The 64,112-nt window shown below is 36.1% G+C and overlaps 2 protein-coding genes across 2 annotated transcripts; both read left to right on the forward strand.

Moving 5' to 3' along the window:
• The first annotated feature begins 31,034 nt into the window (after positions 1–31,034).
• On the forward strand, positions 31,035–38,420 carry LOC113770346 (receptor kinase-like protein Xa21). Its single transcript, XM_027314767.1, has 3 exons — positions 31,035–32,065; positions 34,491–34,853; positions 36,592–38,420. The coding sequence occupies exons 1-3, from the start codon at positions 31,156–31,158 to the stop codon at positions 38,418–38,420; spliced, it is 3,102 nt and encodes a 1,033-aa protein (XP_027170568.1). The 5' UTR covers positions 31,035–31,155.
• A 1,071-nt stretch (positions 38,421–39,491) lies between these two features.
• Positions 39,492–40,094, forward strand: LOC113770347 (receptor kinase-like protein Xa21). The gene is made up of 2 exons (XM_027314768.1): positions 39,492–39,648; positions 39,754–40,094. The coding sequence occupies exons 1-2, from the start codon at positions 39,546–39,548 to the stop codon at positions 40,092–40,094; spliced, it is 444 nt and encodes a 147-aa protein (XP_027170569.1). The 5' UTR covers positions 39,492–39,545.
• The last annotated feature ends 24,018 nt before the right edge of the window (positions 40,095–64,112 follow it).

A 64,112-nucleotide genomic window follows, 5' to 3' on the forward strand; every position in this document is an offset into this window, starting at 1 on the left:
TCTATATTTATTATTTTAGTATATACATTTATTCTCATATTGTCTATCATGCACTATTTATTGCAGAGTTGGTATAAATTACTTTCTCTTACAAGTTAGAACTTAGACATGCCATAGGCTTAAGGACATCCTGTCATTGTTATGGCTAGTAGTGTGGTTTTTAAGTCACAAACTCAATAACAAAAGGCTGCATGACATGGACATAGCATTGCACTGCAAATTTATGTTAAGTTATATTTATTAATAACTATAAGTTGAAACAACAACCAGTTTGATGTAACATAAGCATGGTGGGCCCATAATTCACAGGTCTAAGGATCAAAACCTGGCTCTGATATATTTGAGTTGCTTTTGCACACTATTTTCTATTTTTATGAAAAGAATAATAAAGCTACCTGGCTCTGATATATTAGAGTTGCTTCCACCCACTATTTTCTATTTTTATGAAAAGAATAAAAAAGCTAGAGCAGGAATGTATTCTCTGTAATGACAATTGATAAGTGTATAATTTACGTGTTTTTAAGTGTGTTTTATTAGTTAGTTTTAGTGTGTTTTAACTACTTTTATAGCTAATTAACTAAGTTTCTAGTGAAAATATGCATTTTATGGTTAAAGTGTGAAAATTACATTTCTATGGATTTTAAGGGTAAAAACTTCATGTTTTTGTAGGTTTAATAATTCAATCATCAAATGGAGTGATTGGAGAAGATAATTGGATGATTGATGACGGTTTGAATTGGTTTACAGAAGACATGAAGTGCAAAACATTCGAAGGGAGAAATGCAAGTGAAGACAGCTTTGATGCCTTGTGGTATTTTGGCAATATCTTGAGTTACAAGTATCGGATTAAGGTGATTCTTAAACTATTTTGAATCTAAGAGCTAGATCTACATTTGGTATGAAGACATCGAAGTCCATTTCAGTCGTTTTCCTAGCCAAAAAATTGAAATACATAAGTTCAATTCTGTTGTCGAAAGCTGAAACAGAGCTCTGACTAATTGATAGTGTTTTAGTCATATCTCAGTCCACAGAGCTCCAAATGAGATGATTCTTAAGGCATTGGAAAGCTAACTCAAATAGCTACAACTTTTATGTTTTTTACAAGAGCTAGTTCGGTCTCCATCATTGAGAAAATATCAGTTGAAGTGGTGCTGAAGTGAAAACGCGACTATCCAATATGCGAGATGAAGTCGCATATTCCTGAGATTGCCTATTCTCTTCTATCTTCTGCAACTTGCTCATCAACTTGTCCTGCTTTCACACAACTTTTCCAACTCAATTTCGGCTGTATCTAATCAATAAAAGTGTGAAAAGTTGGAAAGATAACTCATAGGAGTTTCAAGAGTAAAAAATGACAACTAGAAACAGCTCATTTGGCTCTTGAATCCTCTATAAATAGAGGCCTTTGGAGAACATTTACACAACTTTGGAAGACTAGAGAAACTCACCAAAAATGTAGTTTTCACTAGAATTTCCTTAGTTCATTAGTTAGAGCAGTATAGTATAGGTAGTGTAGTTTTTTTTTCTTGTATTTGTACTTAGATTTGGATGAAAATTTGAGGAGCAAAGATGGAGAGTTTGAAACTCATGTGACAAGGGTGACATCTCTTCTATCAATTTCTCCTTTGTATTTAGGTTCATATTTCTTTATAATATATAAGAAGACGTTTGGAGGGTTACTGTTCATTACAATTCATCTGCTCTCTTCAGGGGCATTTTTGTCCTTCAAGCCTTTTGGTTGTTCTTTTTCTTGGAGCTAAGACGTTTGGAGGGTTATTGTTCATTACAATTCATTTGCTCTCTTCAGGGGCATTTTTGTCCTTCAAGTCTTTTGGTTGTTCTTTTTCTTGGAGCAAGGCTTAGCCGAATGTTAGTGGAACATTGGCTGTTTTGCAGCATTTACAAGAAGCATTAACGAGACGTGATGTTTATTTCTATCAGCCAGCTCATTTTGTCTTGTTCAATTACATTTTCCTCCCTCAAAATACTCATTGAATGGACTATATATTTTCAACTCATGTCTGACAGTGTCATTTTACAATAGCTTTTTACTTTTCGTGTGGGAAATTGGAAAATTGCTTCATGTATTCATCTTCCGTAGCTATTTGTATAAGTCCACAACTTTTTGCTTTATCCTACTACCTTCTGTTTTGTTTATGCTTCCTTTATTCATGCTATAAACTGTAAACCATGGCTTCAATTGATGCACTTGCACATTCAACGAATAAAAACATTGTTCGTAACCGAAAATTAAGAGAAAAATATGCTTCCTTATCAGTGGAAGAAAAAGAAGCTCGTCGAGCTAAACAGAGAGAAGCTTATCAAAAGAGGAGAGCAAGGAAAGCTGCTGCATCCACGTCTTCTATGAACCAACAGCAAACTAATGGTATCTGATTCAGTTTTGCCTTTATATTGCGTTCTTGTATGCAGCAGAAAGCAATAATGCATTGTTTGAAATAAAAGAACAATAATGTAGTGAATAAATGTGCTTCTCATGCATGCAGTACTCAAGAATCCTCTTATGAGAAACCTGCTTATGAGAAAAACATAGATCGAGTAACAAGAAGTTACTAAGTTCTGATACAGTCGATTATATCTTTTCCTACATCAGTCAAATGTTCAAACTGGGCGAACAGTTCACCAAATTCCATGTCGAGCTGCAATGAATAGTGTAGAACGGAACCCAAAGCACAACTTACTTGAAATATAATACTAATCTGGATTGTAGCATACAAAAAATATAATACTAACTGAGCAGTACTTGAAATGTTAATACAGCTAGCAGAGACGTTAAAATTTAAAACTGTTCCTGCCTCACTTTCTATATGATCTCATGCTTTAATTAATTAATGGCATTTAATGTTGCCAAAAAAAAAACTAAGCTGATGTAAAACAGTAAACGTGCATAATGCATATAAATATATATCACCATAAACATTTGTTTTTAGCTTATGTAAAACTGTAAACGTGCATAATGCATATAAATATATATCACCATAAACATTTGTTTTTCCCAGCAAGATTCCATATTATCCAGCCCGTCAATGCCATGCACCTCTTTTTCAATCACTGACTGATGCTTCCAAATTACTTTCTTCATAAATAAAGAGGAGAAAAAAGAACTTCTGAAGTTTTTCAGTGTTTTCTTTTGTTACCTTAATACTGAATTAAAAACAATCTTCTATAAGCGATGTAAATTATGAAAGTCTTGTATATCAGGTATAGAACTTCCACTTGGGTGTGACGTACAGCAGAACAATGAGCACAATAACCAACAGAGTATTGCTGTTAAACAGCTTCTGCAACAGAGTAGAAACAAAGAGACTAATCTGTAACAATCTATTGCTGTCAAAAGTAATTCTCTATGTAAAACCAATGGTAAATCAAAAGGCAAGCTGAAACAGCATGATTCTGTATTTTCGACATTTGAACAAGGTATGCCTACACAAATTGATTCTGTATTCTATGTTTACACAAGTAATTTTTGACATTTAAACATTGAATTTTTTTTGCTCTTCTAGGTTCTTCATCAAAAAAGTCATCCATCTATAAATGCAGAAGAATCAATAAACTAAATGTGTCAGGTATATCTTGTTATAATCATATTTATCACTCTATGTTTCATGTAACAATTTCTATGTTTTTATCTGGTAGGTGATCCTCCTATATGCCATAGCTGCTCTAATTTCTTGCATGAAACAGTTGATAATCTTGCAGGTTTAACTCCTTAATACTATTTTTACAAATATTTGCTCAGTGTTGGTTGGTCACTGAATTTGATTTATGTTCTTACACTTTTTTATTTGCCTAATCAGGTATATCAATGACAGTACAGCCTCAGCCAGTGGAAACCAATGTTTCTAATGTCATAAAAAATCATCCAAAAGGTATGTATAACTAAAATGTATCTGAAAATGTTGCAGAACTTATATATTCTTATCAGCAGCATGATCATTTTTACCTCCTGACTAGCGACATTATTGTTCTGTAGGCAAAAGCTCAAGCCAAAGGAGATCAGATATCCGAGCAAACAAGACTTACATGCAAAATAAAGGTATCATTCCTGTTTCTTTATGTTATATCTATTCATATACAAATATTTATAGTTCTTTCATATGCATATAACATAGTGATAAAAATGCTTTGTATTCCTATTATTCTATAGAATGTAAAAATGCAGCTGGTGTAGATGCTCTGAATTTCATTAGCCAAAATGCAGACCATCTCCCTAATGCATCAGATTGTAAATATTGTGGAGCGAAAAAATTCTATTCAGAGATAGCAAACTTTTGCTGTTCTGATGGTGAGGTTGTGCTCCATGAAAATAAGCTACCTGATATATTAATTGAACTTTTTACTGGACAGAGTGAAGAAGCTATACATTTCCGAACCTATGTCAGGACCTATAATAGCATGTTTGCATTTACTTCCTTTGGTGTTCACTATGACAAATCCTTTTGCAAGAGGACAAATGGAATCTATACATTCAAGATACAAGGCCAAACCTACCATTTTATCAATGAACTAATACCGCATGGAGGATCAGGAATGTATCTTCAGCTTATTTCCAAGACACAAAACATGAAATTCAGAATCGATTAGCAATATCAGAAAGGCGGGCCGAAAGTATTGTAGTCAAGCTAATGGAAGTAATGAAAGAAAATCCATATGCTTGCTTCTTTAGGAGTTTGAGAAATGTCCCAAACTTGGACTCATATCAGATAGTATTAAAATCTCACTCCGACAACGACCAGCAAGTGTTTAATAAAACCGTTGTATCTCAAGTTGCAGCTTTATGGGTTGAAGGAGACAATGCTAATCAAGATTATTCTAGACACATACAGATATATACAAAAGAAGGACGCAGCCACCGCATTCAATATTACTATGACTGCTATGACCCTCTTCAGTATCCACTGCCTTTTCCATTTGGAGAAACTGGATGGCATCCAGGTATACAAAGATCAGGAGGAGGCAATCCAAAAAAACGCAAAAGAAAGACTGCGAAACATTCATGTACAGCTACATTGTCCAGCTTTTAATCGCCAGAAGAAATAATTGATCTTGAAGAAGAAGGTAAGACATATATACCATTCATTATATATAATTGTTTTTCAATTGCAGTCATCTCTTCTTTGACAAATATTCTAAATCTTACAGCTTACAAGACATGAAAACTCCAAGGGATATGTATCGATGAGAGAGTATTATGCATATAAATTCCAGATGAGAAAAAAAATTGGGCCAAATATTTTAAATGCTGGAAGAGCTTTGGAACAATATTCAGTTGCCATGTATGTTAAAATAGAGACACAAAGACTGAATTTTTATCGAAGTAGACAACAACAAATACGTTGAGAGCAGCTACAAGGAATTATGGACAGCGTAATACAAGGACAACAAAATGGATTTCAGATTGGATAGCGAGTAATATTGCCTACATCATTCATTGGAGGTCCTAGAGATATGAAAAAAAGGTATCTTGATGCTATGAGTTTAGTTCAGAAATTTGGGAAGCCAGATCTTTTTATAACTATGACTTGCAACCAATCATGGCCTGAGATTAAAGAAAATATGTTAGAATCACATGAAGTACAGAATAGGCCTGATCTTATTGCTCGTGTGTTTCATGCAAAGTTAGAAATTATGAAACAAGAGTTATTCAAAAAGCAAATATTTGGAGAAGTAGCAGCATATACTTATGTTATAGAATTTCAAAAATGTGGTTTACCTCATGCTCACTTTTTGATTATCCTCAAGCCTGCTTTCAAATTATATACAACAGAAGATTATGATCGCATAGTTTCTGCAGAAATACCCGACGAAGCACAAAGTGAGCATCTGTTTAGAATGGTCAAGAAACATATGATGCATGGGCCGTGTGGTGAGAAAAAACATGATAATGTATGTATGCAGGGTGCATCAAAGAAGTCTTGCAAGAATAATTATCCAAAAGCATGGGCAGAAAAAACTACACATTCTCAGAATTCATATCCAACATACAAAAGAAGAAATGATGGAAAAAAAATTTTGGTTCAAGGGCACTACTTAGACAACAAATGGGTAGTGTCATACAATGCTTATCTGTTGGCTAAATTCAATTGCCATAAAAATATAGAAATTTGCTCCACAATTAAGGCTATGAAGTATGTATATAAGTATATATACAAAGGCCATGCAAGGATACATTTTCGAGTGAATTCAGATGTTGGAGCAAATGTTATTGATGAAATCAAAGAATATTAGTCAGCACTGTCGGTATGTGCAGCTGAAGCGATGTGGAGAATATACAGATTTCATCTTTATGAAATGCATCCTGCTGTAATACAACTTCAACTCCACCTAGAAAACTTTCAATGTATGCTGTTTTGACCAAATGATAGTTTTGACAATATATTAAGTAACAATTTTGCCAAAAAAACTATTCTCACCCAATTTTTTCGAATGAATACTACAGATGATTTTGCAAAAGGTCTCAAATGTACCTACAAAAAGTTCCCTGAGCATTTTGTATGGTATCCAAGTTCCAAATCTTGGCAACCTAGAAAACAAAAAGATTCTATAGGCAGAGTTGTTGCAGCAAATCCCCTTGAAGGTGAACGGTACTTCCTAAGACTCCTTTTACTGCATGTTAGAGCTCCAACTTCTTATGATGATTTAAAAACTATAAACGGAGTACATGTTACTACGTTTCGTGAAGCAGCTGTGCTTAGAGGATATTTAGAATCAAATAATTCGCAAGATGAATGTCTAGAAGAAGCTGCCGTTTATCATATGCCATATAGCCTAAGAAGGTTGTTTGCAACATTGTTGGTATACTTTACCCCCTCAAACCCAAGAACCCTATGGCTGAAATTTGAAGAATCATTGTCTGAAGATTACAATAGACTCCCAAACTTAACCAAAAATGATATTGAATTTAAAGTTCTGCATCAAATAAGCAATTTTTTAGAGTCTATGGGTCGTAATATAAACAGTTATGGACTGGTGCGAAGAGTACTAAAATTTCATGACTCAAACACAGATGCAAGAGATACAATTAGTGAAACAGAGATTAAAGTTTCAGGGGATGACTTGATGTCAATTACTAAACTTAATCCTGGTCAAAAAGGAGCTTTCGATACCATAATGCAGGCATTATACATTAAAGGAAAAGGATGTTTCTTTATAGATGGACCAGGTGGCACAGGAAAAACATTTTTTTATCGAGCATTATTAGCTGAAGTATGGTCAAAAGGCTTTATAGCATTAGCTACTGCTTCTTGTGGAGTTGCAGCATCAATATTACCAGGAGGGAGAACAGCACACTCTCAATTCAAGATTCCAATTGATATGAATTCAGTTAACATGTGTAAAATTAGTAAACAAAGTGCACTTGCTAAACTAATTCAAGCAACCAAACTTATCATTTGGGATGAAGCCCCAATGGCACACAAAACTGGTATAGAAGGTGTGGATACACTACTAAAAGATTTAATGGGTTCTTCTGAGTTATTTGGCTCAAAAATTATGGTTTTTGGTGGTGACTTTAGACAAGTTCTCTCTGTTGTCACTAAAGGTTCAAAGGAAGATTTTGTACAAGCTAGCTTAGTAACTTCATACATTTGGCCACAGTTTCATAAACTATACCTCACAGATAATATGAGAGCAATATCAGATCCAGAATTCACAAATTACCTTCTCCGAATAGGAAATGGACTAGAACCAGCAATACGAGGGTTAAAAGTAAAGATCCCTCTCCCACTACTGATACCATACAAAAGTGAAACAGAATCAATTTTTGAACTTATCAAAACAGTTTACCTAGATTTAACTGCATTTTCCGAGGATGATTTTTCATTGGTAAATCGAGCAATCCTTACTACAAAAAATGAATTTGTTGATATGTTAAACAACTTGTTAATTAACATTTTTTCAGGTGAGGCTCAAGAATATATTAGTCGTGATAAAGCACTTGACATTTCAGAACAAGGCCTATTTGAAGATTTTCTGAATAGCTTAACGCCCAATGGTTTCCCCCCCCCCCCACCATCTTATTCTAAAACCAAATTGCCCAATAATTCTTCTCAGAAACATTAATCCCCCAGAAGGCTAATATGTAAATCTTTAACTAACAATATTATTGATGCAGTTATAAGTGCTAGAGAATTCAAAGGCAAACAAGTCTTTTTACATAGAATATCTATTCGAATAGAAAATAATCCTGATTGCCCAATGTCATTTGAAAGAGTTCAATTTCCAGTGCGCCTATGCTTTGCAATGACAATTAATAAAGCTCAAGGTCAAACCTTAGATTTTGTTGGTATATACTTACGTGAACCAGTTTTTTCACATGGCCAACTATATGTTGCTTTATCAAGAGCAAAAAGCAGCAATTGTGCAAAGATTCTTATACAGCCTTCTCCTTTTGATCCAACAGTTGACTACGCTACCAATAACATAGTATACAAACATATTTTACAACTTGCAAATCATCACCTTTCATAATTATTGATTACAATATTGTGAGATTCATATTCATTGCACTTATTCATATTCATAATTCATCAGCAATTCATGCTTAACTTTCTTGTACTAAAATACTTGTTTTTCGATACTGCCTCAATTTTTAAGCCAACTGATGTTTCAGTATATATGATAAGAAAATTCTTGTATTAAGATATAGCATTAACCAGAGCTTATGCTTCATTTATAATGCAAATAATGTTAAATCTTTCACAAATACTGCTCCATTTTTTGAGCTAGCTCATACTTTTACAAATGTCCCTAGGAAATATTCAAAAAACAGAGGTTAGTGTTCATACATTTGATCTGCCCTTACTACTAATTCTTGTAATCATATGTTCAGAAAATTCATTATATATTAGCATTACTTATTCTTGTAATTGTATGTTCAGAAAATTGATTACTAAGTGTTTATCGTTTTGCAGTGAGAATGTATATGCTTTTTTGTTGAAAGTTTTTGTTTTAAAGCCTACTTCTACAGACTGCTCATCTCCTTGATTAATATTTTAGCATTCATTTTACCAGGTTATGTAAAATGCATTTGAAGAATAGGAAGCATAAGTTCTTTTTGCTTTCATATGTATTCATTATTTATAACAAATCTCTATCTCCACTCTCAGGTCTTTTGTTATTTGAATAAACTAAATCACTCATTGTTGTGATTCCTTGGAGTTGACCTTCTATTCAATGTATCAGAAGATTCAGATTATGTCCGGACTATTCTAGGTAGCATGTTATTGTTGAATTCTGCCTTCTAAATTTGTTAAGTATTTCTATGTATTGCATCTATAAAAAAATAAATCATGGTTAGATAAATACTGATTTTGGACTATAAAGTGGCACTGGTATTACATAACTTAACTATGCATTTCTTTTTAACCATGCCATGCACGTCTTACTTTATTTTCTATTATATACTTCTGTCTCAGCTAAAGCTATAGACAAACGTCCTGACCTCAAGACTAAGGCTATTGAGTCAAATAAAGCAGCAAAGATAGATGCAAGATCAAGTCATTGTTGAAAGGATGCTTGATAAGTACGTAAACTTCTGAAACACTAGATTATACTATAGATTTGAACTTTTTCTCATTATCTCATTTTTGGACCTCCTTGTAGGTATATAATTAACAGAAGATATCAATAAGCTGTGAGAATAGGCATAAAACACCAAAGATTGGATAAGCTTCAGCAATCACTTATAAGAAGTGACAACATTCAAGTAACCCTATACTATTGTAACCATGTCTCTCACAAATTTGTCAGCTCTAGAGAATATCAGCGTGATGTGATTATATCTATCCAATTCATTCTTGTAAATCTTATTTCTAATTCTAGAAAATGTTGGTCCAAGTGTATCAGATGTCAAAATTTGAGAAATTCTAACATCAACTACTTTAATGCATATGTCACCTGATTATTTAAGCATATGTCAGCTTCTCATGTTTTTGGATACACCAGAGGACATTGCTGCTGTATTTGAGAAACTCTTAAGAACAAAAAGCAAGAATGATCCTTTATTGCGATTTCAAATAGCATTTGACCTTGTAGAGAATGAACACCAAGCTTATCTTTTGAAAACGAGGGACTAACTTTCCAGTCCCAAGAAAGATATTCAGATAACAGAGGGTAATCAAAATTCTGAAGGAAACTATTTATGCTGCGAAGTTACCAAAAATGAAAGGAATGCTGTCTCGAGAGACTTCCATACAGTTGACATTGCAATTCTTATATAGTTATAATAACTAAGGCATTTTTCCTATTTTCTTTTCTTTTCTTCTCAAGATAGTTTCTCAGTTTACTAGATTTCTTTGGAATATTTGACTAATTGTGAGAAATTTCTAATATTATGATGATTTTTAAAAAAATTCTACAAAGGGGGTATTTTTTGTATGGGATTCTGTAAAAGGGGTGTTCGCATTTATCAAATGCGAGTTCCTTGAGCTCGCACTTACCAAATGCGAACTCTCCCTGAATTTTCCAACAAACAAAAAAAAAAAAAAAAAAAGAGGTCGAAGACCTCGCATTCAAGGAATCGAGGTATATGACCTCGCATTTCTTAAATGCGAGGTAAGGTCTTCATCAAGCGAGTGATACACGCCTGCTTCGAGTTATCAGAGAAATAAGGACGAAATTATTGATAACAACGAAGGCCCAAAATGGCTCTCTCTACTCGTAATCATATCTGGGGTTACACTCTGTGTCTGGGGTTATCCTGCATTTTTGTGCTCAAGCAAATTGTATTTCAATATAATAGAGTTTACAAACACTAGACGGCAACCCAACTTCCAAACCTTGAATATGAATAGCTCTGGAAGCATCATTTCTTCCAGCCACATTCTGCCTGCCTGCCAGTCAACCGTTGCTGGAGATTTCATCCGAAATTCAGCTAGATCCCCAAGGATAGATTCTCAAGGTGTCCGAATTAGGCTAGCTCAATATCAAAAGCAGCAAATACAAGAAGGCACAGGCTGTCAATGTCCCAAATTTAGAGCTCTGTTAGTTCCAGTGGAAGATGAGATCAATGAATTACCTCAGCAATGGCGGACAACTGAGATGCTTGGACTGGTGTCTACCTCAGCAAAAGAGAAGAGAAAGTGACCGCCAATTTCTGCAGGCTACGAAACATATTTTAATTGGGTTTCAGATTGAGTACCTCGCATTCGAAAAATGTGAGGTACTCACCTCGCATTCCAAATCTGCGAGTTTTCTGTTGCCTTTTTTACTTTTTTTCAAAGCATTTCTCATTTTTTCTGGAACACTAACCTCGCATTTGTGAAATGCGATGTCTATGAACTCGCATTTCACAAATGCAAAGACCCTCATGCTAGAACTAAGTTCAAAAATTGCCCCCCTTGTAGAATAATTTTTTTTTTCCATCACAATTTTAGAATTTTCTCGACTAATTGTTACCTTTGTGCATGTAAGATTGCATTTTGTAATTCTCAACACAATAAAGCAATTTGTTGAGATGAGAAATAATATTTGTCATAATAAAACTATACACGCTAATAGCATTATGGATGCCGTCACAACTGTCAACACGTTACTGTGCACCTACTTTCTTCATTCTTTTATATGCTGCACAATGATAAAAGTAATTATTTCTATCTAACATTTTGTATTTGTTTAAACTGTCAGAACTGACTCACCAGGGCTACAAATTGGACTAAGTTTAGCACAACAGCATTACGAGTTATTGACAGAGGCCATCTATAGCAAGGAACATCACTAATAGCTCATTGTCACAGAGTGGAGCTGGTGGTGGTGGCAGCCCATATTCAAAAACATAAGCATTGTCTACTATGAGGAAGGCATGAATCAGTTCCTGTGTCATAGTCTAACAAGCACTAATGCTGAGGTATTTGTCTTATTGCATTATGTAAAAAAGTACCTATTTTATCTTTCCACTTTTCTGCCTTTTCTTAAAAATCGTCTCCTACAGGTTATTCAGCATAGTACCTACCTTAGTCTTAGTTAGGAAGCATTGGGAACTCCTAATGAAGATATTTTTCATGATATAAAGAATGTCGTGTAAAACCTTAATAAATTAAAAGTTATAATCTATTTCTAGAGTTAAAAGCTTAATGAATTCTATAATCTATTTCTAGAATTAAAAGCTTAATGAATTCTTTCTCTTTTTGTGTAAAAGATTAATAAAAAATCAGTTGAACATTTGTAACGATTTGGCATTGGGAATAGCTCTTGAGAGTTTATGGAACAGAAGAAGCACATTATGGATAAATGTATGCATTGGCATTGGCTTACAGTAAAACTGCAAACAACAAGACGATTTGATAGCTGCTGCATTTTGCTGCATCAGAATTAAGCGATAGTGTTAGGCAAACTGCAGTTTTGGCACTTGGTTAGTTTGTCTTACGTTCAGGCTTGGCACTTGCTTACGGTTTATGTTCTGGACTATAAGAATTTGACACCAAAGCTTTACTTGTCCAAACAACTTTTCATATGATGTCTTTGCTCTTAACTTTTTCTACCCTTATTACTCATTCTTGTAGATATATGTTCAAAAAATTCATTATATATTAACATTGCTCATTCTTATAATTGTATATTGAGAAAATTAATTACTAACTGTTTATCGTTTTGCAATGAGAGTGTATATGAACATGAGCACTTTGATAAGACTCAAACGCAACTAGCTACATTACTGGCCTCAAAGATTCAAAGATGCTTTTTTGTTGGAAGTTTTTCTTTTAAAACCTACTTCTATAGACTGCTCATCTCCTTGATTAAACCTCTATCTCCCCTCTCAGATCTTTTGTTATTTGAATGAACTAAATCAATCAGAAGATTTAGATTATGTCCAGACTATTCTAGATAGCATGTTATTGTTGAATTTTGCCTTCTAAATTTGTTCAGTATTTCTATGTATTGCATCTATAAGAAAATAAATCATGGCTAGATAAATACTGATTTTGGACTATAAAGTGGCACTGGTATTACATAACTTAACTATGCATTTCTTTTTAACCATGCCATACACGCCTTACTTTATTTTCTATTACATCCTTTTATCTCAGCTAAAGCTATAGACAAACGTCCTGATCTCAAGACTAAGGCTGTTGAGTCAAATAAAGCACCAAAGATAGATCCAAGATAAAAAGCCATTGTTCAAAGGATGCTTGATAAGTACGTAAACTTCTGAAACACTAGATTATACTATAGATTTGAACTTTTTCTCATTATCTCATTTTTGGACCTCCCTGTATGTTAGGAGAATATTAGTATTCTTGTAGATAATATATTAGTAAGGGTATTCTTGTAAATAGTCGGTTAGGTTTGTACTCCTATAAATACTAGTTGGTCACTCATAATACAGTGACTAGATGTTTTCCTCCCAAGATACCTGTTGACATGGTATCAGAGCAAAAGTCCTAGGGTTAGGGTTAAACATCTAGCAAAAGTTTTGGTCATCGCGACTGTTCATCGCGACTATTCACTGTTCATCGCATACTGTTCATGCGACACTGTTCACTGTTCACGGCACTGTTCACGCGGCGCTGTTCACTGTTCACGCGCTGTTCATCTCGAGACCTTTTCTTTGGTTTGACGTGTCATTCGCCATGGTTGAAAGGTTTGTTAATGCGGTTACCAATGACCACATTGAATCGAGTTTTTCAGCACATGGGTCCCAGAAGACTGTTACTATATTTGAGGAAGATTATGTTAAATTCCTACAGTACCAAGCTACAAATCACGCATCTCTTCCCTCTGCTTCTTTAGCACAAAAAGGTAATGACTCATGGATTATTGACTCCGGGGCTACTGATCATATGTCAGGTACCTCTAAAATTTTTTCTAATTTTCAAGAATCTACTCCCTTTCCTCATGTTACTTTAGCTGATGGATCTACTACTAAAGTTAAAGGACTAGGCACTGTGGAAATTAATCAATCACTTCCGCTGTCTTCTGTTCTTTACATACCCAATTTGCCCTTTAATCTAATGTCTGTTAGTAAGCTCACTAAATTTCTACAGTGTACAGTTACTTTCTCTCCTGATTCTGTTGTCATTCAGGATTTGAAGACAAAGAGGACGATTGGTGGAGGGCATGAGCATAATGGTCTTTACTTTCTCAACTTCAATGGTCCGATAGCATGTCCTGCTACTGTTTCTCCTCTTGAAATTCACTGTCGTTTAGGTCATCCATCTTTACAAAATTTGAAAAAGTTGGTTCCTACTTTGAGTCAATTATCTTCGTTAGAATGTGAGTCTTGTCAGTTAGGAAAGCATCATCGTGTTTCTTTTGCTCCTAGAGTCAATAAACGGGTTTCTGAACCGTTTTTGTTAGTTCATTCTGATGTTTGGGGTTCTAGTCGAGTCACTTCAAAGTTAGGTTTTAAATATTTTGTAATCTTTGTTGATGATTTTTCAAGAGTTACCTGGCTTTATTTAATGAAAGATCGTTCAGAACTATATTCCATTTTTTGTGCATTTGTTGCAGAAATAAAGAATCAATTTGGTGTGCCGGTACGTATACTTCGCAGTGATAATGCGAAAGAATATTTTTTCACTCCTTTTAATACATTTATGAGTAAGTCTGGTATTATTCATCAGTCCTCTTGTCCTCACACTCCACAACAGAATGGAGTTGCTGAAAGAAAAATTGGGCATTTAATCGAAATTGCTCGAACACTGTTGTTGCACATGAATGTGCCCAAACAATTTTGGAGTGATGCAGTTCTAACTGCATGTTATTTAATTAATCGCATGCCATCTAATATTCTTGGAGGTCAATTACCTCACTCTATTCTTTTTCCTCATGAACCTGTGTTTAAATTACCTCCTCGTATTTTTGGATGTGTGTGCTTTGTTCATCAGCTTACTCCCGGAGTGGATAAATTAGATTCTCGTGCTATTAAGTGTATTTTCTTAGGATACGCACGAGCGCAAAAAGGGTATAGATGTTACAGTCCAGTTTTAAATCGATTTTTTACTTGTGCTGATGTTACTTTCTTTGAATCTACTCCATATTTTATCAAACACAGTATGCCTTGTGAGTTAGACCAGTGTCCCTCTTTTTCTTCTCCTGTTTTACCAGTCCCTTCCCCTTTATTACCTGAGTTATCTAGTCCACCAGATTCCATAGCTCGATTATCTCGTCCTCATCTTCAAGTTTACTCTCGTCGTTCCATGGTTGAGAAAGTTCCTGATATGCCACGCACTTCACCAATTAACACTCAATCTTCAAATTCAGGTATGACGCCCTCCTCTGAGTTAGATCTTCCTATTGCTTTACGCAAAGGTAAGAGAGATTGTACTTCCCATCCTATTTCTAATTTTGTGTCTTATTCTCGTCTCTCTATGTCATATTCTTCTTTTGTTGCTTCCCTTGATTCTATCTCCATTCCTAAGTCTATTACCTATGCTCTTAATCATCCTGATTGGAGATTAGCTATGCAAGAAGAGATGTCTGCTTTGGAACAAAATAATACTTGGGATCTTGTCCCTCGTCCTTCAGGTAAGCCTGTTGTTGGTTGTAAATGGGTGTACACTATAAAGGTGCAGCCTAATGGTTCTATTGATAGATTGAAGGCTCGTCTAGTAGCTCGAGGATTTACTCAGGTGTATGGAGTAGACTACTTAGAAACATTTTCTCCTGTTGCAAAGATTACCTCGGTTCGCCTTCTTATCTCTTTGGCAGCAACTTACAATTGGCCATTGCATCAGTTGGATGTGAAAAATACATTTCTGCATGGAGATTTGGAAGAAGAGGTATATATGGAACAACCTCCTGGATTTGTTGTTCAGGGGGAGAATTCGCAGTTGGTTTGTCGTTTGAAAAAATCCTTATATGGATTGAAACAGTCTCCAAGGGCTTGGTTTGGCCGGTTTAGTAGTGTGGTCATGGAGTTCGGTCTGACGAGATGTGGAGTAGATCACTCTGTATTTTATGGGCATTCTAATGCTGGTAAAATTTTATTAGTTGTTTATGTGGATGATATTGTGATTACAGGTGATGATGTTGTGGGGATCCAGAAACTTAAATCCAATCTGCAGGCAAACTTTCAGGCAAAGGATTTAGGTCATTTACAGTATTTTCTGGGTATTGAGGTAGCTCGGTCTAAATATGGGATTTATTTATGTCAAAGGAAATATGTACTTGATATGTTGAGTGAAGTTGGGATGTTAGGTTGCCGACCTGTGGATACTCCTATGGATCCCAATGTGAAATTAGCAAGAGATCAAGGAACATTACTTGATGATCCTAAGCAATATCGAAGACTTGTGGGTAAGTTAAATTATCTCACTGTAACGAAACCTGACATTTCGTTTGCAGTGAGTGTTGTGAGTCAATTTCTTGATACCCCTCGTACTAGTCATTGGGATGCTGTTATACGGATTCTCAGGTATCTTAAGGGTGCTCCTGGAAAAGGGTTGCTGTATCAAAATCATGGACACACTGATATTGAAGGATATAGTGATACAGATTGGGCCGGTTCTGCCTCAGATCGAAGATCGACCACAGGATATTGTGTGTTTGTTGGTGGTAATTTAGTGTCGTGGAAGAGTAAGAAGCAAACAGTTGTCTCCAGATCAAGTGCAGAATCTGAATACCGTGCTATGGCTCACACTGTGTGTGAGTTGGTTTGGTTGAAAAGCATGTTACTTGAAATTGGGTTTGAGTATAAACAGCCTATGAATTTAGTGTGTGATAATCAGGCGGCTGTCCATATTGCGTCTAATCCAGTGTTTCATGAAAGGACAAAACATATTGAAGTTGATTGTCATTTCATTCGAGAGAAATTACTTGATGGAGTTATCAAGACATCTCATGTACCGTCTGCAGATCAATTGGCTGATTTGTTTACCAAGAATTTAGGGGGCTCTAGGGTGAAATACCTTTGTAACAAGTTGGGTGCTTATGATATATATGCTCCAAGTTGAGGGGAAGTGTTAGGAGAATATTAGTATTCTTGTAGATAATATATTAGTAAGGGTATTCTTGTAAATAGTCGGTTAGGTTTGTACTCCTATAAATACTAGTTGGTCACTCATAATACAGTGACTAGATATTTTCCTCCCAAGATACCTGTTGACAGTATGTAATTAACAAAAGATATCAATAAGCTGTGACAATAGGTATAAAATACCTAAGATTGGATAAGCTTCAGCAAGCACTTATAAGAAGTGACAACATTCAAGTAACCCTATACTATTGTAATCATGTCTCTCACAATTTTGTCAGCCTCAACTACTTTAATGCATATGTCACCTGATTATTTAAGCATATGTCAGCTTCTCATGTTTTTGGATACACCAGAGGACATTGCTGCTGTATTTGAGAAACTCTTAAAACAAAAAGCAAGAATCATGCTTTATTGGGATTTCAAATAGCATTTGACCTTGTAGAGAATGGACACCAAGCTTATCTTTTGAAAATGAGGGACTAACTTTCCAGTCCCAAGAAAGATATTCAGATAACAGAGGGTAATCAAATTCTGAAGGAAACTATTTATGCTGCGAAGTTATCAAAAATAAAAGAAATGCTATCTCGAGAGACTTCCATACAGTTGACATTGCAATTCCTATACAGCTATAATAACTAAGGCATTTTTCCTATTTTCTTTTCTTTTCTTCCCTAGATACTTTCTCAATTTACTAGATTTCTTTGGAATATTTGACTAATTGTTAGCTTTTTGCATATTAGATTGCATTTCATAATTCTCAACACAATAAAGCAATCTGTTGACATGATAAATAATATTTGTCATAATCCAACTATACATGTTAATAGCATTATGCATGCCGTCACAACTGTCAACACGTTACTGTGCACCTACTTTCCACATTCTTTTATATGCTGCATAATGATAAAAGTAGTTATCTCTATCTAACATTTTGTATCTGTTTAAACTGTCACAACTGGCTCACCAGAGCTACAAATTGGACTAAGTTTAGCGCAACAGCACTACAAGCTATTGACAGAGGCCATCTACAGCAAGGAAAATCACTAATGACTCCTTGTCACAAAGTGAGGCAGGTGGTGGTGGCAGCCCATATTCAGAAACATAAACATTGTCTACTATGAGAAAAGCATGAATCAATTCCTATGTCATAGTCTAACAAGCACTAATGTTGAGGTATTTGTCTTATCGCATTATGTAAAAAAGTACCTATTTTTATATTTCCACTTTTCTGCCTTTTTTTAAAAATCGTCTGCTATAGGTTATTCAGCATAGTACCTACCTTAGTCTTGGTTTAGCAGCATTGGGAACTCCTAACGAAGATATTTTTGATGATATAAACAATGTCGTGTAAAAGCTTAATAAACTAAAAGCTACAATCTATTTCTAGACTTAAAAACTTAATGAATTGTATATTCTATTTCTAGAATTAGAAGCACGTTATGGATAAATGTATGCATTGGCATTGGCTTACAGGAAAAATGCAAACAACAAGACCATTTGATACCTGCTGCATTTTGCTGCATCAGAATTAAGCAACGATGTTAGGCAAACTGCAGTTTTGGCACTTGGTTAGTTTGTCTTACGTTCAGGCTTGCCACTTGCTTATGGTTTATGTTCTGGACTATAAGAATTTGACACCAAACCTTTACTTCTCCAAACAAGTTTTCATATTATGTCTTTGCTCTTAACTTTTTCTAGCCTTCTACAAGAATCGTTGAAAACGCACAGATTGAATATCATTGCTGAAGCCTTTAACATCAGATGCAGTTGATTTTATTCATGAAGAAGCTTTTATAACGATGGCCATGGTAATGATTCAAATCAGTGAAGTTAGTGATTCCCTTGTTAATGCATTCAGGTAATTGGAAAAAATTATTCTGGATAAGCATGGGGATGCTATGAACAAGATGCATAAGTTGCTTTCAAAGACAAAACATAACAAAGTAACTGCAGTTGTTGGTCTTTCTATTTTTAGCCAATCTTGGTACTAGAATCTGCTCATGTACTTCCTTAGCTTATCCTCTAGCACTTCAGCTATCATGCTTCCTCCACCCATTTTTATCCAAACCACCTAAAGCAAAAGCTAACGCAAGAAACAAAAAGACAAAGCAGAGTTAGCATCTCCAACTAGAAGAATGTATTGCATCAATTTTTATCTACTACTGTAATGAAGATTGAAAAACACACTATTTTCATTTGATATTCAGTCACAATAGATCTATCATACGTTGAAAGTTTTTCAATTATTACAGCCATTACTCATAGATTATTCACGGTAGTGCCTAATTTTTATTTTAAACGTTTTTAACATGACACAAATGTTATAAAGCTCGCCGTTAGTTTGCAAGTAATGTATCTTTCCTGTAATTAATTATTACCTTTGTTCTTCAGCTCCTCTCACCCCAAAAAAAAAAGCTATTACTTTTCATCGATTATTCAGCCGTGATTGGCCCAATTAGGCCTTAGTCTACTCATGAAAACTACCAAGGTTGAGGCTCCAGAAGTAGGAAATCTTTGGTTCAAGCCTCCCAGTTGAGAGTTGTAACCCACTGTTGTGAATTATTACCCCATGTTGTCTGTGGATGGTGTACTGTAATCATTTTACTTCATCAAAAAAAATAAAAATAATAATCCAACCATAATTGGCAACTGTTGTTATTCATCTATTTCCAATCAGAATTCCATTTTTCCTATTTTCAAACCCCATTCATTTTTTTTTAAAAAATGGACATTATAGAAATTCAAATGAATTCATTTTCCTTTATAACACAAAATGTTGCAAAATCATTGATAACATAACAAAATTCCTCAGAAAGGGCAAAAAAAGCATCATCGGCCAAAGTATCGACCGAGAAATGAAAGGGGTCAATTTCCCACCCCTCGGCCACCCGCCGCTCAAAAAACTCAGAATTTGAACAGAAAAAATTAATGAAATTAAATCAGAGTGAAAATATTACCACTGTTGAGATGCAATAAGTTGAGAGGATGACAAGAATTGTGGAAACACGAAGCGAAGGGTGCAGCGAAGCGAGAAGGAAGCCCTGCAGTAGCCGCAGACCTAAATCAAGACAGCGAAGGTCTAATCGACGACGCCATGGATAGTATCCTCATCATTGTCACTCTATATCTCTGTTCCCCGCTCACTCTCTCATATATATGACCGAATTTCTATAGAATTTAATTTGTACAAAAAAGAAAAGAAAGATAAAAGACAAATGGATATATGCAGAGCAAAGAACCTCTGAACTGTGAAGTGAAGGGTAGTGAGACCAAGAAATTTGATACGGAAATTATTTGCGGACTGAGGACCCAGGACCCAGGACCCAAGACCCAGAACAGCTTGTGTTCAATTCGCAGCTGATTGGTTAAATCTTAAATTAGTTTCGTAGTCAAAGCAAAACAATTGCTTATCCACAATCATTGTACCGTGCTTATTCTGCTTATATATTGTGTATTAAATATCTTCGCTTCCTTTTCTCTTCCAACTTTTTCGCTTCACTCATTCCTGCATAATTGCTTGTGACCATTTCAACTCCATACCTTCTCAATTTGCAATCTAGTTTTTCACTGAACCATGAACAAATGAATAAAATGCCACTCACTTATGTGTCCACTTTCAATCTGCTACTATTAAACAAAAGAAGTAAAAGCATAACTAATTACAACTGAATGATTCAAAATTACATCTTCACAATAGTTCCTAAGGCTAATATCGTTTTATATTCTTGCTAAACCTCTCTGCTGCTATTTGTCTTGTATCAGCAATATTCAAAGCTTGAAAAGCTTCAAAATCTTATGCACTGCTTTCTTCAAAAACTTGACTGCAACAAGCATTTTACAAGATATCCACCACTCTGGAAAACCACAACTGATCTACTACAGTAGACTGTAGTAGACTCACATGTAATGCTTCTGTATATTTCAACTCCAACTTTTGAACTAAAAGACATACAAAAAAAAAGACAAACCAATACTATGCACACGTGAATCCATCTAATCAATTGTCACAGCAAACTAATTTCAAACAAAGCTCTTGTACATACAAATTTCGATCTATAAATACATACATAACATTATTGCCACCATATCAAACAACATAAGGCAACAACAACTGCTATTCCATAAACACTTTCTTATCCCAAACCATGAACAATCCAAACCCTCAGCAACTGTTAGCAAATATAGAACTCAGCAACATCCAAACAAATCCAAGTGTCCTTGAATTTGTCAACCATCTTATTTCTAAACAAAATAAACAAACACTTGAACTTTTCTGCCTGAAAAATGAAATACTAAACTTATTTGGAACATTTTACAGCACACCTGCATGGACACCAACGTTTGAAGCTGCTTTACAAACATATCAACTATTACAAATGCTCCAGGAACTTGCACAGCAAGCTAAAGAGAATGTTCAGAACCAACATCAAGAAGCAAGAGCCGAAAATTAGCAGTTTAAAAATCCAGTTCAAGTTCTTTTGCTTTTGTACTTCTCAAAACTTCCATCTTTATCTACCTCATTTTATTATCGTTATTTTATCTTCTTACTTCTGCAAAACAATCTTTCCCTGCCTCTGCCTATTTCTAATCATCATAAATCTCATTCTCACATATAACTTTTATCGCAATACACATTCATTAGAAAACTCATAAAAACACTACAAAGATATCCAGGATTCACAATACAATACTTATAAATAAGATACACAAAAGTCCAATTTATCACAAAACGACATAAGCTCCTGCTATTCTTCAGTTTGAAAGATTTCCAGCAAACAGCATCTCAAAATTCCCTCTCAAATTGACCACGATAACCTAAACAATCAAAATTGTCAACTATAAGTAATTATGATCAACAAAACAATTTCAGCAATAACCAATCTATTTTAATGCTTTCTTGAAAGTATACGCTACCTTTCAATCACTCTGATTACCAAAACTATCAATGGATGGTGGACTAGGAAGAAAATACTTCTCTTCCAATACCTCAAGCCTCATTTTTCTAGCAACCAGTTGCAGAACCGAAACATTTCTTCCAGTTCTCAAAGCAGCTTCCAGAACTGAACTCCAGTCATCATGCCTATAAAACTCTTTGAACAAGTCGCATAATTCATTTTTTAGCAAAACATTTGCAACTTGAGCTCGAGCACCAGGTCCAGCAGGTCGATTACGGCATCCATGTTCCATGGGATAAGCTACTCCACGCACAGTTGCTAACTCAATTATCTCCTCGTCTATCTCTGGATAATATGGTTGAACAGTTGGAAACTTACAATTTGCACGTGCTATCTAGAAAAACTTTGCACAAAACAACAGCCAAATGCAGATATCACTCTGTGTCTCGCTCTCTATATTCCCTTCTTCTTATTCTCATACATATGCTTACACACATCATATAAAACATTCTAGACAATCCTAACACCTAAAAGATAAAATATATAAAAAATTATACAACCTACCCCTCTGAACCACACAAAAAGAAGAGAAAAATCAGTCAAAACATGTGAAAGTCCTAGGAATATGTGAAAGATGATAACTACTAGAGTACAGACTACAGATTCAGTATACCAAAAACCCCTTCAAACACAACTAAATTCCTTACACAGCAAATATACTCACTAATCAACTACAACTAAACTTCTTCCATCAGATAATATATCTATAAAAACTAATAATTTTTCCACCGAATACAAACCAAGAAATATCATCAAAGCACATGCACACATCATTACTTCTAATTGAACTGAACTCCAATTTTACACTTGCCACCATAACTTAATCACTTCAACTACATCATCTCTATTGTATTCTTATCGCTTTTAACTTCCTTTTCCAAAAGCAGACTTCCTTCCTCTCCTTTTCTCTCATCACCTGGAACACAACATTCTACAATCAGGTATGTAAACTACAACTAAAGCACTGAGCTTATACATATACTGCTCAATCTTACATTACTAAACGATCTGAACTTCATACTCATAAACACCAACTTCAAAACTGAAATTAAAAATTATACTGAAATTAATGACATGTGATGTTCATTTCTATGCACTAAATATTTTGAACTCATGTTTAATAGAATCATTTTACAATAGTTTTTTACTTTTGCTACTGCATGTAAAATACCCTTCTCTTGTCCCTGTTTTACTACTGCATGTATTCATCATCCGCACCTATTTGTATATGTCCACTACTTTTTATTCCAAATATCTCTTCATATCTTCAACTGTTATATATTTTTGTATCTCTTACAATTACATCTCTTGATATCTCTTGATGCTATTATTTCTCTTCTTCACTTTCCAAGCAATACAGCAAAAGAATGGACCGCAGCTTCTAACTTTCAACAATCTTAAGCCAAAAACAAAAAACTGGATTGCAATCATCCAAGTGGCTAAAAAGCTAAAGAGACAACTTCTAAAGCAGGGAACCCATATCAAAAGATGATACTCCTTGACACTAAGGTATAAAAATTCATTCACATACTATTCTATTAATTACATATGTAAATACTATCACATCAATATTTTGAAACGGGAAACAGCTTAAATGCCCTCATCTATGGTTCAGACATCAACTTTTTCAAAAGATTCTTCGTCCCAAGAAAAAGATACATCATCTCAAATGCTAGAATTCAATATACTAATGAGCGATATTGTACTAAGGAAAACGAATGCACATGGATAATAGATAATTCATCAGTTGTCCGGGCAGTAGATGAACCAGAGCCACCAGCTTTCCCACCTATCTTCACATTTACCCCTTTCAACAAGCTCCACCGCCATATTGATGACAACACTGAGATAAGTAAGCATATAAACATTACAACCACTTTTTGCTCAATCAGTATTCTTAGTATTAACACTCACAGTAAAATTCTGAAATAAGATGTGATAGGAATAGTCATCCATGTCGAACCAAGAAACAACAAAACACCAGTCCCAACTAGAGAAATTGTGCTGATTGATCACAAGACTTAAGTATATACTCATTCTGTACCAGTAATAACAACTATACAGTTATGCATACACTACCTAACAAAACTATATACAGCTCTATTCCTATAGCACTGACTCTATGGGGTGACTACGAAGCAGAAGAAGGACAAATATTGACTGACAAAATCCATACTCAACCAATACTTGCAGCCATCAAAATAAAAGTCACTTCTTACCACGGTATTATTCTCAATCCTTGCTATACTATCCTCCATATACAAAAAATTACTATACTTACAATAGTTATACTAACAAATCAAATAAATAGCTATGAACATGTCTACCAAGTTTGCAACAACACTTCTCATCAATCCATCCCTTGAAGAATCTATGCCGCTAAACCAATGGTAACTGATTATATTATTGTAATTATTATTCTTTCTCTTCCATTACTCACATATAAAATCAATAGGGCAGCAAAAAATCAAGCTATCATTGCAAACCTCAAAGCACAAAGAGCCTTTCTCAATAGAGCTAAACTGCTTCCAATTCCTGATGCTGAAGATGTAACTACAATCAAAGACTTTCTGAGCTTTCCGCAACAAAAGCATACTGGGTATAAGGAAGAACCACACTGCTAGACAAGAGCCAAAAGCTGTGGTACTATGCTTGTCCCCAGTGCCACAAATCCCTCAGATCGCAACCTAACTGGCCAATTATTTGTACCTCTTGCCAGAAGCACATCAATGTTGTCACAAGGTTCAATATCTCCAATTCCAACACTAATTACTGAATACTACATAAACTAATAACTCACCAATTACTCAATAACAAGTAGAAGCTCACAATACAACTTACAAACAACTCAGGAACTCTCACGCTTGACCTTTATGCACAAGATGCAGAACAACTGCTCCCCTTCAGCATAACAGATCTCCAGAAAGAAGAGAATCAGGTATGCACAATACAATCCTTCCTCTACAATCATTAAAACAACCTCTATTCTGAATGCCTACTCAATTAAACAGAATACTATGCTCTACGACATCATTGAAGAATCAATCAACAAAACTACCATTGCTTGTTTCCTAAAGAAAGCAACAATAAACTACACCACATTCAACACTGATAGGTGCACTGCTATCATAGCCCACAAGATTGACCCCAAACACACTGCAGTGCCACCAACCAATGATTCCACATGAAAGCACAAAAGCACATGAAGAAATTGCTCAAGCTTCTACTAAATTGCTCATAGTAGACCTTACACCTGCAATTGCTCAAGTTTCTATTGAAGTTCTAGCAAAAGCTACATCAGACGCATTTCACAGCAGTCTCCTTGACTCACTCAAAATTGCAGAAAGTCCCACCAAGAAACAACGTGTTACATCATTGAAGAAGCAAGACTAATGCTGCAGAATATACAAATAGAATGCCTTGCTCTTCCTTTTCTATCTTGTGCCATATCTTTTGTATCTGTACATAACTGCCCTTTCCTACCAGTACTGCAGTATCTCCATCTTTTGTGTCAGTACATAGCTACTTTTATCAACTAATGTATATTGCTTTTGCGTCCCAACCAAGCATATTTTCTATCAATACTTAGCTGCTCTTATCAACTAATATATATTGCTTTTGCATGGCAGAGAAGCTTACTAACAGGTCTAAAGCTCCCACGCCTTGCGTGGGAAGCAAACCCTGGTAACTATAATATAAGTTTGGATCTTGTTTTCATGTTTTGCTAAAGTTTATGCCCAGAGTATGGTTGAACTTTCTATATCTTGTTTGTGATGTTTAATTGATTATTTGATAATATTATTTTGAGCAAGTTATTTATCACTTTTGCTTTCCTAATCATGATTAACCGGTCATTAATTATGATTATCTAAAGGAATTAAGTTTGCAATGAGAATTGGAAGTTAACACTAGTTCAAGGAAGTGATAAACCTAGGAAGTTCACTCACGAGAGTGGATGTGCACTTATGTGGCTTTAGTGACTTGTTTCATGTAATTTCATAAAAGAAATGAACTTGTAGTTAATTTCATAACCACGAGGGTAGGTATTGTTTAGTTATAAGTATAGTTGATTCACTACGAGAGTAGATTTCACATACATTAGGAAATTATGCCATAACTAACTGGTAATATTATTTGCAAGAGTAGTAAGGAATTTCATATCTCTATGAGTTTTCTAGTGTTATTTTCATTACTTTTATGTTTATGGTAGTCTAGATAATAAAGAAGTTCGAAAATCACCGGTAATTGAAAATCTTTTCTGTGGGTTCGACCCTTAATACCCTATATTTGCTCACGACCTGTATACTTGCAGAAAAATCGCGTGTGGGGTATTTAGAATGTTATAAATGTAAAACTTGACTGTAGATGAGTTAATTGTATATGTATTCCCCACGCACATCAACAACTCTATAAAAAGTATCATTAGGAAACTGTATCTTCAATTCACCTCTCAAGTTGCATCTTCTTGACAATGATGTCCATCCCGACTCAAACTTACTACTCTCTGATGCTAAGTCATCCTTTTCTTCATCTGTCTGAACTATACATAATGTGGAGTATGTTACACTTGGCTTACCAAGCAATGCATGCTGCCCTTGCACGATCTTGTAGACTTTACAAGTACGTATTTTTTAGCAACTACAACGCATGCATTATCATTTGCCAAAGTATATTTAACTTACAAAAAATTTTACAAATAAAGGTGGAAAACATGAACTTGAGAAACTTGTACTTGAATAACTCGTTATACATATTTGACAAAGAATTGCATATCAAAACATACTCAATCAAGTCATTTACTAATACAATGGATCATGTCATAGATGGATCCATGATTGTTTTAGCTTTTGTGGGGAGGGAGAGGGGGGGGTGGGATTATTGAACATATTATGGTAAAAAAAAAAATTGAGCAAATGGCGAAATTTGGTGGAGTTCAATTCTTTAAACTGCAGTGATAAAGTTTGGGAGATGGTTGCTAAGTAAAAGCACATTAATAGAGTTCAGAAAAAACTTTCATTTTTCTTGGTGTTGCTTTTTACTAGTACTGCTCCGTGTTTTAGTTGAAGTAGAGGTATAAACAAGTTTAATTGAGTCAACAGAATTGATTCAACGATTGGTAGTGAGAAAGTTTGCGAATAGATGGATGTGACCACGTTACTTTTTTGTGTTAATTGATGAAATCCGGGTTTTGTCCAATTTTACCAGCTCCCCAGGAAAAAAAACCAACAGATGATATCTTTGGGGAGGATGGAACTTGAAGCAGTGGGTTAGCAAATCTATTGAAGCGAACTTAGTAATGACAGTCGTTGACAGAAAATTAAGAAAGCTCAGAACTTCTATCATATGGAGTAGTGTTCGCTATCTATTCTTCGTGTTGGGCTACTCTGTCTATTCTTCGTGTTGAGGAACATTGTGACCAGACTAGAAAATATTGAAGTCCCACTGGTTAAATAAGTTAAAGTTTGAAAAAATGGATGGCACTAGATGTTTCTTTAATCCCAATGCTAATAAATTTTTGTATTATGATGTCTTCTATTGGAAGTATGGTTATTAAACCCAGTATCGACATCTTTTCAACTAGGCCACTCTTCAACAATTTAATTATTCAACCGCAGGTTCATTGGTTGAATTGAATGTGGTGGTCATATCATATAATGAAGTAATATTTTAAATTACTAAATAATATGATTATTGAATTGCAAGTTAAACTGGTGGCTAAACTCGTCAAATTTTGAGCATTTTATCAGCTGAACCACTGTGCTGTTGACTAGTCAACAGGTTCCTTCCTTAACTATTCCGACTACAAACGCGACCCACCTAAGTGGTCTACGAGTGTAGCAAATTATTGTTACCCGTGACTCCAAATCCAATACAACAACAAATAAAACCCATATTATACACAGCATAAAAATCCTTTCATATTTTTTGGTTAGCCCAAGGAGAGGTACACATATGTACTTGGTAAAATAGATGGCACCGGGTTCTTTCTTTGATACCAATGCTGCTAATACTTTGCACTCTTATGTCTTCTTTGAAATAAGAGAATGTCTTCACATGCATTTAGATGTGCTGTACTACTTATGCCACTGAACTGTGCTGCAATCTTAAGCCACTACAAACATAATAATGACATTGAATGACTTGGCCTTAAACTTCAATTTAGACAATTTACCTCCTAAAGTATGAAGTACAACACCCTCTGGAATTGTGAAAACTAGCAGAATAATAGGCGAGTGATACTCAAAGTTTAAGAATTAAAAGTGTGATGTAGAGAGTAAAGTGTCAAACATTGAAGATTAAGGCCAAATTTGAAATTGATTTCATACCTATTTTTTTCTGGTCCGACCGATCGAACCGAGAACCGGCCAAGTGTCCAATTTGAGTTATCATATAAAATCGGATAGACAAAAACTCGGTCAAACTAGATCAAAAACTGGATTTGGCTGGGTTTGACCGGAAGAATCGATTTGGTGTCAAAGCTTTTTTTGAAAAGGTCAAAGCATTTTCAATATTATGTTTTGACCCCTAGGTTGTTAAAAATTATTAATATACTTCAAATATTTCATATTTTATAAATGTTGTCCTAAAGTTTGGTGTTATTTTTCAATCAAATCCATAATTTTAATTCTAAACTTATTAATGTTCATTGAATAATATAAATTGCTACTTGATCGTTCTAATTTCTTTGTATTTTCTTATTAAATATATTTGAAACATCAAATATATGTGAATATACTTTTATTAATATTAACATGCTCTTAGGTATTTTACATACAATATTTTAATTTTTAAATAATTTTTATTTATGACGTCATCCGGTTCAACCCTGATCGAATCCATTGACTCCTGATCCCTGAACTCGACCGAGTTGATATTCGATCCGAGTTTGAAAACATGGTTTCATACTTTAGAAGGTAAAATGTTCAAAATTAAAGTTTAAAGACTAAAGCAAGAATAAGTTTATAGTTTAAGAATCCAAAGTGAAATTTAGCCAAAATTTTAAGGAAATACCTAATCATTCAAAAAAAAAAAAAAAACCAATTAACAATGAATGGTGACCCAATATTTATTTCACTAGTTACCTTGCTTTAAAGCATTTAGGGAACAAATGTGAAATTTTGTATTTGCTACTAATTTTTACTACTTGTTCAAAAAATAAATAAATAGAAAAATAAAACAAGGAAAAATATAGCTTCAATAAAAGCTTTTTGGACCATCAGTAGCCACAGATCAAGTAAAATTCCAATACCCATCTGGATTGTTGCTTGTCCCATACGTTCCACTCAAAACTGGTTATTTATTTACAAAATAAGTGTGTGGTGGAAAGTGTCAAAACATCTACATCTTGGACCAATCAGTTAATGGGGAATCATGATTGGAGAAAACTACTTAGCATGAAATGGTGGACTTTGAGTTTTCCTCCAATAAATCAAATCTTGGACCCTTTTATCACTTATGAGCCTCGAGGGACCAAAAATTGTACGCTTTTCCTCGGCAGACACCGGTTTCGTGGAAAGAGCACTATAATTTCATACTTTTACGCTAAAATGTCCCAAGTCCAAATCAAAGCAGTTATTAAAAATTTGCAATTTGTCAATGCTGTCCTCTTTTTATTGTCAAGGAATGTGGGCAAGAAAGTAGTTGTATGTGAAATGTGTTAATCAAATTCAAGTATTTCAAGAATTTGAGTTGGATATTTGCTATTGAACACCTGATATGGTGTTCTATTAGATACTATTATCCACTTGAGTTTGCCTCAAAGAGTAGATTAACAATTCGTCGATTTTGTGAATTTCAAGTTTCATTTATGCACATCTCTTCCCAAATTTGTACTTTACCCTGGATTTTGATGTATTAAATTGCAAGATTGACAAATATAACTTATAATGTATTTAGAAGCTACGCTTACTTATAATGTTATTTCACTTAAAAATTGCTGTACCTTGGATCCAGAATAACATGTGACAAGGCTAGCTTGCAGCTTTCAAGCCATATATACATGTTATCAAATTGAATTTGCTACTTTTTAGGGTTAAAATGTATGTGACACCTTTATGGATTTTTTATGTACATAACAGCCGGTTAAAGATAATTGAGTGTTGCCCTTATGTGAGTTCTGCTCCACCAGAATAAGTATAAAACCCCGGTGACTGTAAATAAGCTTATTAGCCCGTTTTGCATAGCCAAAATTGAGCACAAAAATCCTACACTCACATCCTTGTTTCTACATTGAGTAAATCTTACATATATTGACAGTGTATACACTATCACGATTGGATGTATGACATATGAGTAAACCTTGAATTTTAAATTTAAATTTAGATGAGTTATTATGCATCCAATGGTAATTGTATATACACTGTCAGTGTATAAAAGATTAATCTTTCTATATTACCCATGCTTTTTTCTTGTCTAAGGCAATTTATATTGAAATTGCTTCAACACATTACTCCAAGATGATAATTTCTTCAATATAAAATTAAGGGGGAGACATGCAGTTTACCCCTTCACTAGAACGTAAAATGTCATCCCAGTTTAGTTCACGTTCGTGTATGTTCTTTTTTTACTAGTATATGCATTTAAAAGAATGTATATACATTAAACGATGTAAAATATAAGGTAAATTACTCATAAACTCTTCTAGTTTGGTGATACCACATGACCTGCATACTATACCACATGATCTGAATGCTCATATCACTATCCCCGAGATTTTATGTAAAGTGAAACTTTGATTCAAAAAAAAAATCTATGTAATGTTGTTAGTTGAAATGTCACTACTGCCCTTACTTAGCACAAAATTGAACAAGAGTTAATACTTGTATAAAATCATAGGAAAATATATAGTGATAGATGTAAAATAAAATGAGTATTAAGTGATATTTATGCAAAACTATTATAATTTCATGTCGTGCACTTTTGAAGAGCATATTAGTAAATGTACATAATCAAAAATACTTTCCATCCAATTTTCACTTTACATTGAGCAACAAGTGGTTATGTGAATATTTTTGAAACCTTAGAAGAATTACTGGGTATGATGCAAAAGGACAAGGGGTTATAAATAATTTACCCTGAAATATACACTTATCCCTTTTAAATTCCTTGTTGAAAACCCGAAGAAAGGAAAAAAATGGAAAAGAAAAGAAAAAGAAACACTTGGGTAGAATCGGCATCTAGCTACAATAAATACAAAAAAACCATTGCCAGCTCTCAGGTTCCTTTATTTGCAAGGATTTGCATCAAAGTTTTTATTTCCTACTCAATATGGGGAAAATTCATTTCCTCATTGCTTCTTTATTGATGGCAAATTATTTTATGCTTCACCAAGCAATTATACCACCCCAAAATCTCACCACAGATCTATCTGCTCTTCTTGAATTCAAAAGCCATATTTCTTTAGACCATTTTGGCTTCTTAAACAATTGGTCTTCCACAACCTTTGTCTGCAACTGGACTGGGATTTCCTGTGCTTTCAAGAACCAACGGGTTGCAGCTTTGAATCTTTCTAATTGGAGCCTTAGAGGGATAATTCCTCCTCATTTAGGGAATCTCACATTCTTGACTTCACTGGATTTCAGCCATAACAATTTCAGTGGCTTCATCCCTCATCAGTTAGCTAATCTGAGAAGTTTGAAACTGATGAATATTGGATACAACAACTTGTCTGGAGAAATCCCTTCATGGTTTGGAAACTTGCAAGAACTTCAGTTTCTTCTTCTCAACAACAACAGCTTCTCTGGTGTGATCCCACTTTCTGTAGGAAATATCTCAAAGCTGAAGCAACTAAATTTAGGTTGTAATTTATTGGAAGGAAATATTCCAAAAGGGATTGGAAATCTTTCCAACTTGAGGACATTAACTTTAAGAGGTAACCAGCTTACCGGGTCCATACCATCTGGCATCTTCAACATGTCTTTGGAAGAAATTGATTTTGCAGAGAATAGCTTGTCAGGTAGCCTTCCAATAGACATCTGCAATCATCCATTGGAACAGATCAAAGGATTGAATCTTTCAGTCAATCAGCTTCAAGGTTCAATTCCATCTGAGTTATATAAGTGCAGAGACCTTGAGCATTTATCACTGTCCAACAATCAGTTCAATGGCCGGATCCCAAGAACACTTGGATACTTGGACAAGCTCAAGGATTTATCCATTGGGGGAAACAATTTTACTGGTATGAACTCCATTTCCTCTACGAACTTGCTTTCATATTTAAGCGGCATGAACAAATTTGCGAATTCGACATTGTTCCGTTTACAATATTTTTTAGATTTTTACGGTTTTCTGCTACCATGCCAAGTCCTCTTCTACCGAATAGTAATTACATGGCCGAACGTATGGTTGTGAAAATGCCATGTGATACATTGGTATCAATCACAGTCAACCTAATTAATAAAGTAAGATAGGCCTTTCTTGTTTGGTAATTGATAGAGTATATACAGGATTCATTTTATATTATTGGGATTATATTAGAAACCACCCTTGAGGTTTTTAACTATTTCACATAGTTCCTTTGAAGTTTGAAAAATTACATATAAAACTATTTAATGGTCAAAACTTTGAAAACATAACCCAAAATGCCCTCATGAAATTGTGAAGTTCATTTTACCTTCCTATAAAATTATTCAAAAACTATGGAACATGAACAAAATCTCAAACTCATTTTCAACCATTATCTCTACTATTTTAAATCTTTAATATTACCATATTTCAAATTAGTACCATTATCACAATAGCCATTATCACCATCAGTTCCTAAATTCTAAAATCTCAAACGAAATTTTAAAAAATTTGCACTGTTAAACTCAAAAAATTTTCAATAACTGCATCAATATAACATTCTATTCCTCAAATATTATAGTATCAATACTAGCCCTATCCTTTATAAACCCAATTTACATCTTCTTCTATTCATCTCCAAATCCTCCAAGCAAAGCTAAAATTAATTTTTAATATGTTATGATTGTGTTTTAGACATGATCGGTTATTCCACGAGTGAATTTTATTTTTGTTTCCATTAAATGTCTAATTGTGTGATGCATTCATATGAACAAGATTAGGAGTGGATTGTTTAATTGCATGAAAAATATTAATATGTTAAGGCTATTATGGTCATTTTGTAAAGTCAAGGGAGGTATGTGTAATATTGAAAATCTCAAGAGCATTAGGTGAAATTGTCAGAAACCTCGAGGGAGGCTTCTGAAATTATCCCTATATCATTTGGTGGGATACAATGATGATGCTACACCACATGACTTTAACACATAGGGTATCTTGACCGGATTTGACTTTTCGTGAGTGAATTCCTTCTCTATTTTCTATAATGCACAATTAGATGTATAATTCGTGTTTATCATTTATTAAGGGTTAGAATTGGTCAAAATTAAAAGTGATCATACCCCTCTATGATAAATGACACGCTTGTCATGCATTTCCTGTTGAGGAATGGAGTGGAAATTTATTGGAAAGAAGCCAAATCGTCTTGACCATGTAACACCTCCCCTATGAATTTCTCAACAAAGGGGCTTCTCGGCATGCACTTAAGTCAATAAAATAAACAAGTGAAGTCTTTCCTACCAAGGAACGAATCTCACATGGACCCATCAATAAAATTAGACACTTGGTCAGCATTGCAACAACTGACTAGTACTAGAACTAAACAAGTGGTTTGAGTTCCATTCCAAGATCTTAAGGTTCTGATTATGTAGTGTGTTTGAATTGAAAATTAGTTAGAAAAAAATTTTAGAATAATATTATAACATTTTTTGAAAAATAATATATGTGAAATAAAAAAATTATTGTAAAACAAAGTTGATTAGAAAACATTTTTGTAATGAAAATGACAAATTTTTTTTCTAAGTGAAAGCTATCCAGACCCCTATTTAAAATGTAGTGTCTAAACAATTATTATTTCCTACAGTATTGGACGTAGTATTGTTAGACTGAAATGGATGCCAAAAAATTTGGGGTGGCAAGTTACTTTAGTTGAGATTTTTTAAAAAAAAAATTAATTCACACTGTAGTTAGTCGAATTTATTCAACAAGCTTCGTTTGAAAACCAGAACTTAGGTAGATCCAATTTTCAAAAAATTCAATAATCCAAATTGTGGCGCATCACTTTATGAGATGATGTAATATACAATTTACGTCATTGAATTTTTGAAAACCAAATTTACCCAAATATAAGTAATGAGTTACACTAGATAATTGTCCTACAAAAAAAAAAAACATGAAATACATGACTTTAGAGAAAGGTAACACTAGTGCTAAACTCTTCATTGGTGATTGTACTACGAATAAAAAGTGTAAAGTGGAATAGCAAGTATATCATAAGTTATATCAAAAGTTATATCTCTATTATTCATTTAACTAATTCTGTCAAAATAGCTTCAAAATATATCATAAGTTATGAGGGTATATCTGTCAATTCATCATCAATGATATCACAAATAGGGCCCAATAATCTGACAAGGGAGGTATCTGATATTTTGCAAAGTTCAAGGGAGGTGAGTGAGACTGTCAGAAATCTCAGGGGACATTTCTGAAATTATCCCTTGTTAGATTTTACTGAACGAACTAATTTTGCCTATTACATGCAGGTGGAATTCCAATGGAAATTGGAAATCTCACCAATTTGGAGATACTAAACATGCAAAGCAGCTTTCTGACAGGAGGAATTCTATGGCCTATCTTCAATGTATCCTCTTTGAGAGTAATAGATTTGTCTAGCAACAGCCTCTCAGGAAGCTTTCCAGTGAACTTATTTTACAATCTTCCAGCACTGAAAGAGCTAAATCTTTCAGCCAATCAGTTAATTGGCTCCATTCCCTCCTTCGTTTGGGAATTCAAGACTCTTGAAACTTTAGATTTATCCACAAACAACTTGACTGGTGGCATATCAAAGAGGGTTGGGAACCTCACATCGCTCAAAAAGCTTTATCTAGATTTTAACTTGCTGACAGGTATGTACTTTACCTCCGTATGGTTAATAATATGCCTAGATTGTTGTTTCCTTTTGACACTATTGGAAGAGCTTAGTATGGATTCATATTTATTTAACGGATAAATAAAAGACGATGTTTACAATATTAGGGAAGGATTACAGCACCAACTATTTAAAACATGATTTCGATGTCAAGATATGGCTATTCTCTGCTAACGTGAAGGGAATGGGGGGAGGGGGGGGGGGAAGCTAATCTATGGGTTAGTTAATGCTTCATGGTTTTGTTTGTAAAGGGACATAAGCTGTAGGTTTAAGCAGTTGAGCATTACCCTTATAATTTGGCCAAATAAAATCTCATAATTCCAAGCAAAATATATAAAGATTTATGATTTTACGTTTTCTGTTTAAGTCTGTCATCCATGGCTTTAGATGAATTTTGTCAAGCCTAATCTATCCTTTGAAATTTAGAGGATAAGAAAATGCTAGTTCTTGCATCTTAATTATACATGAATTTTTTCAAGTCTAATCTATCCTTTGAAATTTAAAAAATGAAAAAAATAAAGCTAATGGCTCCACTTTTTTTTTTTTTTTTTTTGTTAATGGCTTTCCATTTTCTTCATATGCTTTTACAAAAATTGTAAAGGAGATAAAGTGACAATTACGGTAATTGAAGTGTCACTAACAATGATTTCATAAAGGGGAAATAACTTATTTTGTCTCTATTGTCTTTAAAAAGTATTTTTTTTGTCTCTTACTTTTAGACAGATTCAAAATCATCCCTTACATTATGAAGCTTTCCAATCAACTTTGTGGTTGATAGTGACACAATCTAGCCACGTACATGCATATAATTTTAGGGGCTAAATCGGAAGATAAAATTCTTTTGACCAAAACTTTTAGTAAAATGACTACTTTCAACCATCACATTTTCAAAATTATCCATATTTGAAAGAATGCTTAAACAATTGTCAGATTTTGACAACGTTGAAGTATTAGCATATATAATTGACAAGAATGCACGGCCTAGCTCGTGCATATATATATATATATAATTGAAAGGGTTTTGAGTCAACCAAATGACAAATTCAAATGTTTGATCACAGATTAGCATATGTCTGAACATTTATTGAAAGAAATTGTTGATGCATGTCCAACTACTGAAGTGGAAAGAAATCATCTATGAACCTGTTGAACTAAAAGGTTAGATACAATTAAACAGGATACAGTACTGGAGTATGCTTGAACAATCTATACTTTTTATTCTCGCTTTTATTTGTTACATGGACGAGTTTTTTTGGCAATTTGCTGGATATGCATTACAAATTCCTTCAAATAATCAAACATGTATCAATCACTAAATCAATGAGGTTTAATTTTCACAGCTTTTGTTTTCTTCATTTGCTTGATTAACAACTCTTGAATTGATATGCATACTGGGGGTAAGTGGAAAACTACAATTGATCATTTTTAATAATAATAATAATAAAAAAGCAAAAAGAAAAAGAAAAAGAAAAAAATGAAACGATTTGTACATAGCTAGGGCATACGACAATTGTTGTTGGTATCACATGGGCAGATGCCTCAGTAAGTAACTAATAAACAAGACTGTGAATTACCTGCTAGATTTTCCTCCTAATTCATCCATCTTCATTCTTCTCGCCTTTTTTGATTTGTGTAAAACAAGAAATGGCAGAAGTAGAAGTTGATAGGCATCTTAATACATTAAGTAGTATTCTAAAAATGAAAGTTTTACGCAGGTGAGTTACCAAGTGAGATTGGTAACCCCAAACTGGAAATGCTTGATCTTGGAAGTAATAACCTAGCAGGCCATGTTCAACCAGGGGTATTCAACATGTCATCACTCATTCGGATGAGCTTGGTTGAGAACAACTTCAATGGATCTCTTCCGTTAAGCATGTGGACCACACTTCCTAATATTCAATGGCTAAATCTGCGCACCAATAAATTCACAGGGACGATCTCTAGCTTCATATCCAATGCATCTAAACTCACCTTGCTCTCCCTGACTGAGAACTCATTCACCGGCCCTATACCTAATACACTTGGTGACTTGAGATTCTTAAAGAGACTTTTCGTTGGAATAAACAATTTCACGAGAGAATCTTCAACTCCAGAATTGAGGTTTATCACTTCCTTGACAAATTGCAGAGATTTGGAGACAATGGAACTATCACTGAATCAATTCAATGGTTTTCTTCCAACTTCAATTGGAAATTTCTCGAAAACTCTTACCTCGTTCAATGCCTTCGGAAGCAAAATTAAGGGCACCATTCCAGGTGAAATTGGAAACATAAGCAGCTTGGAATCCATAAATATGGATAGCAACGAGTTCACAGGATCCATCCCCTCAACAATTGGAAAGCTGACACGTCTGGATCGTATATATCTAGAACACAACAGGCTTCAAGGTTCCATCCCAGCTGAGCTTTGCCAACTGAAGATGCTTGGTGACTTGTATCTGAACGAAAACTTGCTCTCCGGTCCAATACCATATTGCTTGGGGGAAATCACATCCTTGAGAAGAGTATTCTTGCACCTCAACAATTTGACGTCCACAATTCCATTGAGTTTTTGGAACCTCAATGATCTCTTAAGTCTGAACCTGTCTTCGAACTCTTTAAGTGGTGACATTCCCTCGCAGATTCAGAATCTTAAGGTCATAATAGAATTAGACTTATCATGGAATCAATTATCCGGTGATATTCTAAGTTCTTTCAGAGCTGCTCAATCACTTGTTTTCTTGTCCTTGGCACACAATACTTTTCGAGGTCGCATTCCTCAATCTATGGGAAATTTAATAACCTTGGAGTATTTGGATTTGTCTCACAATGATTTTTCTGGAACAATTCCACAGTCATTGGTGAAGCTTGGAGGCCTCAATTACTTCAACGTGTCTTTCAATAGACTGGAAGGGGAAGTTCCAACCGGTGGACCATTTGCCAACTTTACTGCTCAATCGTTTTCGCAAAATTTTGCTTTATGTGGCTTAGCTAGGTTAGATTTGCCACCTTGCAAAACAAAATCACCTTCCCATTCAGGGTCAAGAAACATTTTGAAGTACATTTTACCACCAATTGTGTTTGCCATCCTAATGGTGGCAGTGGTCACATTTTTGTTGGTAAGAAAAAGACGAAGTCCGGAAATATCAAGTGAAATATCATTGTTTCAACAATGGTATTGGCGAAGGGTTTCTTATGAAGAGCTACTAGAAGCAACAGATTCCTTCAGCAGCAACAATCTTCTTGGAACTGGAAGTTTTGGTTCTGTATTTAAAGGGACACTCCTCGATGGATCCGAAGTCGCGATAAAAGTTTTCCATCTGCAATCTAGGGAAGTAACCAAGAACTTTGACGGAGAATGTGAAGTATTGGCCAGCATACGTCACCGAAACTTGATAAGAATCCTCAGTTGCTGTGTAAATCGTGATTTTAGAGCTTTGGTGCTAGAGTATCTGCCAAATGGGAGCCTTGAGAAATGGTTGCATTCTGAAAATTATTTCTTGGACGTGGTACAAAGGTTTAAGATTATTGTTGATGTGGCGTTGGCTTTAGAATATCTTCACTAGAAGTGGCAAAATGGATTCATATCCACCAATCCATCCATATAAACCAATCTTAAATGGATTTGGATGATCCATATAAATTCAATGGTTTTAAATGGATAACCATTTAAATCCAATTATATTGGTGGATTTAAATGGATTATCCATCTTATCCATATACATCCATTTAACTTAAAAAATAGAAAACACATTTATAAAAATGTGAGATAAAATCTTGTGGGACCATCTATTCTTTTCTTCATAACTTTCTCATATGTCAAATTAATTTTGTGGGACCACCTATTCTTTCCTTCATAACTTCCTCACATGCCAAGTTGCCAATAACATTAATTGCATTTTATTTGCTTCTAGTTTCTAGACTTCTTCCATCCTTTTCAAAATTATATTTTAGTCTCTACTCTTGTTTGTTTTAATTAAACTCTCATGTAGTAATGATTGCAAACATTTATATTCTTAAGTAAAGAAAAAGCGAGAATGCATCATGCAGTGTCAAAATATTTTTTATTTTTTTAATTCTTTTATTTATAAAAATATTTTTCTAAGGAGTGTCCCCGCAACATTGATTAAGATATGTAAATGACACCTTTTTTTTTTTTTTTCCAAATTGTCATACTTGCAATCCCTCTCCCCTCATCACCCAACCCAAATATCCAAAAAAAAAAAAAAAGACGCCTAATTTACTAAGTAATATAAGGTAGCTTGTATATCAATGGTATAATAAGGAGTTTCATACATTTTTAGGTACTACGTGCACATGTGATGAAAATATTTTACTTGTCAAATAACATAAGATTTCTTATTAGAATTCCACTTTAGGTGATTTAAGGATAGAACTTTGGGGATCTATATTTTTTGGAAAAAAACATTTGGATCTTAAATTTAGGATTTGGGAGAGTAAATGGATAAATGGATGGATCATGGTTTACACTATCCATTTAAATGACATCCATTTAGATCCATTTATTAAATGGTTTTAATTGGATTGGATCAATTTGATCCACTATCCATTTAACTAAAACCATTTATCAACCATTTATCCATTTTGCCACTTCTAATCTTCACCATGATCACGCACCAGATGTTGTTCATTGTGATTTGAAGCCAAGCAACATCCTGCTAGATGAAGATATGGCTGCACATGTCTGTGATTTCAGTATTTCCAAAATCTTCGGCAATGGGGAAACTATGATTCAAACCAACACTTTGGCCACAATTGGTTATATGGCACCAGGTAATATTTCTTCTCTTTTTCTAAACTACGATATTCTGAACCATTAATTGTTTCTAAAAGCTGCGCTAAATATTATGAAACACTTAATGCCAATTGTTGTTACAGAATATGGAGAGAAAGGAATAGTGTCTACAAGTGGTGATGTCTACAGTTTCGGCATAATTTTGCTTGAAACATTCACAGGGAAAAAACCAACTGATGATATCTTTGGGGAAGAATTGAACTTGAAGCAGTGGGTTAGCAAATCTATAGAGGCGAACTCAGTTATGAAAGTCGTTGACAGAAACTTAATTAAGAAAGATCAGAACTTCTATCCGATGGAGCAGTGTCTGCTGTCTATTCTTCGTGTTGGACTACTCTGTCTCAGCGATTTACCCCAGGAGAGAATCAACATGAGGAACATTGTGGCCAGACTAGAAAATATTGAAGTCCCACTAGTTAAATAAGTATAGAGTTTGATAAAATGGATGGCACTCGATGTTTTTTTTTAATCCAAATGCTAATAAATTTTTGTATTATGATGTCTTCTATTAGAAGTGTAGTTATTAAACCCAGTCTCGACATCTTTTCAATTAGGCCACTCTACAACAATTTAATGATTCAACTGCAGGTTCTTCGGTTGAATTGAATGTGATGTCATATTATACAATGAAATAATATTTTAAAGGGTAAAAAACAAAAAAACCCTATGTGATAAGTTTAATACACAAAAAAGCTCTCTATGGTTTCAAAATATACAATACGACACCTCATGCTTTGAACTAAATTGTAAAAATGACGGAATCCGTTAAACTTAACGGAAATGACTTATTGGAACCTAAAAAAAAATTGTTATACCTAATTTTTATCAAATATACCTATTCTACCCCTTAACTCTCAATTCTCTCTATTTAGAGAATAAAACAAATGATTTTTTTGAGCTGTCTTTTGCTTAATTATATCAGGGTATTTTGGTCATTTTGTCCATTTCCATTAAGTTTAACGGATTCCGTCACCTTTACAATTTAGTTCAAAACATGAGGGGTCGTGTTATATATTTTGACACAATGGGGGGCTTTTCTGTGTATTAAGTTTACCACAGAGGGTTTTTTTATTTTTTACCCTATTCTAAATTACTGAAATAATATGATTATTGAATTACTAGTTAAACCGGTGGCTAAACTCGTCAATTGTTTAGCATTTTAATTATCAGCTGAACCATTGTGTTGTTGACTAGTCAACAGGTTTCTTTCTTAATTGTTCCAACTACAAACAAAACCCATATCGGTGGCCTATGAGTGTAGCTAATTATTGTTATCCGAAACCCCAAATCCAATCCAACAAAGACTAAAGCAGGAGTAAGTTTATAGTTTAAGAATCCAAACTTGCGTCACAACCAATTACTTCATCATTACAATACTTCACGTACCAGCAGATTTCTACTAACCCTAAATCTTTTTTTATTTCGCTAACGTATTGCAGTTTATTGAAGAATCTCTGAAGAAAGATAACAAGTAGCATGAGCGATTTCAAGATAATATGAAAATTTTAAAACAATCACATATTCTTATTTTTTATGGCCCATTTTTCATATCTATGGAATTTATGAATATATAGAATGTTTTTGTCATTTTAGTAGTTTGTAAACATCAATGTATAATATAATCAAAGTGATATCCTTTTGCCACTCATTTATTCTGGCGTTACAAGAGTAATTTTTTTCATTTGAATTTTTTTCTTAAGATTCCTATATATTGCCATTTTAGGTTAATTCAATTGATTTATATCCATGGTAAGTTATCATTTTTATAATTTACAATCTTTTTGGCAGCTAAATTTAAGTTGTTAATCTAATTGACAAAGTTTTTTGCTACTGGATTGTATTGAAATGCACTGACTGGGTTAGGTAACATCCGAAAAGAGGGAACCTAGCATCTGACAAGAGGGAATAGTAAAATAGGTTTTTGGGTAGGATTGGGTTAGTGAGCTCACATAAGTTGTACAGATGTCAAATTTTTAGGGTGGGGCTTGATAATGAGGCTTCTTAAGGGGGCTGGGCATCTATTCCACTTGAAAGAAACATCATCGATATGACACTAAAAATTGTAGCTGTAGCAACTAGTAGTCTAACAATTATCAATAATAATTGTAACGTGCAATAGAAATACTAATTCAATAAATGTAGATATTAAAACAACAAAGGTAGAAACTAATACAATAATATAGAAATAAAACAAATTTTAAGGGGAGAGAAAATTTGATATATTTTTTTACTTATTGTATTAGTGTCTATATTTATTATTTTGGTATATACATTTATTCTCATATTGTCTATATTGCACTGTGAAATTGTCGCTGGTAATTGCAGAGTTGGTATAAATTACTATCTCTTACAAGTTCAAACTCAGACATTATTGCAAATTTAATTTAAGTTACATTTATTAATAACTATACATTGAAACAATAATCAGAGTAGCGCAGCGGAAGTGTAGTGGGTCCATAACCCACAAGTCCTAGGATCGAAACCTGGCTTTGATATATTAGAGTTGCTTTTATCCACTATTTTCTTTTTTTTTTTTTAAGAAAAGATAAAAAAAAAAAGTTACCAGTAGGAACGTATTCTCTAATGACACCTACTCTCTAATGATAACTCTATACAAATTATCACTAGGAAACTGTGTCTTCAATCTACCTATAGAAATGTTTGCATCTTCTTGATAATGATGCTCATCCCAACTCAAACTTACTAGGGCAACTTACACTTTATTCCTTTGTGGTTCAGTATTTTTTTTACATAACCCCTTCTATGGTTCAAAAACTATACATAACCCCCTCATGGTTTGAATTAAAGTGTCAAAATGACGGAAATGATCATTTATAACGGAACTTTTAATAATGTCGAAATTACCCTTTTAAATACATGACACACTAACCCCGTATGGTTTTATGATTTACCATATAATCCTATTATAGTTTACTACTTTACCATATAAATTCCTTATAGTTTAATACTCTATGTAAAAAAAATACTAAACCACAAGAGGGTAAAGTATAATTTGTCCAACTTACTATTCTCTGATGCTAAGTCATCCTTTTCTTCATCTGTCAAAAGACTCAAAACTATACATAATGTGGAGTATGTGACACTTGGCTTACCAAGCAACGCATGCTGCCCTTGCAGGATCTTGTGGGTTTTACAGGTACATGTATTTTTTAGCAACTACAATGCATGCACTATCATTTGCCGTAACATATTTAACGTACAAAAAGTTGTACAAATATAAGTGAAAAACATGAAATTGAGAAACTTGTACTTGAGTAACTTGTTATACTTATCTCCCTTGTGTGTTTTTAGTGTGTGTCTTGTGTAGTATGTCAATTCACCTATTTATAGAGAACATTATTTGGCCAAAAAACCAAATAACAATAGGAAATCAATGCTAATTCCTAAACTTATATAGAGTAAGAAATAACTTCTAAATCCTAAACAAAATAGGAAATTTCTTGACTACTATTTCAAGTAACTAAATCTAATTAGCAAACCAGATACTACCACAAAAAACAAAAAATCTACCTAAAAGAAATTAATTCAATTTCTTAAGAATGAGCTCACAGGATCCATCCCCTCAACAATTGGAAAGTTGATATGTCTGGATCGTATATATCTAGAGCACAACAGGCTTCAAGGTTCCATCCAAGCTGAGCTTTGCCAATTGAAGATGCTTGGTGACTTGTATCTGAACGAAAACTTGCTCTCCAGTCCAATGTCATATTGCTTGGGGGAAATCAAATCCTTGAGAAGAGTCTTCTTGCACCTCAAAAATTTGACGTCCACAATTCCATTGAGTTTTTGGAACCTTAATGATCTCTTAAGTCTGTCTTCAAACTCTTTAAGAGGTGATATTCCCTCGTAGATTCGGAATCTTAAGGTCATAATAGACTTAGACTTATCATGGAATCAATTATCCAGTGATATTCTAAGTTCTTTCAGCACTGCTCAATCACTTGTTTTCTTGTCCTTGGCACACAATACTTTTCGAGGTCACATTCCTCAATCTATAGGAAATTTCATAAGCTTGGAGTATTTGGAATTGTCTCACAATGATTTTTCTGGAACAATTCCACAGTCATTGGTGAAGCTTGGAGGCCTCAATTACTTCAATATGTCTTTCAATAGACTGGAAAGCGAAGTTCCAGCCAGTAGACCATTTGCCAACTTTACTGCTCAATCGTGGTTGTTGAGATGTCTTGAATCAGGTCTTCGACCTTCGCTGAGCTGTTCGGGGTCTTGCTGCCCGGTCAGCGAGTCGGGGGCCCGGGGGGTAGTGTTGCCCCCGGTGAGGGCTCGAGGGCAACGCCCCTGAAGCTTACAGTATATATTAGTTACCGTATCCGTTTTATTTTAGGTCTTAGTTTTGGACCTATCGTTGGGTCCAGTCCATTTGGTTGTATATATATACACCTTATATTTAGTCTATAAACTATTCTAATTTGAACCCTAATAAAATCTGATTTCCCCTAAAACTGTTCTAATGTCCTTGTTTGTTCTCTTGTTTTGTTGCATCTGTTATAACAAACTGGTATCAGAGCTACGGTTCGGATCTCGCAACGATATGTCTGCGTTGAACATCAAGGTCGACAAGTTCACCGGGAGAAATAGTTTCAGTCTGTGGCAGATCAAGATGCGGGCCCTGTTAAAGCAACAGGTGACGGGATTTTTATATCAATGCAAGTTTAATTCCGATTTTATACCCGTTGACTGCAAGTATACAGGCCAAAATCGTAATGTAGGGTATGTATCGGGTCAATCCCACGAGGAGCAAATTAACCAATTACTAGGTCCTTATTTTCTCTATTATTTAGACTTATGCATAAATTTGAGTAGAGAAAGTATATTGCTATAGTTTACAAATCTGATATACAAATCTAGTTTAGCAAATGCTAAATGCAAATGGAGAAATTTCACTCAAGGAAGACTCTAGGGATGTAGATTCCACTTATGGCATAAACAACACAAATGAATGGATTTACCTCTTGTTATTATTCTTGTTTAACCAGAGATTCATTTCCAAAATTACCAAGTCTCATTCTTATGATGAAATGGCCTAAAGCAGTTCAGTTTTCCTAATTTTCATGGTGAAATACTAGTCTACTCTGTTTTCTTTCATGAAATGCTAAGTAATCCACTTAAGTGTATCTCTATTTTCATGAACATACAACTTAAGCTCTACTCATATGTTTCCATTGTTACTACCAACTCTCATTGAACAATAACAACTATAAACATGCTATTGGTGATCAATCAATAACAAGTAATCACAGCTACACAAGTAGACAAGTTAATACAAGATATAACAAGTGTAAATCACATTCAAATAGTATTATTTAGTCATAAGTTTCATCTACTCCCTAGATTAAGAAGTTTAGCTACTCATGAATAATTTAACAATCAAACTCACAAGTTTATTAATGCAAAACATCATAAAGTACAAGTACAAGAAGGATAAAAGAAAGCTTAGCCAATTGATGGTGAAGCCCTCCAATTACTGCTATATTCTTGTACAAGATGATTACAAGTGAAAACTCCAAATGCTTCTCCAAGAACTCCTAACTAGAGAGAAATTAGTTACCAGAAGGAAAACTAGCTATGTATGGTTATATCCTGCTTCTTCCTTGTGCCTCTGCATAAAAGGTGGTAGAAAGTCCTTTTCGCTCCCTTCATAATTTTCTCCACTCAGATTTTGTAAGAGAAGTCACAGATATGATGTTTCCTTTTGTCTACAACTCATTTGGTCTTCTCTTTTGTTGCAGAAGCATGTACCACCGATTTCTGTCTCTCAAAATAGCTGGAAAAGTTGTGAGAAAGGTAAAGAAAAATGGCTGTGCCACTTGCTGAAGAGAGAGACAGATCCGAGGGGTGAAAATGGATCCGAATCTTCAGGATCCGAGGACTTCCTATGCTGGATCCGAGGTCGGATCGTTTGACCTCAGATACATTGCTCCAGAAGTACAGACGAGGGTTCAGATCACTCTTTGATCTCACGGATCCGAGCTCAGATGGCACTCGGATCCGTGCCATTGAATTTCCAATTTTTCACTTCTTTCCTTTTTCCTTCATTTTTGCTCCTAGTTTCTCTTCTACTTTTATCCTCAGGACGATTCTTACAATTTCTTCATCTCGTGCATGAATTCCATATATTCATATCCTTCATATTTTCACAAAATTAACATATTAATCCACTTATTTATCAAGTTTTGAACATTCAAACAATATTTAATCAATTATCACCAAAAGAGTTCAAATATGGTTTTAATTTTCTCAAAACATACCAAAAGTTCATACCAAATTTATACAAAATACATGTTAAATATTCACTTATCAACAGGGTTTGTGGAGTCCTCTAACGAAGAAGAAATCGGATTCCGTTGATGCAGAGTCGATGAGTCTGGAGGAAAAGGTTCACTCGACAATCATGTTGTGCCTGGCAGATGATGTCATCACTGAGGTCACCGATGAAGAAACTGTTGCGGGTTTGTGGGTTAAACTTGAAAGTCTCTATATGACGAAATCTTTAACCAACAAGTTGCTGCTAAAGCAACATCTGTTCGGTCTGCGTATGCAGGAAGGTACTCCTCTTCGAGAACATTTAGATCAATTAAATACGATTCTTCTTGAGTTGCGTAGTATTGATATTAAAATTGAGGATGAGGATGCCGCGTTGATTCTGTTAGTGTCTCTGTCGTTATCGTATGAGAATTTTTTTCAGTCTTTTATTGGAGGCAAAGCTACTGTGACTCTAGAAGAAGTAAGATCAACACTGCATACTAGAGAGTTGCGCCATAAGGCGGCTGGTAATATTACAGATAATCAGGCTACTGGGTTAGTGGTCACCGGTAGTAAAGGAAAATTTGGAAAAAAAAAAGTCTGGAAACAAGAAGCAGTTCTCTAAAGGTCCCAAGCTGGATGATATCTGTAACTACTGCAAGGAAAAGGATCATTAGAAATCTGATTGCCCTAAGAAGAAGAAGCAGCAGGAAAAACAACATGCTTCATTTTCAGTTACAGAAAAGAAAGCAATAAATTCAGACGAAGATCTGGCTCTAATTGCAAACGAACCAACATATCACTCTGATGTGTGGGTTCTTGATTCTGGGGCATCCTATCACATATGTCCAAACAGGGAATGGTTTACAACATATGAGCAGATAGATGGCGGAAATGCCTTGATGGCTAATAGCTCTGTCTGTAAGGCTGTTGGGATCGGCTCTATTAAAATTAGGACACATGCTGGAAAGGTTGCCACACTGAACGAAGTCAGGCACATACCACAAATGACGAAGAATCTAATATCCCTTAGTGCTCTGGACAGTAAGGGTTTCAGGTTCAGAGGGGAAGGTGGTGAATTGTGCATCAGTAAAGGTACATTAGTGGTTCTCAAAGGAGTTAAGCATGGTACCCTGTACATCTTACAAGGTTCTACGCTAATAGGCTCTGCCACTGCTGCTGTTGTATCTTCTGAAGATCGCAGGTCTGATATGACCAAGCTGTGGCGCATTAGGCTTGGTCATATGAGCGAAAGGGTGATGCAGATTCTGTCTAAATGTGATCTTCTAGAAGGCCACAAGGTACCGATCTTGGATTCTGTGAACATTGTACTTTCGGTAAACTCCATCACAAAAAGTTTGGGGAGGCAATTCATAGGACAAAAGGCACACTTGATTATATCCATTATGACTGTTGGGGTCCTTCACGAGTTGAGTTTTTGGGAGGCTATCGGTACTTCTTATCCATGATTGATGATTATTCAAGGATGATTTGGGTAATCGTTACGAAGGAAAAATGTGAAGCTTTCAAGAACTTCAAGCAGTGGAAAACCTTAGTGGAGAATCAAACTGGAAAGAAGATCAAAAGGCTGTGAACTGGTAATAGTCTAGAATTTTGTTCAAAGGAGTTTGATGAGATCTACAAAGATGAAGGAACTGCCCGGCAACACATAATTCGACACACACCACAACAAAATGGTGTAGCAGAACGCATGAATCAGACACTTCTAGAGAGAGCACGGTGTATGCTCTTTAATGCTGGGTTGCCAAGAAGGTTCTGGGCGGAATGTGATAGCCCCACCTCCCCCTAAGGTGAACAAAATGGTTCGGCGGACAGCCTGCCCAACTCTCGCCGGGACTATGGATCCGGAACAAGAGTACCCCTACCAACCGCTCAAAAGAACTTCGAGAAGATAACATTGACTATCCGAAACCCAAACAAGCACAACAACTTGAGATACACATGGTTGCAAATTTACAATTCAAAAGGAAATTGTTTGGTTAAAATACATTTAAGGTTTTCCAACCATCGAGGAGCTATACAAAAAAAAATGCTAAACTAGCTCAACTCATGCTTCAAAACATCATAGTCTTCAAAAGGTGATTTCCTGTAAGGAAAACAAGGATAACGGAACGGGGTGAGTTAGAAGCTCAATGAGGTACCAACAGTATAAACAGTAGAATCAGTAGAATTCATGTGAAACCACTTTGGAGACACATATTCACATCAAATACGAGAAATGAATGAATGTCACAATGTAAAGGATACAGGTGGCTCTCAGGAGCCAAATCCCCGTTGCTATACTTGATCCAGTCTTGTTGACCATTCGTCAACGTTCAAATAAAGGAACCAGTCCAATAGATCACCACTTTAACGCCAAAATCCCGTACACCAAACATACCCCTTACCGGGCTCGAACGCCAAACAGGAACAGGAATGGTAATATTCGTGTATACCGGAATCAAGAGTCTCAATACCCAAAGATTCCCCCAGGAACAGGCACCCATGGATTGTCAATTATCTCGACCAAGTCCTCGCTGGCTCGATTTAATTAACTCCCCATGAGGTTGAGCTCAGGTTTAATAGGAAGGTCGTTGGATACTCTTCCAAACGACATCATAACAAGTGCAAGTAACAAGTTCAAATACATGACAAGTACAAGTAATAGATTCCAGTTTGTTCAGTACAGGCAAGAGAACGAGTGTGATAAAGTACACCCTCGTCTCATACCAGATAAACAGTCAGGAAGACATTCAACGAGCAATTTGCAAGTACAGGAAACCAGTTTAGCAATAATTCAGTGGAGTGGTACACTCACCAGTTCAAATAAGGATAACTTCAAAAGTTTCATTCCCAAGTGTGGCTTTAATCGACGGCACCTCCTAGAACAATCAAAGCAAATACTTAAGATTTGACTCCAAGACCTAGTATGGAATTCGCAAGTGAGACTCGGTTACAAGCCATATGTCTAGTCAAAAGAGCCATTAATGCAAAGCAAAGAGGTGTCCTCGGAGTGAAAATGTAACAATTATTCTTAGAGGCATGAACAACCTCAAAGCCCTACCTACAATGACTGACCAACTCCAAATTTGAAGTGGAAAATAAAAGTAAAGTCGATACTAGGAAAATAGGATTTTTCAGTTTCGCGCAACCCTATATGAAAAATCATATCTCAAGTTTTGTAAGTCCAAAATTAGTAAAAGTTATACCGTTGGAAAATACATTCAAAGGGCTATAACTTTCCAGAAAACACCATTGTATGATTCAAAACACAAGGCAGTCAAATTCGAGCCTTAAATTGCTGCTTCAACCAGTGAAAGATAGAACAGGTACAATATTTCAGTCAATTTTGAAGAATCACCATAAATTGTACAGACAGAAACATGGTCTGAAATTTACACGGTTCATAGCCCTGTGAATCTATTTTAAAATGCAACAAACCGAATTCAATTCTGACATTTCTACATCAAGATATAGCAAATCTCCCGAGACTGCGAAAAAGCTCCCGCGAAAATTTTGACAGCACATCCCCTAATCTTCTTTACCTTTCCAACCAAACCTCAACACCCAATCACAAACTATTAAACACCTTTAATTAGAGCCACAATACCCTTCAAAACAACCAAATGGTAGCTCAACAAAGAAACCCTAGAAAAGCCCCACTTATAAACCCTAGAACCAAAAGATAGTTTTGACGTCATTAAGTGGAACGGACACAACTGGAGCTACACTTATTGGATTGGGGTAAAATTTACACCGTTTAAAAGCTAATACAGAGAGATATAACTTTCATGAAGACCACCCAGTCCAGTTCTCACCCTAACTAGGTCACATTTACCAAAACAACCCCAGATTTTCCAATTCATAGTTTACTGTGGCAGTCCTGATTCATTCAGTCATATCTCAGCATATACAACTCCAATTCAAGTGATTCCAAAGCCATTTCAAAGCTATGATACAAGGATATAAGTCTTAAGAAGACATCGACAACCAAATCAGTAGTATTCCTGGTCAAAACAACCAATTACTGAAGCTGATTAGCATGTTCGGATAGAAACAGGGCAGCAGGGGTATTTCGGTATTTTCAGAGGTTACGTTGCTCCGATTGAGCTGAAATTTTTCAGGCTACTATAAAACATCATTCTATACAACTTTCATGTTTTGTGCTAAGGCCAATTTGGCCTCTAACTATGGGTAACAGGACCGGGCAGAAGGGGAAAAATGGAAACCCTAATCTGGAAATTTTTGCTTCAAACCAGAAATTTTCCACTAATTATTACAATTATCATACCAAAGCTTCATTCCAACCCATACTAGACCATCATCCATGGCCACACAATATTAATCATATGAAAACAGAAAATCATGAATAAATATGAAAATTCACCAATTTCCACCACAAGACATAAAACAACACCAAAAACCATCTATTTAACTTTCATAAGCCATCAATTGAACATTAACAAGATTAAAGGAAATGTTCCTTGGTCACTTACCTTGCAAACCCAAGAAACGAAGCAACTTGGTACCTTAGCCTTCCAAACCACTTCACAACCAACCTTAATACCACTAAACTAAGAGGTTTTATGGAGTAATTTGAAGATTAACCGGTTGGAATGAAAGATTGAGCAAGATTGAGTAGAAGAAATTTGATAGCTTTTCTTTCTTTTGCTCTCCAAGAAATTCGGCCAAGAGAGGGAAAAATAAGAGGATTTTTGGTTAATTTTTGGTATTTATTTGGTAAAGGGGATAAGATGGTCTTATGGTCAAAATGTAAGAAGTAATCAACAAGTGACACTTGTCACTTCAATTAATACATGGTTATCCTTTTGTCTCTCCACTCTCATCCATATAACAACCTCTAATTATCTCTTAGCACATGGTAAAATAAATCCGGTATCCAAAACTTAACCTAACTGGCCAAATTTTTCCGAACTTTCGGCACTAGTGGGTCCCACGTCCGGTATATGCTCTTAATTTCTCAAAAACCAACCGATACTAGAAAAATCATCTAAAAACTATATTTACTCATAAAAATTATTTAGAAAATTTTTCCTAATAAAGAAAATGCATAAAAGGCGTACAATTAAATAAAATAAAGCGTAGAAAATCAAAAAATTTACGGGTTCTCACACTCTCTCCCCCTTAAAAGAATTTCGTTCTCGAAATTCCTAATCATCGCCTTCTTCGGAAAACCAAAAATTTTACTGCTTCCTTCTCACACTCAAATTGAGCATCGCACCTAGCTAACCAATCAGTGTCCCTTGACCAGCCAAACTCATTGAATTCTTTCATATACTTTTTTTTTCCTTCGCAAATTGAACGTCTCATACACCATTCTAGGGGTCAGACGGTGGAATACTAGAATCTTACCTTCCCTATCTTCAAACGAGCCAGGGGCTTGATGTTGCTCTAGTGCATACGCCCGAGCCGACACCTTTGGTCCATTCTTCTCCCCCTTCGACCGGTTAGAGTTGGTCGTGGTTGTCTGTTGGCTCCTACTCCCTTCTCGAGATCGGCCTGGGCAGTTCGCGATTTGATGATCTGCGCTCCCACAACGCAGACATTTTCTTCCTTTCTTCCAGCAGACATCCTCCGTGTGATTCGGCTTCCCACAGTACCCGCAGGGACCACAGGAAGCGGAGACTGAGCCTCTCTGTGAGGTACCACTTGACATCCTCGGTAATTGTGCTTCCCCGTTTTCCCTTCCAATCTTAGAAAGCGTACCCTTATCCTCTTGCTCTGAGCTACTTTCAGGAAATCCCCTTTCTTGGTTTGGAAGTTCTTGACTTGTAACCTCGTATTTTCAACTCGTTGAACTTTTTCTACAGCATCACTAAAGGTACTGAGTTGGGCTACGGCCAGGTCCTTCTGAATCTCAACGTTTAATCCTTGGACAAAATGCCTTATCCTCCTTTGCTAAGTCACGATTAACTTGGGTGCGAACTTGGATAACCTGGTGAACTGGCTCTCATATTCAGCGACGATTTGATTTCCCTGGCGGAGCCTAATGAACTCATCTTCTTTCTTTTCCTGGATCAGAGATGGGAAATATTTCGTGTTGAACTCTCTCATGAAATTCACCCACGTCCTTGGGGTTTGTTCTCTTTTCCATTTCAGTCTTATGATGTTCCACCAAGAACGGGCTGCTCCCTTTAATTGGAAGACCGCAAATGTGACCTGTCGCTCCTCAGTATAATGTAACGCGGCAAATATATCAATCATCTTCTCTAACCACCTCTCGGCCACATCAGGGTCTGGTCCTCCCAGGAATTTCGGTGGCGAGAACTTCTGAAATCGTTCAAGAGCTTTATCCTCACCCTCGGTATGATTACCAGGATTTCCCGGAATATGAATAGGATTTTGACCTTGATATTCTACTACGTGGGCCAAAAGGTCAGTCATTCGTTGAATGGTTGCGGCCACTTAAATGCTCGGACAAATCCTGGTTTCAGGGTTTGGTTTAGACGTAGTTCCCCTTGTATCCCCTTCAGTCGTGGGTTGCCTAATTCCGCGACCACATTCACGTCCACTACGGGTGCCTTCCATATGGTTTAACCAGTCTAGGGTTGGACCACGAATATGGTATTAAAACCAAAGTATGCAGGTGCAAGTGATAAAAGTAGGCAATATACATATAACACATCTAACACAAACAGATCACGCAGTAGCAGTCAATTAGATACAAGCAAAAGGAAACATCATGAATATTACTCACTAGACCAATGGTACAAGACCAACTAACTAAAAGCAATCCCTCTCTAGAACACATCACATGACGTTCCATAGAATCAAATTTCTAGTCCGCCCAAGTCATTTCTAACCTAGGCTCTCGTCTATTTAGTAGTCGGGTACAAGTATCCCAAAATAAGATAATTCACAACTCGGGCTGGCCAGTCCCAAGAGTAATTCATCTACAATCGAGATTCTTACCTGACCTACAGATCTATTATCTCCAAGTACCATGCTAAAGGTTTAAAACCTATAAAATTTCATGATCCAAAGCTTATGCTCAAAAGAGCACTTAAACATTCGTACACATTCACGGAATCGGGACCATAACACCACTTGGTCCAAACTCACTCCGCGCAGAGACCACGCGAAACAGCTCTGATACCACCTGTGACAGCCCCACCTCCCCCTAAGGCGAACCAAAGGGTTCGGCGGACCGCTTGTCGAACTCTCGCCGGGACTACGGATCCGGAACAAGCGTAAACCCTACCAACCGCTCAAAAGAACTTCGAGAAGATAACATTCACTATCCGAAACCCAAACAAGCACAACAACTTGAGATACACATGGTTTCAAATTTACAATTCAAAAGGGAATTGTTTGGTTAAAATACATTTAAGGTTTTCCAACCATCGAGGAGCTATACAAAAAAAAAAAATAAACTAGCTCAACTCATGCTTCAAAACATCATAGTCTTCAAAAGGTGATTTCCTGTAAGGAAAACAAGGATAACGGAACGGGGTGAGATAGAATCTCAATGAGGTACCAACAGTATAAACAGTAGAATCAGTAGAATTCATGTGAAAGCACTTTGGAGGCACATATTCACATCAAATACGAGAAATGAATGAATGTCACAATGTAAAGGATACAGGTGGCTCTCAGGAGCCAAATCCCCGTTGCTATACTTGATCCAGTCTTGTTGACCCTCCGTCAACGTTCAAATAAAGGAACCAATCCAGTAGATCACCACTTTAACGCCAAAATCCCATACACCAAACATACCCCTTACCGGGCCCGAACGCCAAACAGGAACAGGAATGGTAATACTCGAGTATACCGGAATCAAGAGTCTCAATACCCAAAGATTTCCCCAGGAACAGGCACCCATGGATTGTCAATTATCTCGACCAAGCCCTCGCTGGCTCGATTTAATTAACTCCCCATGAGGTTGAGCTCAGGTTTAACAGGAAGGTCGTTGGATACTCTTCCAAACGACATCATAACAAGTGCAAGTAACAAGTTCAAGTACATGACACGTACAAGTAATAGATTCCAATTTGTTCAGTACAGGCAAGAGAACGAGTGTGATAAAGTACACCCTCGTCTCATACCAGATAAACAGTCAGGAAGACATTCAACGAGCAATTTGCAAGTACAGGAAACCAGTTTAGCAATAATTCAGTGGAGTGGTACACTCACCAGTTCAAATAAGGATAACTTCAAAAGTTTCATTCCCAAGTGTGGCTTTAATCGACGGCACCTCCTAGAACAATCAAAGCAAACACTTAAGATTCGACTCCAAAACCTAGTATGGAATTCGCAAGTGAGACTCGGTTACAAGCCATATGTCTAGTCAAAAGAGCCATTAATGCAAAGCAAAGAGGTGACCTCGGAGTGAAAATGTAACAATTATTCTTAGAGGCATGAACAACCTCAAAGCCCTACCTACAATGACTGACCAACTCCAAATTTGAAGTGGAAAATGAAAGTAAAGTCGATACTAGGAAAATAGGATTTTTCAGTTTCGCGCAACCCTATATGAAAAATCATATCTCAAGTTTTGTAAGTCCAAAATTAGTAAAAGTTATACCGTTGGAAAATACATTCAAAGGGCTATAACTTTCCAGAAAACACCATTGTATGATTCAAAACACAAGGTAGTCAAATTCGAGTCTTAAGTTGCTGCTTCAACCAGTGAAAGATAGAACAGGTACAATATTTCAGTCAATTTTGAAGAATCACCATAAATTGTACAGACAGAAACATGGTCTGAAATTTAAACGGTTCATAGCCCTGTGAATCTAGTTTAAAATGCAACAAACCGAACTCAATTCTGACATTTCTACATCAAGATATAGCAAATCTCCCGAGACTGCGAAAAAGCTCCCGCGAAAATTTTGACAGCACATCCCCTAATCTTCTTTACATTTCCAACCAAACCTCAACACCCAATCACAAACTATTAAACACCTTTAATTAGAGCCACAATACCCTTCAAAACAACCAAATGGTAGCTCAACAAAGAAACCCTAGAAAAGCCCCACTTATAAACCCTAGAACCAAAAGATAGTTTTGACGTCATTAAGCGGAACGGACACAACTGGAGCTACACTTATTGGATTGGGGTAAAATTTACACCGTTTCGAAGCTAATAAGAGAGATATAACTTTCATGAAGACCACTCAGTCCAGTTCTCACCCTAACTAGGTCAAATTTACCAAAACAACCCCAGATTTTCCAATTCATAGTTTACTGTGGCAGTCCTGATTCATTCAGTCATATCTCAGCATATACAACTCCAATTCAAGTGATTCCAAAGCCATTTCAAAGCTATGATACAAGGATATAAGTCTTAAGAAGACATCGACAACCAAATCAGTAGTATTCCTGGTCAAAACAACCAATTACAGAAGCTGATTAGCATGTTCGGATAGAAACAGGGCAGCAGGGGTATTACGGTATTTTCACAGGTTACGTTGCTCCGATTGAGCTGAAATTTTTCAGGCTACTATAAAACATCATTCTATACAACTTTCATGTTTTGTGCTAAGGTCAATTTGGCCTCTAACTATGGGTAACAGGACCGGGCAGAAGGGGAAAAATAGAAACCCTAATCTGGAAATTTTTGCTTCAAACCAGAAATTTTCCACTAATTATTACAATTATCATACCAAAGCTTCATTCCAACCCATACTAGACCATCATCCATGGCCACACAATATTAATCATATGAAAACAGAAAATCATGAATAAATATGAAAATTCACCAATTTCCACCACAAGACATAAAACAACACCAAAAACCATCTATTTAACTCTCATAAGCCATCAATTGAACATTAACAAGATTAAAGGAAAGGTTCCTTGGTCACTTACCTTGCAAACCCAAGAAACGAAGCAACTTGGTACCTTAGCCTTCCAAACCACTTCACAACCAACCTTAATACCACTAAACTAAGAGGTTTTATGGAGTAATTTGAAGATTAACAGGTTGGAATGAAAGATTGAGCAAGATTGAGTAGAAAAAATTTGACAGCTTTTCTTTCTTTTGCTCTCCGAGAAATTCGGCCAAGAGAGGGAAAAATAAGAGGATTTTTGGTTAATTTTTGGTATTTATTTGGTAAAGGTGATAAGATGGTCTTATGGTCAAAATATAAGAAGTAATCAACAAGTGACACTTGTCACTTCAATTAATACATGGTTATTCTTTTGTCTCTCCACTCTCATCCATATAACAACCTCTAATTATCTCTTAGCACGTGGTAAAATAAATCCGATATCCAAAACTTAACCTAACTGGCCAAATTTTTCCGAACTTTCGGCACTAGTGGGTCCCACGTCCGGTATATGCTCTTAATTTCTCAAAAACCAACCGATACTATAAAAATCATCTAAAAACTATATTTACTCATAAAAATTATTTAGAAATTTTTCCTAACAAAGAAAATGCATAAAAGGCGTACAATTAAATAAAATAAAGCGTAGAAAATCAAAAAATTTACGGGTTCTCACACTCTCTCCCCCTTAAAAGAATTTCGTTCTCGAAATTCCTTATCATCGCCTTCTTCGGAAAACCAAAAATTTTACTGCTTCCTTCTCACACTCAAATTGAGCATCGCACATGGCTAACCAATCAGTGTCCCTTTACCAGCCAAACTCATTGAATTCTTTCGTATACTTTTTTTTTCCTTCGCAAATTGAACGTCTCATACACCATTCTAGGGGTCAGACGGTGGAATACTAGAATCTTACCTTCCCTATCTTCAAACGAGCCAGGGGCTTGATGTTGCTCTAGTGCATACGCCCGAGCCGACACCTTTGGTCCATTCTTCTCCCCCTTCGACCGGTTAGAGTTGGTCGTGGTTGTCTGTTGGCTCCTACTCCCTTCTCGAGATCGGCCTGGGCAGTTCGCGATTTGATGATCTGCGCTCCCACAACGCAGACATTTTCTTCCTTTCTTCCAGCAGACATCCTCCGTGTGATTCGGCTTCCCACAGTACCCGCAGGGACCACAGGAAGCGGAGACTGAGCCTCTCTGTGAGGTACCACTTGACATCCTCGGTAATTGTGCTTCCCCGTTTTCCCTTCCAATCTTAGAAAGCGTACCCTTATCCTCTTGCTCTGAGCTACTTTCAGGAAATCCCCTTTCTTGGTTTGGAAGTTCTTGACTTGTAACCTCGTATTTTCAACTCGTTGAACTTTTTCTACAGCATCACTAAAGGTACTGAGTTGGGCTACGGCCAGGTCCTTCTGAATCTCAACGTTTAATCCTTGGACAAAATGCCTTATCCTCCTTTGCTCAGTCACGATTAACTTGGGAGCGAACTTGGATAACCTGGTGAACTGGCTCTCATATTCAGCGACGATTTGATTTCCCTGGCGGAGCCTAATGAACTCATCTTCTTTCTTTTCCTGGATCAGAGATGGGAAATATTTCGTGTTGAACTCTCTCATGAAATTCACCCACGTCCTTGGGGTTTGTTCTCTTTTCCATTTCAGTCTTATGATGTTCCACCAAGAACGGGCTGCTCCCTCTAATTGGAAGACCGCAAATGTGACATGTCGCTCCTCAGTATAATGTAACGCGGCAAATATATCAATCATCTTCTCTAGCCACCTCTCGGCCACGTCAGGGTCTGGTCCTCCCAGGAATTTCGGTGGCGAGAATTTCTGAAATCGTTCAAGAGCTTTATCCTCACCCTCGGTATGATTATCAGGATTTCCCGGCTGATGAATAGGATTTTGACCTTGATATTCTACTACGTGGGCCAAAAGGTCAGTCATTCGTTGAATGGTTGCGGCCACTTGTACGCTCGGATAAATCCTGGTTTCAGGGTTTGGTTCAGACGTAGTTCCCCTTGTATCCCCTTCAGTCGTGGGTTGCCTAATTCCGCGACCACATTCACGTCCACTACGGGTGCCTTCCATATGATTTAACCAGTCTAGGGTTGGACCACGAATATGGTATTAAAACCAAAGCATGCAGGTGCAAGTGATAAAAGTAGGCAATAAACATATAACACATCTAACACAAACAGATCACGCAGTAGCAGTCAATTAGATACAAGCAAAAGGAAACATCATGAATATTACTCACTAGACCAATGGTACAAGACCAACCAAATAAAAGCAATCCCTCTCTAGAACACATCACATGACGTTCCATAGAATCAAATTTCTAGTCCGCCCAAGTAATTTCTAACCTAGACTCTCGTCTATTTAGTAGTCGGGTACAAGTATCCCAAAATAAGATAATTCACAACTCGGGCTGGCCAGTCCCAAGAGTAATTCATCTATAATCGAGATTCTTACCTGACCTACAGATCTATTATCTCCAAGTACCGTGCTTAAGGTTTAAAACCTATAAAATTTCATGATCCAAAGCTTATGCTCAAAAGAGCACTTAAACATTCGTACACATTCACGGAATCGGGACCATAACACCACTTGGTCCAAACTCACTCCGCGCAGAGACCACGCGAAACAGCTCTGATACCACCTGTGACAGCCCCACCTCCTCCTAAGGCGAATCAAAGGGTTCGGCGAACCGCTTGCCCAACTCTCGCCGGGACTATGGATCCGGAACAAGCGTAAACCCTACCAACCGCTCAAAAGAACTTCGAGAAGATAACATTCACTATCCGAAACCCAAACAAGCACAACAACTTGAGATACACATGGTTTCAAATTTACAATTCAAAAGGGAATTGTTTGGTTAAAATACATTTAAGGTTTTCCAACCATCGAGGAGCTATACAAAAAAAAAAAATAAACTAGCTCAACTCATGCTTCAAAACATCATAGTCTTCAAAAGGTGATTTCCTGTAAGGAAAACAAGGATAACGGAACGGGGTGAGATAGAATCTCAATGAGGTACCAACAGTATAAACAGTAGAATCAGTAGAATTCATGTGAAAGCACTTTGGAGGCACATATTCACATCAAATACGAGAAATGAATGAATGTCACAATGTAAAGGATACAGGTGGCTCTCAGGAGCCAAATCCCCGTTGCTATACTTGATCCAGTCTTGTTGACCCTCCGTCAACGTTCAAATAAAGGAACCAATCCAGTAGATCACCACTTTAACGCCAAAATCCCATACACCAAACATACCCCTTACCGGGCCCGAACGCCAAACAGGAACAGGAATGGTAATACTCGAGTATACCGGAATCAAGAGTCTCAATACCCAAAGATTTCCCCAGGAACAGGCACCCATGGATTGTCAATTATCTCGACCAAGCCCTCGCTGGCTCGATTTAATTAACTCCCCATGAGGTTGAGCTCAGGTTTAACAGGAAGGTCGTTGGATACTCTTCCAAACGACATCATAACAAGTGCAAGTAACAAGTTCAAGTACATGACACGTACAAGTAATAGATTCCAATTTGTTCAGTACAGGCAAGAGAACGAGTGTGATAAAGTACACCCTCGTCTCATACCAGATAAACAGTCAGGAAGACATTCAACGAGCAATTTGCAAGTACAGGAAACCAGTTTAGCAATAATTCAGTGGAGTGGTACACTCACCAGTTCAAATAAGGATAACTTCAAAAGTTTCATTCCCAAGTGTGGCTTTAATCGACGGCACCTCCTAGAACAATCAAAGCAAACACTTAAGATTCGACTCCAAAACCTAGTATGGAATTCGCAAGTGAGACTCGGTTACAAGCCATATGTCTAGTCAAAAGAGCCATTAATGCAAAGCAAAGAGGTGACCTCGGAGTGAAAATGTAACAATTATTCTTAGAGGCATGAACAACCTCAAAGCCCTACCTACAATGACTGACCAACTCCAAATTTGAAGTGGAAAATGAAAGTAAAGTCGATACTAGGAAAATAGGATTTTTCAGTTTCGCGCAACCCTATATGAAAAATCATATCTCAAGTTTTGTAAGTCCAAAATTAGTAAAAGTTATACCGTTGGAAAATACATTCAAAGGGCTATAACTTTCCAGAAAACACCATTGTATGATTCAAAACACAAGGTAGTCAAATTCGAGTCTTAAGTTGCTGCTTCAACCAGTGAAAGATAGAACAGGTACAATATTTCAGTCAATTTTGAAGAATCACCATAAATTGTACAGACAGAAACATGGTCTGAAATTTAAACGGTTCATAGCCCTGTGAATCTAGTTTAAAATGCAACAAACCGAACTCAATTCTGACATTTCTACATCAAGATATAGCAAATCTCCCGAGACTGCGAAAAAGCTCCCGCGAAAATTTTGACAGCACATCCCCTAATCTTCTTTACATTTCCAACCAAACCTCAACACCCAATCACAAACTATTAAACACCTTTAATTAGAGCCACAATACCCTTCAAAACAACCAAATGGTAGCTCAACAAAGAAACCCTAGAAAAGCCCCACTTATAAACCCTAGAACCAAAAGATAGTTTTGACGTCATTAAGCGGAACGGACACAACTGGAGCTACACTTATTGGATTGGGGTAAAATTTACACCGTTTCGAAGCTAATAAGAGAGATATAACTTTCATGAAGACCACTCAGTCCAGTTCTCACCCTAACTAGGTCAAATTTACCAAAACAACCCCAGATTTTCCAATTCATAGTTTACTGTGGCAGTCCTGATTCATTCAGTCATATCTCAGCATATACAACTCCAATTCAAGTGATTCCAAAGCCATTTCAAAGCTATGATACAAGGATATAAGTCTTAAGAAGACATCGACAACCAAATCAGTAGTATTCCTGGTCAAAACAACCAATTACAGAAGCTGATTAGCATGTTCGGATAGAAACAGGGCAGCAGGGGTATTACGGTATTTTCACAGGTTACGTTGCTCCGATTGAGCTGAAATTTTTCAGGCTACTATAAAACATCATTCTATACAACTTTCATGTTTTGTGCTAAGGTCAATTTGGCCTCTAACTATGGGTAACAGGACCGGGCAGAAGGGGAAAAATAGAAACCCTAATCTGGAAATTTTTGCTTCAAACCAGAAATTTTCCACTAATTATTACAATTATCATACCAAAGCTTCATTCCAACCCATACTAGACCATCATCCATGGCCACACAATATTAATCATATGAAAACAGAAAATCATGAATAAATATGAAAATTCACCAATTTCCACCACAAGACATAAAACAACACCAAAAACCATCTATTTAACTCTCATAAGCCATCAATTGAACATTAACAAGATTAAAGGAAAGGTTCCTTGGTCACTTACCTTGCAAACCCAAGAAACGAAGCAACTTGGTACCTTAGCCTTCCAAACCACTTCACAACCAACCTTAATACCACTAAACTAAGAGGTTTTATGGAGTAATTTGAAGATTAACAGGTTGGAATGAAAGATTGAGCAAGATTGAGTAGAAAAAATTTGACAGCTTTTCTTTCTTTTGCTCTCCGAGAAATTCGGCCAAGAGAGGGAAAAATAAGAGGATTTTTGGTTAATTTTTGGTATTTATTTGGTAAAGGTGATAAGATGGTCTTATTTCTGTTTCATAATATTATGTTAAAGTATAGTATATCATACCATTTGACATCTTGTCTCTTCAATTAAATTTACATGTTATCCTTTTTTCTTCGTCTGTCGGACTTCTCTTAGTCCATTTGGTGTGGTTTTATCAAACCTCTAATTATCCTCTTAGCAGCATGTTATATAATATAATGTCTCGGTAGTCCAAATAACTTTAAACCTTATAGCTGGCCAAATTTTTCCGAAACCTTTCTTTTTGCACTAGTGAGGTTCCCCACGTCCGTATATCTCTTAATTTCCTAAAAACCGAATCGCATATCTTTAGAATTGAATCATCTAAATTTAATTACTATAGTATCTTCATAAAAATTATTAGAAAATTTCCTAATAAAGAAAATGCATTAAAAGGCGTAACAATTAAATAAAATAAAGCGTAGAAAAATCAAAAATTTACGGGTTCTCACACTCTCTTCCCCCTTAAAAGAATTTCTTTCTCAAATTTCCTAACTTTTCCATCGCCCTCTTGGCGTGAAAAACCAAAAAATTTTACTGCTTTCCTTTTCTCTCTACCTTTCCCAAAATTGAGACCATCGCCACCTAGCTAACCAATCCAGTGCCCTTACCAGCCAAACTTCATTGAAATTCTTTTTCGTATATCTTTTTTTTTTCTTCTCTATATATTTGGAACTTCTCATACACACCCATTCTAGAGGTCAGACTGTGGATACTAGAAATCTTTACCTTCTCCTATCTTTACAAACGAGCCAGGGCTGATAGTGCTTCTAGTGCATACGGCCCAGCCGAAACCACCTTTTGGTCCCAGTCTTCTCCCTCTCGGGGGGGACCGTTAGAGTGGTCGTGTTGGTCGTTGTCTCTTTACTCTCTCTCTTATGATCGGCCGCTGGTTTTCAAAGTTTTTGGCGGGGGTTGGGGGTTGCCGATTATTGATCTCGGCTCCCTATATCAAAACCAGGACTTATCTCATTCTCTCTCTCCATATATCTATCCTCTCTGAATCTGCTTTCTCCCGACGGTTGGTGGGTTTTTTTTTTAGTACCCGCAGGAACCACAGGGGAAAGCGGAAACTGAGCCTCTCAGCGCGCTGTGATGTCGCGGAAATATCTCTCACTTTGTGTGTTAATGTGTGTGGGGTAGAATGGTTAACATTTGTTCCCCTCTCTTCGGGTCGTGTGTTTAATTTTGGTGTGGGCGCCGCTCTGTTTCCTCGGCTCATATTGCTTAGAAAGCTACCCTTAATTTCCTCTTTGCTCTGAGCTACTTTCAGAAATCCCCATTCTTCGGTTATTGGAAAAAAATAGAGTCTCGGAAAACTTGTACCTTCGATTTTCCCACTCGTTGAAAAAACCTCTTTTCATACAGCATCACTAAAGGTACTGAGTTGGGCTACGGCCAGGTCCTTCTGAATCTCAACGTTTAATCCTTGGACAAAATGCCTTATCCTCCTTTGCTCACTCACGATTAACTTGGGTGCGAACTTGGATAACCTGGTGAACTGGCTCTCATATTCAGCGACGATTTGATTTCCCTGGCGGAGCCTAATGAACTCATCTTCTTTCTTTTCCTGGATCAGAGATGGGAAATATTTCGTGTTGAACTCTCTCATGAAATTCACCCACGTCCTTGGGGTTTGTTCTCTTTTCCATTTCAGTCTTATGATGTTCCACCAAGAACGGGCTGCTCCCTCTAATTGGAAGACCGCAAATGTGACCTGTCGCTCCTCAGTATAATGTAACGCGGCAAATATATCAATCATCTTCTCTAACCACCTCTCGGCCACATCAGGGTCTGGTCCTCCCAGGAATTTCGGTGGCGAGAACTTCTGAAATCGTTCAAGAGCTTTATCCTCACCCTCGGTATGATTACCAGGATTTCCCGGAATATGAATAGGATTTTGACCTTGATATTCTACTACGTGGGCCAAAAGGTCAGTCATTCGTTGAATGGTTGCGGCCACTTAAATGCTCGGACAAATCCTGGTTTCAGGGTTTGGTTTAGACGTAGTTCCCCTTGTATCCCCTTCAGTCGTGGGTTGCCTAATTCCGCGACCACATTCACGTCCACTACGGGTGCCTTCCATATGGTTTAACCAGTCTAGGGTTGGACCACGAATATGGTATTAAAACCAAAGTATGCAGGTGCAAGTGATAAAAGTAGGCAATATACATATAACACATCTAACACAAACAGATCACGCAGTAGCAGTCAATTAGATACAAGCAAAAGGAAACATCATGAATATTACTCACTAGACCAATGGTACAAGACCAACTAACTAAAAGCAATCCCTCTCTAGAACACATCACATGACGTTCCATAGAATCAAATTTCTAGTCCGCCCAAGTCATTTCTAACCTAGGCTCTCGTCTATTTAGTAGTCGGGTACAAGTATCCCAAAATAAGATAATTCACAACTCGGGCTGGCCAGTCCCAAGAGTAATTCATCTACAATCGAGATTCTTACCTGACCTACAGATCTATTATCTCCAAGTACCATGCTAAAGGTTTAAAACCTATAAAATTTCATGATCCAAAGCTTATGCTCAAAAGAGCACTTAAACATTCGTACACATTCACGGAATCGGGACCATAACACCACTTGGTCCAAACTCACTCCGCGCAGAGACCACGCGAAACAGCTCTGATACCACCTGTGACAGCCCCACCTCCCCCTAAGGCGAACCAAAGGGTTCGGCGGACCGCTTGTCCAACTCTCGCCGGGACT

This window comes from Coffea eugenioides, chromosome 5 (genome assembly GCF_003713205.1).
Source record: "Coffea eugenioides isolate CCC68of chromosome 5, Ceug_1.0, whole genome shotgun sequence".
Taxonomy (NCBI): domain Eukaryota; kingdom Viridiplantae; phylum Streptophyta; class Magnoliopsida; order Gentianales; family Rubiaceae; genus Coffea; species Coffea eugenioides.

Coding starts and splice junctions, on each gene's coding strand:
- LOC113770347 (XM_027314768.1), top strand. CDS start 39,546: ATGGCTGCACATGTCTGTGATTTCAGTATTTCCAAAATCTTCGGCAAT. Junction 39,649..39,753: donor AATTGGTTATATGGCACCAG/GTAATATTTCTT, acceptor TTGTTGTTACAG/AATATGGAGAGAAAGGAATA.
- LOC113770346 (XM_027314767.1), top strand. CDS start 31,156: ATGGGGAAAATTCATTTCCTCATTGCTTCTTTATTGATGGCAAATTAT. Junction 32,066..34,490: donor TGGGGGAAACAATTTTACTG/GTATGAACTCCA, acceptor TATTACATGCAG/GTGGAATTCCAATGGAAATT. Junction 34,854..36,591: donor AGATTTTAACTTGCTGACAG/GTATGTACTTTA, acceptor AGTTTTACGCAG/GTGAGTTACCAAGTGAGATT.